Genomic DNA, 70,261 nt, shown 5'->3' on the forward strand with positions numbered 1-70,261 from the left:
AGACAGCTGCCTCAGTTACCCAGACAGGGAAGAAAGCTTCCTCCAATATAGCAGGGACCACAAAAGCACAGTCAGGGATAAACATCTCAAGGCTCTAGGTCAGAAATGCTAATTTTTCAAGCAGAGTTGATTATTTTCACTAAGGACCCCATCTTAGCACTGGCCTCTTCTTATTTCAAACATTTCTGGAAGCTTATATTATTCTGCTAGAGCTGCCATAACAAAATATCACAGACTGGGTGGCTTAGACATCAAACATTTATTTTCTCATAGTTTTAGAAGCTAGAAAAATCCAAGATCAAGGTTCCAGCCAATTTGGTTTCTGGTGAGAGCTCTGTTCCTGGCCTGCAGATGGTTGCCTTCTCACTATGGCCTCACATGGCCTTTCGTTGCACATGTGAAGAGAGAGAAAGCAAGCTGTCTCCTATGTGTCTTCTTGTAAGGACACTAATCCTGTCAGATCAAGACCCATTCTTATGACCTCATTTAACCTTAATTACTTCCTTAGAGACCCCATCTCCAAATACAGCCACATGGGCATGAGGGCTTCAACATATGAATTTGGGGGGAGACACATGCATTCAGTCCACAACAAAGCACAACATTCCCCTCCTCTAATTCAAAAAGAGCTGAGGGTCTTCTCATGCTTTCTGGCTTGGTGTACGAACCAGCCATGGATGACTGCCAGAAACTTGCACCCACATCTGTATTTCCTTAACTGGTAGCTAGGTAGCTTTAGTTAAGGAAGCCAGTCTTCCAGGCAGGAGGAAGAAGAGCCAATGAAAATGAGAGAGAAATAACTGTCAGAAAGCTAGACTTACTACTGACCCAATGAAGGGAATGAGGAAGAGTCAAAACCAGCTTAAGGTCCCATAGGATGTGGCCCCATCCATCAAGGCATTCTTATTTCGTTACGCCTGCCCCAATTTTCCTTATCTGTAATACAATCTCATAGGGTTATTGTGAGGACCAAATGAGAAAGTATGTAAAGTGCTAAAACGGGGCCTGGCCTGCAATAAGTTCTCAGGAAATTTTAGCTACACATAGTTACACTTCCCAATTTCCTACTCTAACCAGCCTGCACATCTTCATCTCAGATTCCAAGTCCTTGTTCATGTTGGTACTTCTGTCTGGAATGGCCTTTCTAGTCTCCTCCACTTACACAGGCTACAACATCCTATTCAGGCCCTACTTTCTCCACAAGGCCTTCTATGTACATATATGATATTTAGCACCCATTCAACTCATCTTGATTAAGTAACAATGTTGCTTTGGCAGCTAACAATCTTATACCTTTAAGAAGCTATTTCTTAATTTTGGTGTGTTTTTCAGTGCCTAATAGGGTGCTACATTGTAGATGTTCAGTAACTCCTGCTGAAGAAAGGAAGGGGAGAAAAATCTGGATTCTGGGCAATAAAAAGGTCACCTGAACCTTGAAGCAGTGCTTCTCAGCTCCGGTTTCCCAGTATGTGGAGAGGTCTTGCCAGGATGATCACAAAATGGTCTGCAATTCTCAAAACAAGATTACTTTTAATTATACTTTAGTTCTAAAGCAAACCTAAATCTGTCACACAGCACCTTCTGAAGAACGGAGTGTTATGAAATCAAACAATTATAGGGCCAACACAATCCCCAAAGGTCTGGGAACCATTGATAATGCTGCATCTGGTAGAGTAGTAAGGACAGAAGCAGACAGACAGCAGACAGCAGCAAAGGCAGTGAGAAATGGGTGCAGAGCATATAAAACTCAATGGTATCTATTCCACATTGGGCACATACATTGATATTGTCAACAATCCTGTCAGGGAGGGATCATTATCTCCAGATCTGCCTGACTTCCAAGCCATGCCCTTTGTTTCCCTAATCCTCCTTGCCAATTCTATTAATGAGAAGGGGTGCTGCATTTGGAGATGTTGTGTGGCCAAGTAAATATGCCTTCCTGGCCATCTTCATAGAGATGGTACTCCTTGCTGCTTGAGGGAAGGGAATGGATTTTATTTTAGGAAGCTGGGAGGGCCTCAAGGGGGCAAGAATAAGGAGGGATGGAAGTTGGGGGAGAGATGTGAGCCTCAGGCCTGGGGAGTAATCTACAGGCTGTAGTTTAAGGGAAGCCAATTAGTTCTCCTTGTCCCCAGATATCTGCTGACCAACATATTAAGGTGCTAGGAATCAGCACCATTATGGTCTTATGGTTTAAGGCCTTATTTTCAGCAGGCCTTTAAGATACATGCATTACATGAAAAGAAGAGTGAAAACGGGCCTATCAACGTAGAAATACTAATTAGTTTATCAGATTAGTCATCACCTGGAGTGACATGACAGTAGGGCATCAGGATCTGATAGAATGAGACAAGAGCAGGTTTAGAAAGTAGGACGGAAAGGTCCACAGCCTGGACTGTGTTTCTGAAATCACTCTGAAAGGGGGAGGGTGGTGGTAATGGGTACCTGGTGTGGATTGAGGGAAATGGGAGGTGGAAAGGTACTCAAGGTAAACTTAGCTTGCTTCCAAATGTCGGCTTTATCAAGCACTACCTGGAACCCTAAGTATGCTTTCACCTCCAGACACTGAACTCAAAGTGTCACAGGGTGAGGGAGGTGAGTGGGCAACTTGGATGCACATGGAAATCTGGAATACTACAGGCTACAACCATACCTCCAGCTTCCAGGAGCCACAGAGCTAAACCAGGCGCAAGGGATACAAAAGTGCCACTTTCCAAATGAGAGGCAGGTGGGCTCCTCGCCAGTCCCTGACATCTGTGGCTCAGCCCTGGCAGCTTAACAAGTACCATCCATCATCTCTTGCATCCTGGGAGAAGGCTCCTTTGCACAAATCCAGTCCACCCTCTGCGCAGCATTTTTCCTTTGGCCGGGAAGGGAACCGATCCTGAAGGCCACTAGAGGGCAGTATATAGCAGGGACCCTGTGCAGGAAGAGCATAGCCGCTACAGGGAAGGGTGGGCTCCTGGTGGTACCGCCAACCCCTACCATCCCCCAGGCCCTGACACTCTCCTTCCAGTGCAGTCCAATTTCCTCAGAGCTTCCATTCCTAACTCAGGGGCACTTGCCTGCCTGGATTCCAGGTGTCTGCTGCGTTGGACCCAGAGGTTCCAGAAACACCCAGGCCAGGAAAGCAGAGCTAGAAATAATGGGAGAGGGGAGAGGGGAAAGGTGGAGAAAGCCAGTAGAAACAACAACCAGGACAGGTGATCAGGAAGGGGGCTCAGGTTTTAGTTCCTATGTGCCCTTGCTTGGAGGGCCTATGCCCCCTCTACCCCCATACATCTGCCCTCAGTCCATCAGGAAGGATAGGTTCTAGCCCTCTGTCCAGGTTCTTTCTCTTGATCAAGAGTGTGTGGGGACTATCAGTTATGAGTTAGCTAAGGATTCCCATGAGTCATCAGTTGGTCCAGTTACATCCCCCTAAAAAACATCAGCCCCATGTAGACCCCTTACACCAGAGTAGGATGGGGATTACGGTGATTCTTGAGGGAGGGACCAGGACTGCAGGCTAACAATTGGGGGCCAGAATTCTTTAAGTATCAGTACCCACAGTGGCCAGAGCCACCTTTGGAGCCCCTATGAACAGAAAAAGGACGTTTTTGGGTTTTCTTGTTCCTTGGGTAACCATGGTCCCTCCAACAGTCGGTATGCAAACATGTGGGCAGAATGCTAGTCCTCTCTGGGTGGGAAAAAGAACTAGCCACCTAGAAAAGGGCAGACTCTTCTGGTCTCTGTTGCTGGTCGATTGGGATGCCTGCTCTGAGAGAAGGAAGCAGGGTGGGACGACCTGCTGGGGAAGGAGAGGGGAATGGGAAGTAAAGTACGGTTCCCTTTCTCCGTACCCCCCTCCCCCAATCTGGAGGTAAATCACCATCTGAATAGAGATATTTCCCAATAAGCTCCCGGAAGCCTTCTCTTTATTAGCCCACTTGTAGGAAAATGTCAGATGTCAGATTGGCTCCCATGTCAGATAACTGTTAACGCCGTGCCCCAGCCCCTCATCTTGCCAGGCGGGGCAAGCAGATTATTATATTACAATTTATAAATAGAAAATAAAATAAAATAATCGGGTGGGGCTGAGGCACTGGGGAAGAAGAGGAGAAACAGTCCTCGTCGACGAGTACCCATCATCAACCCCACCTACCTAGGACCCAACCTCTCAGTTAGAGGTTGCCCCTAAACCATCGCGTCCATTTTTCTCCCTATCCCTCCCTCCCTCCCAATCAGCATCGTCTGCTGCCCACATCCCCAGATGTCAGCCCGCACACTCCCGTTTAGGCGGATGCCACGAGGTTTCTATGCCTGGAGCGCTCAGTCCAGCAGCTCCTCCGCCAAGCGATAGAGGAACCGAGAGTACCAATGCATGCCAGTTGGCTGGACGGCCCCGCCCGGAAGCAGCGCCCCCAGCGCGTGCAGAAGGCGCAGAGGAGCAAAGGCGCGGTGCGCCCACTGGTGACTCTCCAGAACCGCGTAGCACGAGGCCAGGACATCGTTGACCAGCAGCGTCCCGTGCGCTGTGAGCGGTGCGAACACGCCCACGGCTTCCTCCCGCGCCACTCGGGCCACGCGCGCAGGCCGAAGGGCGTCCCCGCCTGGCGCCAGCACCGAGTCCCCCGCGCGCAGCCTGCGCGCGAACACCGGTGCAAAGTCGCCTGGCTCGGGCGCAGGCCCTCGAGCGGCGAACACCAGGTGCCATGGAGTGAGCAACAGCTTGCGCGGGGGCCGCTCGGTCTCCACAGCCACGAAGGAGGCCCGGCGCTGCAAGTCCCGGTCCAGGAAGAGCAGCACGGGCGTGGGCACCACCCGGCCTGCCGCGTCTGCCGCCAGCACCCAGTCACCGCGGTGCAGTTCCCGCAGCCCCTTCCGCTCGCCGCTCCGCAGGCGCACGGTGGCATTTCCCGGAAAGCAGCCGCCTGCCCTGACCGCCAGTGAGTTATCTGGAGGGGACAAGCAGAGAGAGGATTGAATGGAGACCAGTTCCAGAATGTTAGTACAGATTGTCAAAGACGTGGGTCAAGCCCAGCGCAGACCTCCCCAGTCCCGGCACAACATGCAAGTTCCCACGGATCTGGTCCTAACCTGGGCAGAAATGGAAGGGGTTTACAATACTAACGCCCACTTGGTGTCCCCTAGAGTCACAACAGGGCTGCGCACCCTCAGTTTCCCGGAGGGACCTCACCACCCACCCCGTACTGTACCGGCTTTGACAGACACGTGGACGTGGTTGCGGGACTCGTAATAGACCCAGTCGAAGCCGGCTTCCACGGCCAGGCGCGCCAGCAACCCATACTTATTGCGGTCGCGGTCGGACGTGGTGATATCCAGGGCACGTCCTTCGTAGTGAAGTGAGTCCTGAGCGTGGTGGCCGTCCTCGTCCCAGCCCTCGGTCACCCGCAGGCGCACTCCGGGCCACATGTTCATCACCGCAATGGCCAGCGCGTTGACCCGCTCTTTACAACGCTGGCGGGGAATAAAGGAGTCAGACTCCTCAGTACCACTACCACCAGCATGGGGGCTAAAGCGACCTGGACGGGAGGGTTAATTCCTCTTTGTTTTCCCGACACCCCTCCAGTCCCTCCCAGATTTTGAGTGTCCTGAGGAAGTGAGAATCTGAATGGGTGTAGTCGCTAATCTATGCTCTATGCGTCGTTGGCGAACTGTGGGGTCACCCCTGAGATTGAGAGGGAGCGCCCAAACCTAGTTCTTTCCCCCACTTTTAATTTCCGCCCCTCATCCCTAGTTGTTCTGGGACCTCAGTTCAACCTGGGAGAGGGCAAGAGTGGAGAGAGCGGGTGTAAGCTTGGTCAGGGAGGGGTTGAGCAGCCCGGCTCCGCGAGAGGAGCCCCTGTTTTGGCCTGGCCCCCGCCCCAAGCCCCGGCTGCCCTCCCTCCGCCTGATTCATCTTTTGTTTCGTTGCCTTCCCTGGCACCGGGCATCGCTTCCTTCCTTCCTTCCTCCTCCTCCTTTCAGCCCCTAGCATTAACCCTTTCGTGGTGCGAATGCCCCCCACAGAGGTGCCCAAGCGGAGCCGTGCGGGATCTAGGCTGCTGGAAAAAGGGTTGGGGTGGCGGGGGCTGCGCGAAGTACAATGGCCATTCTCCCGGATGACTTAACCGAGCGAGAATCCCGGGCCGAGGCCGGGGACGCGCCGGGAGAAGCGGACTCAGCAGCTCCATCCACAAAGGCGCTTTTCAGCCGCCCCGGCTCAGAGAGAGGAAAGGGCAGAAAGCCGCGCCCCCCATCCCTGCTCCGGCCCGCCGGGTCCCCTCCCCCAGCGCGGCCAGCCCTCCCAGTTCCAGCTCAGGCTCCGCCAGCCCTGAGAGCCCCCCATCTCTCCGTCTCTGCTCCGGAGGCAGCGCAGAAAGGCGTGGGAGTAACACCTGAGAATAACGCGAGCAGCCCTTGCGCGGATCTGGGGGGCCCCCTGCAGGGTGGGAGTGGAGAGGAGGAAAAGCAGCAGCGGCTGGAAGCCTGCGCCGGGGGAGTGAGACCACGGTTATCTCGGCCGCTCCAGTCTGGGAGCCGGAGACCTTGGCGCGCACCACAGCACGGACCTCGCGGGAGGAGGCACAGAGAGGACAGCTTCCTTTTCTTCTCCCCGCTCTGACCTCTCCTCGGACTTGGTTTTCTCCTAACTGCCAAAGGGACGTTTCCCCCCTGCCCTTCTTCCCGAGTCTTCTACACCTCCTCAGGGTTGGAGAGGAGGGGAGGGGGAAGACAGGAAAAGTGGTAACTCCTTCCAACTTTTTGTCGTTTTGTCCCCTAAGGAGGCCCTGAGGCCTTGACCTGCGGGGGCAGCAGCCCAGTGCAGAGCCAACTCAATGGAGGCCTTTTGCAGCCAGGGTGTGGGAGATAAGCAGGACCGAGGGGGGTTCCCAGGCCTGTCAGAGCCTCTCCTGGGCCTATCCCTTGTTCTGCCCCCTCTGCTGCAGGTGGAAACGAGAGGAAAGGGCCAGGATATTCCATCCCTGGCCAGGAGGGAAGGAGTATCCCCTTCCCAATCTCTGGGTAGGAGGAATGCTTCAGGGCAAGAGCAAGGAGGAATTCTTTCTCCCCTGGACAGGTTTTCCTAACAAAGTAACCTGGAAAACTATGGCAGTTAATCAGAGGAAATCCGTACCCCTCCCTCTCCCCCCACCTCCCCATTCCATACACAATTAGGTGGTGTAATGGAAAGTGTATAGGACTTAGAATCAGGAGTCCTGAATTCTAGTCCCAGGCATGCCACTAATTAGTTTCAAGATTTTGATTAAATCACTTTTCCTCCTGGGGCCCAGCTCTCATGTAAAAATGGGAGGCGGGTGGTGGTGGTGGTGGTGGTGGTGTGTGTGTGTGTAAGAATGTGACCTCCAAGTTTCCTTCCAGCTCTGACATTTGAGATCACAGGGCAGAGGTGGTCCTTCACACCTCACTCTAGGTTGATTAGGTTCTGGTCTGCAGCAGATGCTTAATACATGGTAGTTGAATTCATTTTAACCCTTTAATTCCAAGGAAAGTCCCTGAGCTACACTGAGTTTGAGGGACACAGGAACCCTTTGATTCTCAGGTGGGCCCATCTGTTCTTCCCATCAAAGATCACTTTTCACTCCAGGACAGTCGTTTAGACTCTAGAATAGCTTTACCTTGGTTCTGGGATGCCTCCCCCACGCCAAAGACAATTCTTGCCCAGCCCCTGCTCAGGTAGATGGCCTGATGACCTGACCCTTGGTCACCCCTTTCCCAGCCCCTTCAGCCTCTTTGGCCCACAGAGCTTTAACACAATCAGGTCAGGAGCCAGGCTAAGGGTAGAGCTTTCTGTCTGCTGCCTAGCCAGCTCCTGGCCCCCAGCTCACCCCAGCCCTTCCTGCCTGGCTCGGTAGCTGACCCCCGGTCCACGCCTCAGCCATTTCCCGTCTCGCCTGCCGCCATCCTCCTTTCCCCGCCCTCCCTGTCTCTCCCAGCTTCACTCTCACTAGTCCCTTCTCCCCCTCCCCATGCAGCCTCTCCCTGGATCCCTCCTGATCACTCAGTACAGCCAGCAGAGGGGTGTGTGTGTGTGTGTGTGTGTGTGTGTGTGTGTGTGTGTGTGTGTTTGGGGGGGGGGTGAGGGGTGAGGAGTGTAGGTAGGTCCTTGAGATCAAGGTCTCTATAGATGAAGTCCAGCTCACACCATCCCCCGTCCCCTCCGCCAGCTGCCAGAGGACAGCAGAGAAATTGGCGGTGCCCTCGAGCAGGTGGGGAGAGGCCCTCCTTACCTCGGTCATCAAGCGGTCTGCACCACTGTTCTCCTCATCCTTGAAGATGATGTCGGGGTTGTAGTTAGGCACCAGGTCCCGGAAGCGCTCAGAGCCTCTTGTCACCCTCCCCTCGGCCGGCCCACTGGCGCCCAGGGTCCGCTCGGGCACGCTGGGCACAAATTGCTTGTAGAGCAGCGGCACGAGCTGCTTGCGCACGTAGCGGCGCCGGCCAACCGGCCCCCGGCCCGGCCCGCAGCTCTGGGCCGGCAGCGCCAGAAGTGCCAAGCAGCACAGGGGCACCAGACTGGCCGGCAGCGCCATGGATGCAGCGGACTCCGGCCAAAAGGGAACGTTCTTGTCCTCACCAGCTCGCTCGTCAGTTGGGCATCTCCCCCTGCACCAGAGAGCGCAGCAGGCAGAGCTGCCCCCAGAGTGCCCTAGAGCTCTTGTGGCTCAGCACACCTGGCCGCCGCTAGCTCTGCCTACATACCCCCAGGCGGTCTGGAACCTGCTACTGACCGGCCATCATAGCAGGGAAGGGGGGTCGTGGGTAAGTGCCAATCCTGCCGGGCTCTGCCGTCAGGCTCCGGCTCTGCCAGAACGCCGGGGCTCCGCCTTAAGTGGCCCCTGGCCCCGCCCCCCGCCCTTCTCCCAGGACCGTCCCGCCCCCTACCACCGGGGCGGGGGCTCTAGTCGGCCACCGCTGGTCCACTTCGTTTCCACCCTGGAAACCAGGCAAGCACCTGCCTAGGAAATTCTAACAGCTGTACAGTCCTTGGCTGCCTGGATAAGCATCCCTCTACCTCTAAGCCTGTGTGTGGCACCAAACCACCCTCCTCTGATACTTGAATTGGATCTTTGCTCTCCCCAAGCCTACCCTGGCAGGTCATGTCCCCCGCTATCATCTAGTAGCTATGGGATCCAATTTCTGCCCAAGGTTAGCCAAGCCCTTTGGGCACACAACCAGAGCCTCCCTTCTGTGGTCCTTCCCCAACCTCCCCCACTTCCACCTCTACTCCTTAGCAGTAACCAAGACTGGAAGGGCTGGATACCAGGGGACCATTTTCCCTGGTAGCTTTGCAGTCTTCTGCTGGGAGCTTCCCTAGAATCAGGAACAGAGCTTCATAGCTATAGTCTGGTTTAGGACTTCAAACTTTTGTCCCCTTATCCTTGCCAAACACCCAACTTGTGGACTGGAAACTGCTGGAGGGCAGTGGGTACTTAAAGTCATAGTCTCTAACAGGCTAATGATCTCTTCCCTTTACCCTCCATCTAGTCACCTCTTTATCTTTCTCCTTCTCTGCCCCACCTGGAGCGATTCGGGTCTCATCTCAGAGGCTTTGAGCCTGCAACACTTCACCCATTAATCTACTATCGTTTGGAAATCTTTCTCTAAGAAGCCTTCCCTGATGTTCTGACACTGGACCTCTATGTTTCCTTGAGAACCACTAATTAACTGCCATCCATTGTGGTATGGTATTAAAATTATGTCACCCTTACTACACAAAGCAGTTCTTAAGCACAAACAAACACAATCTTAGCTGAGCACCTGGCCTATAGTAGGGTGCTCAGCAAGTATTTGTGGCAACTACACTTTTTTTTTTTTGTATTCCATACTCACTCCTCACTCAGCTCCATGGCTAGCATTCACAGTAACTTTGTGTACATTAGAAAAAAGCAGCCCTTCCTCAAGCCACCCGATTGCCATTTGCAAGAAAAGTCATAGTAACTATACATACAGTGACTGTGAGGTGAATGGTGCCCCTAGCAGTTGTGCAATGTACAATCTACATAACCGTGAGCGGAAACTTTGCCTCTGCCCCCAACATAGCAGGGGGGGCTTGCAGAGTATTCAAGGCACTGAAAGCCTCGCGAAAGATGGAGTTAGGTTCTTCTCTGAGAATCATAAACCCTTGTCAGGCAGCCACTTCTTTTACTCTACATCCAATAGGCAGGTCAAGGAGGAAAGGGCTGGTATAGGGGGGAAGGGGATATTATATAGGGGGATGTTATCCCATTCCTACACTAATGCCCACCTACCCCCAATAACCGAGGCACAGAAATAAGGCCTGGGCATAGGGAAAAGTCAGGTGACCAGCCAGCTTTAAGGAAGGCTAAGGGAGGAGGAGCTTCCCACTGCCTAACTGTATGGTCTAACACCAGACCCAAGTCCCAAAGGTCACTGAGGATGCGGATGGAGGGGAAGGGAAAGGATGGCGGGAAGGACCCCTCTGTTTCTCTCTGTAGACTCAGCACTGGCGGGAGCAAAGCTGTTCAAATAGACACAAAGGCAGGCCCTTTAAAAAACCAAAGCAAACCCTGGGATCAACTTTATTGCTGATGGTTGTGGCCTTCTTCCTCACTATGCCCCCATCTCTCCAGTGGTCCATAGCTCCTCCAGGATAGCACAGGGCTTAGGCTCTGCTGGGCCAGAGGCAAGGGAGACAATCTGCCTGCCAAGTCTGCCCCCAACTCAGTCACTCCCCTGCCCCCACCCCACCCTATTGCACATCAAATCATGTAAACGTGGCTATGGGCAAGGCCCGGAACAGCAGTGAGGCAGACTGACGTGTAAACGAATTTGGGACCAGGAGCCAGACCCAGTCACCCAGCCCCACCTCACGCTGGGGCCCACAGTTAAATCTGGAAAAGCAGGGGGGCCTGGTCCCAAACTCTGGCTCAGATGATGCAACAGTGCAGACAGCTCAGCTCCCCTCTACCATCCACCCTCTCAGATTCCAGGTCCTGAGGTCCATCCACCCCTGGGCACCCCTCCAGGCCTGGGCAGCAGATGGCAGTGTCCAGTTTTCTCCCTCCCACCCCCAGCTGGAGGTCACTGGTGCTGGGTCTTCCTAGATGCCCGGGGGAAACCGGAGACCGGCAACGGCAGTCTGTCCAGCCCTGCGGAAGAGGCAGGGTGGGCAGTCAAAAGCGGGGTATAGGTTCAGTCCTCAGGGATAAGACAACCAAGCCACAGAATGGGTGGATGAGGTATGCTGCAAACAAAGCAGAGAGCATGCCATCTCCCCTGCTTGGAATGACCACTGTTCCAGAGGGCTCCACCCCACAACCCCCCTACCAGCCTCACCCCCACTCCCTCTCACCAAAGGCCCGGATCAGCTCTGCCCGCACAGCTGCAGTGAAGGTTTTCACCAAACAGAGAGTGGTGAGGCACGCGAAGGCTGCGTTGTAGAGGAACACGATGTAGAAATTGCCCAGCCAGTTGAAGCGTCCAAAGTCACCCAGAAGGTCCAAACGAGTGAGCCCTGAAGTACAAAGGCCAGGATGGGAGGTAGGCTCCCCAACCCTTCCCTGGCTCAGAGCCCAGCTTTCTGCTGCCTCCTGGTGGCCACATGTCAACACTGCAACTGATAGGTTGGCTTCATTAGTTATTCCTATCTCCCAAGCTCTGTCTCAGGGACAGTTCAGGGCTATTGAAGAAAGTGTCAGCAGCTAGGCTTGCTTTAACTTCCCTTCCAGAGTTTGGCATCTTCTCCTCCCATGGGGGGTCCCCTCTGGCTCCAGGAGTCCTGAGGAACATCCTGGGCCTGCTACTTGTTCCTGGGCCAGAAGCCCACAAGCTGGTCACCAAATGTTTTTTTTAGTAGACAGAGCACTGTGGAGGCTAAGAGCTCTGACTCTGGTCATGGATGCTTTGGTTCATATCCGAACTCCACCCCATCTAACTGTGTGATCTGGGGCAAATTCCTTAAACATCTGTGCCTCAGTTTCTTCAACTATAAAGTAGAGAAAATAATGGGACTGTGAGAATTAAAAGAGACAACACACATAAAGCACTATATGTGCCAGGCACTATTCCAACACTTACCAAGCCCCTAACAATAATAATATAATCATCATAAATTAAAATTCTGGAGCCCTGCCCCCCCCCCCCACTTAAAAAATATTCCTACCAGCCTCCAACCTAAAGGAACTACCTGGTGGACCCACAGGCCAAGTTTCCTAAATCGCCATGGCATAAGTACAAATGGTAGAGTAGAGAGAATACGAACTTAAGGATCAAATAGAACTGATTTAAATACTAAATCACGTACAGTAAGTATATGGATGATGATGGCAGGGAGGTGCGGAACCTATGCAACTCCCCTACTACCTTGGGTGAACCAGTTACACTTTTGAACATTTTTACCAGGTAATGCTAGATCATAGCTAAAGATGGGAGAAGAATTGAGCATGTTATTTGATGCCCAGCGCGTAGAAAAAACACCGGACTGGGGTTCAGGAGACAGAGGTTCTAGCCTGATTGACCTTGCTTCAGACGAGCTGTATAACTCTGGGTAAATCAGTTAGGTTTTCTGTTTCTCATTCTTTTTTTCTTTTCTTTTCTTTTTAATCTTAGTTTGGCCATGCAGCGCGGCAAGCCAGGATTTTATTTTTCCCCGACCAGGGATGGAACCCGCACACCCTGGACTGGAAGTACGAAGTCTTAACCGCTGGACCGCTCCCTGTTTTTCTTCTTTTAAATGAGAATGTTGGGCCCTCCCTGGCGGTCCAGCGGTTAAGACTCCGTGCTTCCACTGCAGGGGGCGAGGGTTGATCCCTCATGCCACAGAAAAAGAAAGAACTGTTTATCAGATGATCCACCGCAAAAGAAGATTTGGGGGAAAGTGGTGCTTCTCCACCAAAAAAAAACCACATGGAAGTAAGTAGGGGAGGCTGTGGGATGGATGTAGCAAATGGAAAAAGTACAACCTTTGAAGCAACACTACTCTGAAGCTCAGCATAGCATTTTATAGAGCCTCTTTCTCCATCTGTATAATGGAGATAATCCCTCCTCGTAGGTTTGTCACGGGAATTAGAGAGAGCATGAATATAAAGTGTCTGCTTAGTACCAGTAGGTACTCAAAAAAAGCCAATTCTCTTACCTCCTTTTGCTACTTACCCAGGGTTCGAGAGAAGACAGGAAGTGCTGAGCTTAGGACCAGGAGACAGACACAGTTCCCAATTATCTGGGTGGGATTAAGGAAAGCGCAGGTCAGGGTAGCAGAGCTGCCAGCACCTAGTGCCCAGGCACGCCCCCCAGGCCAGCTACCTGCGTCATGGCTGTGTCATGCCATCTGGGCCGCAGTCCCCAGAAGAGTGGAGAGCTGTAGAATCCCATGACCGAGGAAACCATCAGGTAACTGTCACTGGGTTAGGGAAGAATTGGTCTGCTCCCAAGGAGTAATGCCTCATCTCAAAGGGAACAGACCTCTCTCCCCCAGCGCTCCTTTCAAATCAAGTCTTTTCCTTCTTTCTGAACCCCGGGTTGGCCAAGTCTTGCCCCCTTCCCTACCACTCCCACTGTAGCTCTGCCCAGCAACCCAGAGGAGACAGGTTTGGTGAAGAGAGGCAACGGTGGGTTTCCAGAAAGATACAAGATGAGTACGACCTGAATGACGGCACCAAAGGAGCCCAGCTTGGAGAAGGAGACCTGGCCCAGGGAGGCACCCTGAGAGATGGAGCAGTGTCACTGTGCAGCACGCCCCACCAACATCAATGCCACCTGCACCCAGCCTACCCTCTGGCCTCAGCTTCTTCCCCCTCACCTGGCTTTCTTAGGCCCTCCCCAAAAGATACGGTGGGAGGGTAGCCCAGTACCTGCGTGCCCCGGGGCATGGCAGTCTCATCGATGAGCAGCTCCAGGATGTGGATGGCCACAATGAGCACAGACAGACCCTGTGTGAGGCAAGGTCATGGACTCCCATCCCTGTCCCAGCCCACGGTTGTATCCAGAGTCGAATGTTAAGAGCAGACACTCTGGTCCAACATTTTCAGTTTCCAGTTAGCTGTGTGGGACCTCCTGAAGGCTGATGCTAGCAAGAGAGCACCTTTGAGGGCATTATAAGATGCACCCTCTCCAGATGGAAGGATTGCAAAAAGGCCAAATAGAAAAATATACCTCTTCCTCCAGACAAATAAGACTTATTCCCAAGTCCAGGATGTAGCAAATGGGGGGATGGACTGGATTTCGACACTTATTTTCACCCCAGAGCAAACCTGCATAACTGCTTAGGCCCTGCGTGGCCTTGGGCAAACTCCTTAACTTCTCAGTTTCGTCATCTACAAAATGGGGACTGATGTGCTCAGCACAAGGCGGGACACAAAGTAGATACTCGTTGAGAGGCAACCACCATTATTGATGATAACCAGGTCCTTGCATCTCCTCCCTGCTCCCTGAGAAGGTCTAAGGTACTCCAGGGCCTACCACCTCCCACCCCTACCAAGGCTGGTATCCGTACCGTCAGTACCAGCAAGCACAGCATGGCCAGCGGGTAGCCCAGGTTCCGCTGCCAGGCTGAAGCCTTCCGCCGCTTCTCTGTGCAGGGATGGGAAGCAGTTAGCAAGGGCCTAGAATGAGGCGCTATTCTCCTTGGGGAAAGCAGGCATCCCAGTGCCTACCAACCCACATACCCAGCAGGACCCTCTGTGTCTGCAGAGCTAGGACCTGTCTGTGCAGCAGTTCCATGTCCAAGGGCAGCCAGCAGGAAGTGGGATCTGAGGGCAGAGAAGATGGTGCTGTCCCCAAGCCCTGCACAGGCCCTGCCCAAGCCACGCTCACCATCCCAACTGGGAAGAGCTGCGTCTCACTGCAAATCCTGCGGGTCAAAGCTGCCTCCTCAAAGGCTGAGCAGTGCAGCTGCTCCTCCAGGTCCTCCAGTAGCTGTGGGCGGGGGAAAGGGAGGGATGGACTGTCAGAGGCTCCCTGATCCCAAAGGCCCCAGGAGAACCCTGCTCATCTCAGGCCTCCTTTGTCCTACTCCTTCCCCTCCCCTCATTTACCACCCTGTGGCCAGCAACTTTATGTAGTCCCTCCCAACTGCTGTGTGTTCTGCTTTGTATGTCTGGTGACCACCTCCAGGTGAGGAGGGTCAAGGATACAGGAGCCAGCAAAGGCTGTGGCCCTCTGCAAGGTGTGCACTGCACAACTGTAGGGTTGCTTCATTGTTTTGTCTCCAGCTTTGCAGGAAGCCCGCTCTGCAGGATCAAAGGACAAGGAGCACTACATACCCGGGGCTTGACCAGCAGCTTCCCAGTGACCGAGAACATGCGGGCGAGACCTAGCGGAGTACACACTGTGGGAACAGGAGCCAGTCACCTGCCACACCCTTCTCTCTGCCGCTTCCCCTACCCACCCTTCCACTCCATCTTCCACCCTGGTTGCTCTGGCCTGAGGACCTTACCCATTCCCTCCCAGGTCCTGAACACTCACCCAGGAGCAGCAGGACCCCGAGGAAGGAGATGCAGGAGTAGAGGTAGGGGAGGTAGTACTCCCAGAAGTCTAAGGGTAAAAAAAGTACATCAGCCCATCTCTCTCCTCCTGCTTACTGGAGGATGACAGGCCTCAGAGTCTAGGCAAAGGCACAAGACAAAAGCCTATAGGGGTTAGGAAAGTCGTGTAAATGAGGAAAGCTGGCCAGCAGAAGGGGGAGTGGCAGAGACTATAGCAAACTGGAGATCCTAAGCCCTATCTAAAGGGCACAACCACTATTTGGCCCAAGTCACTGGGGTCTAGTGTGGCCAGATACTCAACCTTGTCAAGCAAAGCTAGAAACCTGGATATTAATGTGAAATCTCCCCGTTTCAATGGACTCACTTTTTTTTTTTTTTTTTTCGCGGTACGCGGGCCTCTCACTGTTGTGGCCTCTCCCGCTGCGGAGCACAGGCTCCAGACGCGCAGGCTCAGAAGCCATGGCTCACAAGTCCAGCCGCTCTGCGGCATGTGGGATCTTCCCGGACCGGGGCACGAACCCGTGTCCCCTGCATTGGCAGGTGGACTCTCAACCACCGCGCCACCAGGGAAGCCCTCACGTTTTTTTTAAATCATTGCATAGGCCCAGTGGAACACTTCTACAGGTTGGATTTGGCCTGATATCCATCAGGTTGAAACTTCAGTCTAAGGGAGAAGGTCCCAAACTTCTCCACTTTAGAGGGATACAGTCGGTCCAGGCAAGGGAACATCAGCCAGCTGAAGAGTCACCCAGCCTGGAGGGTGGAGAGGAAGCTGGCCTTCTCACCATAGAGGGACTCCATGCTGGCCTTATTGTTGTCCACGATGGCTGACGCCACCCACACCATTCCCAGCACCAGCAGAGAGAGGAGCGTCAGCACCACCAGCGTCTCGTAGACCCGGGCCAGGACACCCTACAGGAGGAGGCAGTCGGGGTGGGGGGCAGTGTGGGGAAGGAAGGAGACGGCAGAGATGGCAGCTTGGCTGGGGAACCAGAGAGGACCGGATTCAGGAGGCAGCGGAGGGCGTTTCCCTCTTATTCTGCTAAGTCACTCTGTCCTCCTACCCCACAGTCCGGGATCGTTCCCTCTACTGGATATTCTTCATTTGCAATCCCCCTCCCCAGATCCCTTCTCCATCCTTGTCTTGCCCTGGGAAGCTGACCCCGAGGTCTGTGTCACATAAGCTCTTTGCCCTCTGGTTTCCTGTTCACCTTGCCCAACGGGAAGGGCTGGCAGGAGAGCGGAAGATAGGAAGAGAAAGAGTCCAGGGTATTTTTGTGTGTTTCCCCCCACCTTGGGCACCTTTGACACTAGCTCCTCTCCTGGGTGGCCACACCTCCCCAGCTTCCACTATCAGTGGGTTCCAGAAATTATTTCTTCCTTTGGCTCCCACAGGCTTAGGGGTGGTAATGACTTCCTATTGTCACTAGTGCCTCAAGCTCCTTAGTGCTGATTAAACCTCTGCAAATAGTCTCTTCATTAAAATCTCTTCAGTTGAACCATCTCAGTGGAATTCTGTCTCCTGTCTGCACAGATTGATTGATACATTCCCCCAATCACCTTTTTGGAGCCAGCGAAGCCCTCAGACTCAGTGAAGAAATATGCAAAGGGCATGAGGAAGATGAGGGACAAGTTGGAGAAGAGGAAAATGAGGTTCCAGAGGCCTAGAGCAAAAAAGGAGAAGCATAGATGGTCATTAAGGGGGGACCCCAACCCAATGGGGACTGACCATGTGGCAGGGAAGGCGGGAGGGATGGGGTGCTCTATGACCGATCAGCCCCAGGTTGTCTGTGTCTGCCCTACCCTATGTGCTCCCCTTCCCCACCCTCAGCCGCAACCAGCATCGATGTACCATGGATGAGGGAGCCGTTGAGCCACTGGATGTAGTAGTTCCGAGGCAGTGAGAGCAGCACCTCGTTGCTGATGATGGAGAAAGGCAGGAGCAGGACAGCACCCAGGGCGACTGCCAGGGTGAAGGTACACAGCTCGAGCCTGGGCAGAGAAGGGGTAGTGCCTCTGATTAGCTCAGACACTCATTTCCCCGGGCCCAAGAAGCCCCATTCGTCCCTACAGGCACTTGAGAGTTCTCCGAGAACCAGCTGTAGCAGTGACAGACCTAGGGAAAGAGCTGTCTAGCTGGAGTTCTACCCACTGCCTCCCCACCCGAGCCCTTACCTCCAGGAAAACCTTGGCACGTGGGATGGGAGCACCTCAGGCATTTATGGGAAACTGGTCACCTGCCATGTCACTTGCCCAGACTGTCCCCAGGAATGTGGTCCTCCCGCACTTGCCTACAGGGTATGCCAGGCATGATGCCAAGCTAAGGGGTCTGACTTCTCTGCTCAGCTCAGGGAAGTGGATTTCTGAGCTTGCCTTCTTCAGCCTGGACGGAGCAGGGTCACTCCACATGGCTATGCCCTATGGGAAGGTACTAAGGCAAAAGGGGGACAAGAGGAGTTGAAACCCAGCTTCACAGCCAAGGCCTGTGCCCTGGGCTGCATCAGCTGAAAAGAAGGGACAATTATCTAGTTGGTCCATGGGAGGTGACAGCGGGGGTTGCCTTTTAGTCTGTTGCCTGTTGAATCAGAGGGGTCATCTCTATATTTTTCTCTTTAGGTGCTAGTGAATAATAACAGCCTAGAGTAAGGGCCATCCTCCCAGAACTAAGCATGCCCTGCCTTTGGGGGTTCCACCTTCCCCATCCCCTGCCGTTTCCATCATTCTGTATCCCCACCCGACTCCTTCTCCAGTGGCTGCTGGGAGGTGAAGCCAAGCTGGAGACCCTTCTGATGACTCACGCCAGCAGAAGAGGCTTCGGAGTTCCTGGCCAAGAGGCTGCTTGAAGCTCCCAGCCTAACCAGGGAGACAGGAACAGCAGCTTTTCCAAGCATCCCCAGGATAGCGTAAAGCCAGAAGAAGCCAGAAATGGCGTGGAAGCAGAAACTCTCTCTTCTGACACCTTACTCTCCCCCAGCTCCAGGGGCCTCACTAGATCCCAGCTTCTAAAGGCTACTAGTGCCAGGTGCTGAGGCAATGACACTTACGCAATCTTGTTGACTGTAGCATCTTCATCATCCGCTACAAAAGACAGAGGCATGGGGAAGAGGCAGGCCATCAGTGTGCAGCTCTGGGAGCCATCTGTGTTGCAGTGTGCTCTCCTGCTCCCTCCTGTCTCCTGAAAGAAGGGCCTGGGCCCACTGAGGCAGAGCTGGACAGGAGGCCCTGGGAGAGCTCACACTATGAGCCCCACAACCTATTCTCTGGCCAGGGTGGCAGCTTAAAAATCAGTGGTCCCAGGTGGAGAGAGTATGGACCAGAAATTCCCCCACTTCCCTCCTTCCCCAGCTCTCCTCCATCATAGGTTCCTCTCTGTAAGCTGCAAATACAATGAATGACTGGTCTGTGAGCTTGGTTACATCAGTGGCTAGGTATAGCAAAGGGAAATGGCGGGGGCGCAGGAGAGGAGGGAGAATCATGGAGAAAGTCCCCAGTGAAATCACACTGAGGACTAGCTGCCTTCTTGGCTGAGGGCGCATAAAGCCATCTGGAGGGGAAGAAAGGTTCAGGCCAGGACAGGAAGATCTGGACAGGCTGAAGCTAGGAACTGGGGTAAGTGTGTCCTTCCCCTTAACCACACAATGCCTACAGAAAGCTTTAATCTGAACTCTCTATCAAGAGAAAGGTCACCATCACCAGGTTCTGGGGCCCCAGTGGTCAGGGAGGTCTCTGGTCCTGGATATAGGAGCACTAGGAGAGGAGATGACAGAGCTTCTGCCCATGATAACATTCACCCTGCAGTTGCCTGCTTTAGGTTCACAGAGAGCTTTCACATTAGCCATCATATTTGGTCCACATAATGACAGTGAACTGGGCAGAGACTGTTAGGCTCATTTTGTAGAGGATGAAACTGAGGGTCATAAGAGTTACATTACTTGCCCTGTGGCTCTGTTAGTTGAGGGACTTCCATCTAGACTTTCCACTCTACCACCTTGTCTCTGCCTGTGGAGGGAGGGAGGCAGAAGAGGCAGAGGCTCCAGAACAGCCACCTCTCCTTTCCCAGCAGGCACCATAGGCCTCTTCCCCTGAGGCTGGTGCCATGGCAACGGGAATACTGGCAGAGGGCAGGCAGAAGGGAGGGAAGTCACAGGTACCTGTGGTGAACTCAGCAGGCTTCTTGAAGCGGGTCAGGGCGATGTGGCAGAGGATGTAGAGTGTCGCAAACAGAAGTGTTGAGATCTGTGGCAGAGTGTGAGCGAGATGAGACGCTCTAAGCCCCACATATTTCACAGCCCCAATGGCCTCTCTCTTAATTCCACAGGGACACTTTCCCAAAACTAGGCTCCGTACTTCCAGGGGTTCCATCTTTCTCCCCAGTACTTCCTTCTAGTCAAGGCCTCAGGGGCCTACAAGAAGCATCAGACGGAGGCTGCCCCATGTACTCGGGAAAACAGTACCATGCCCAGCTCTACAAGGGTTTTTTCCTAGGAAAAAAATAGTTACAACTGAACCCTGGTTGGTAAATTGTCAGAGAAGACTCCTAGGGATGCACATATCCACACACCTGAAACAGGCCACAGAACCAGAGGGAATTTACTCCTAGCACATTATTGGAAAAGGAAGCAGGTTTGAGGGGAAGAAGGGGATGTCTGCATTGTTCTGGTGCTCCACCCCCCTCTTCCTCCACTCCCACCTTGATCCAAGCTCTAGGAGAAAATAAGTAGGAATCATGTTCCTAGACCAACTCAGAGCTTCTACTCTGTTTATTCAGGGGCCCTGAAAGATCAGGTCTGCTCTGGGCCAAACTAGAGGCTCTTTGATGCCCTGTCCTTAATAGTAGGCTTTAATTGGGGCCCCACATCTATAAAGTTTCTAGAGCTGACATCAGCCCCTTTAAAAGCTATCAATCCCTGGTCCCTACCTAAGGTGATTTGCAACTGCAGGGTAGGCCTCAAAGGGTCTGTCCCATGCCCCTGGGTGACTACTCCTCCAATGGACAGTTACGGCAGGACTTGGCCAGGTTATTCTACACATGCATGCATCCCTACTCTACCACAAGTAAGCTTCTATTGCCCAGGGAAGGAGCCACTGGACAGCTTGGCTCCACAACCAGGGCCAGAGAATCTTGAGATGTTATTGTGTTTGAAGTAGGCAGGACCAGGGACTTCCCTGGTGGTGCAGTGGTTAAGAATCCGCCTGCCAATGCAGGAGACACGAGTTTGAGCCCTGCTCCAGGAAGATCCCACATGCCACGGAGTACCTAAGCCCATGTACCACAACTACGGAGCCTGCGCTCTAGAGTCTACGAGCCACAACTACTGAGCCCACGTGCCACAGCTACTGAAGCCCGCGCATCTAGAGCCCGTGCTCCGAAACAAGAGAAGCCACCGCAATGAGAAGCCTGCGCACCACAACAAAGAGTAGCCCCCACTCGCCGCAACTAGAGAAAGCCTGCACGCAGCAACGAAGACCCAACGGAGCCAAAAATAAATAAATTTAAAAAAAAAAAGAAGGTAGAATCAGTCTCATAGGTGCTCCAGTCTCCAAGAGGAGCTGACCCTACAGGGAATCCGCATACAGCTCTCTATGCAAAGAGAGAAGCCATAGACCCCAGGAGAACCAAGGGTCTAGGACAAAACTGTAGCTTTTAATATCAGGGAAGTAGGGTAGAATGAGCCACTCAGATTGTAACTGCAAGATTTTTACTGCCTAGTGCTCTGCCCTGGTCTTGCTTAATAAGCAGGAAGGTGGGACGGCTCAAAAGGTCAGACTGGAGTTCCACGCAGTTCCATGCAGTTCCAGCAGAGGCTAGGTCATTTTCTAGAGCAGGGAATTGGAGCCAGGTGGGGGAGGTACTAGAAGCCTTCAGGCTGCCCTTGGCCAGCACTGATGTCCTCAGCTAATGGGACTAAAGGATGGGGGAGACATCCAGGAGGCTACTTCTCTGTCCAAGGTCTCATCCCTCCCTGTTCTCTAGGAATGTGGGTCTCTGGCTCTACACCGTCACAAGGCCTGGATGTGCCTCCACGATATGCCCAACCCTGCCATGTGGAACTATCCACTAAGAAACACACAAGGAAAGCTTCCTGAAAGCAGATCTGGAGTTCTACACATGGACAGATATACTTCCTACTTTTCAGTCCTCACAGATAAGGGCAGACCCAGTTATGCCATGGCTCACTTTAGCCCTCCTGAAATCTGAGGCTGCCCAGGGCAGACTAGGGCCAAGTCTGAGAAAAAATGAAAGATGGCCCCATCAGTGGGTTCTCCACTCACTAACTTTTATTCTTCTAAACCCTTCCCTTTCCCTTTAGTATTTGGGGGAGAGGGCTACCTTGGGGAGCTCCAAGGGAGGAGACAGAGGAGAAAGGAGAGAGATGAGAATTCAGAGCAGGCCTGAGAAAGATGCGATCCCCTAAACTCCACTGGGTGCCCCTGGCCGGGAAGTGAGGAGTCCCTTGCTGTGTGGCAGTTTCAGCTGTTACTCTAGGTGGCAGTGAGGCAGTAAGGAAAGCAGCCAGGTGCCCTCTGTAGCACCGGGGGAAACCACTCACAGGAAATCCCTGAATGGCTGGGAAGCTAGGAAACTCGGCTTGCAGGATTTCTAACAAACACCAATAAGGGGGAGGAAAAAAAGGGGAAACTTTAGTTGTTCTCCATCTCTACACAGTAAAATCCACCTGAGCAAGAGTACTTTCTTCTAAAGTGGGAAACCCACCAAAGTTCACTGTTCGTCTCCCCTTTATCAAACATTATTTGGGTTTGAGGGGTAAGTGCAAATAAGCCTCGCTCCAGCCAAACCCATCCCTCTCCGACCATCTGACTAAAACCGGCAGTCTCACCAGACTCCCAGACACTCCGAAGACCTGCACTCCGAACACGGGAGGGGGTGGGGGACAGGAGGGGGGGAGGGGCGTGTAGAGTGGGAGGAACGGAAACCGATCGGCTTTGTTTATCGCGCAGCTACCCAGCTGACCCGATCTAGGGATTCGCCAGCCCGAGCACTGGTCGGACCAGGGCCCTTCGTCGTTAGCCCCTGGGCCAAGCAGGGTCTGCCGGCACTCTGAGCCCAGGTGGTCTCACTCCGACCCGGACTCTCCCTCTCCCACGACTCCCGTTCCCCACTTGGTCCTACCCTTCCTGCCCGGGTCCCGCACTCACAATGGACTCGCGGACCCTCTCGTGGAATAGCTGCTCTCGCACGGATAGCACTTCGTAGTCAGCTGCTTCCATACTCTGCTCAGCATGACTGGGGCGGGGGTGTCTCCGAGCCGGGGGAGGACCAGCGGGAATGAAGCGGCCGCCGCCAAGCACCCGGACCCCGCGAAGGAACCTTTTCTTGCAGCCTGTGACGGAGACTCGGGGTAATCTGGGGCTCAGATTCTGTCGTCTGGACGCCCTTCCCTTAAAGGGGCAGGCACCCGCGGGCCTCGTTTTAAAGGGCCCCGGCCCCCCGCTGCTCCCTCCCCTTTAAGGTCAGGCTTCCGTAGAGTTTCAACGCAGACACCAGCCGATAGGCACGCTAAGAGGAAGCCCAAGTCCCAGTTCTATTTTACTAGAGGCAGAGTGACAACACAACGGATGGGCGGTATCATTCCAGCGAGCGGAACTCATTGGCTCCTACGGAACTGCCGCTCTTCGCTAGAGGAACGCTGATAGGCTCGCCCCGTGGAAAGAGGCGGGATATTTGGGGCTTACCGGTGCTCGTTCTAAAACTAAGCAACGGTCTTTTCGTCTTTTTCACCTCCCCTAGTTGATAAGCAACGAGTGTGACCTTGGTTAAATAAGCCATTTGGATCAGGCCATCCAGGTGGGATGTGAGAGCACCATAGGGTTCTGAAAGGTACCGCTGCTCAGTAACAAAAGGTCCGTAGTAGCATTTTCTTTTTTTAAATTTATTTTTTTATGCAGCAGGTTCTTATTAGTTATTTATTTTATACATATTAGTGTATATATGTCAATCCCAATCTCCCAATTCATACCACCACCACCACCACCATCCCCTCCCGCTTTCCCCCCTTGGTGTCCATACGTTTGTTCTCTACATCTGTCTTAATTTCTGCCCTGAAAACCGGTTCATCTGTACCATTTTTCTAGGTTCCACATATATGCGTTAATATAAGATATTTGTTTTTCTCTTTCTGACTTACTTCACTCTGTATGACAGTCTCTAGATCCATCCACGTCTCTACAAATGACCCAATTTCATTCCTCTCTATGGCTGAGTAATATTCCATTGCGTAGTAGCATTTTCTGAAAGTGTTTGTGGGGTGAGGAACCCACTGCCGCCAAGGAGTTTTCACTCAGTCACTTTTGTGGGAGCCCTAGTGTGTGCTAGAACAAATACCAAAGAAAAGTGGATAAGAAACTACAGAAATATCCATATGAAACTTTGTAAGGAAATGCCCACAGGGGATCATGGGCTGAGTCAAACATTAGCTGACCACCTACTATGTGCCACTCACTTTATAGATTTTATCTCATTTTACCCAGGGAAAGGTATTATGATTAGCATTTTAGAGATTAGAAAATGGTGAGAGGTTGTCACAAGGGATGCAAGTTACCTTCCTATGACCTTGATACATGTACTGTTTGGGAAGTCCCACCTTCATGGAGTTAAACCCTTCCTCTAAAATTGAAGGAGTAGTACAGGGAAACTTAAAAGAAGGGCTGAGTTTTGCAAAGCCCCCCACTGAAGAATAAGAGCGCAATTCTAAAGGACTAGACTGTGTCCCATTACTATCTGAGCAAGAGTCAGGGGCCAAAATGAACAAATGAATTCTTTACTCCTGAAACAGGGCATGTACTTTTATCTCTATTCTGTTTCCCCAGTGATTTGAAGTAGAACCTTGGGAAATAAAAAGCATATACTTGTATATACATACATATATGTATTTGTGTGTATGTTATATATAATATACTACACGTGTGTATGTATGTATGTGTGTGTGTGTGTATATATATATATATATATATATATATATATGTCTTTGGTAGTAGCAAGATAATGAGAGGATGTGAATAGTTGATTTCCCTTTTAGCAACCAAGCTTGGAGTGAAGAGAATCCAATGGAGAGAGTGGGCAGAGATAGAGAAGATAGCTGGCTGGGTCCTTGGCTCTGTTGCAGGGAAGGAAAGGAGAGCACAGGGAGGTGGCTTGGGCCTATTGCGTGACCCTGGTGCTTAACTCTTATCTTTATCTCAAGCCAAAGTACTTTAACGATCTTGTTAAACCACAAATCAGATCTGTCCCTGCTCAAAATCCCTCAAAAGCAATCCATTTGCACTTAGAAATTCACCTGCCTTAAAGTAAGAATACCAAGCCCTGGGAATTCCCTGGTGGTCCAAGTGGTTAGAACTCAGCACTCTCACTGCTGAGGGCGCAGATACAATCCCTGGTCTGGAAACTAAGATTCCACATGCCTCGAGGTGCTGCCAAAAAAAAAAAAAAAAAAGGCGCTCAGGGGTTACAAAATGGTGGCCTCTGGGCTGCATTAGACATGCTATGTTTTGTTTGGCTCACAGAATCTTTAATAAATTTGAACAAACATGCCCCTGTCAGCCCAGCTGTGCATTTGAGTTTGTGACCTGTGAGCTAGCACCTCTCTACTGCTTCAACTTGGCATCATCTTCACCCCAACCTTTGGTCAGTTCCTGGTGGACCCTGTGAAGCTCTTTCCTTCCCCAGGGCTCTGCACTTGCTGTTTCCTCTGCCTGGAAGAGCTCTCCCCTTCCCCTGCTTCTTCCCAATTCACTTTTGGTTGGCTCAGGTCTCCTTCAGGTTTGAGCTTAAATGTTACCCCACTGCCTTATCTAAAGCAACCTATTTTTGTAATTTCATTTATCACAAGTTGCCATAATTTAATTTGTTTGCATTTGTTTGTTTCCCCCATATAGGCTCCTAAAGGGAAATAATCATATTTGTTTTGAATGTGGTTATTTCCTTAGCTCTTAGCCCCATGCCTAATTCATGTAGGTGCTCAAATATTGGTAAATGTAGTGAGAAAGATGGCAGGCATTGCTAATTATCAGAAGAGCTGGGTTCTGGTCCTAGCACTGTCATCCTGGGCTATGCTTGATCTCATTTGCAAAACTAGAAGACCCTTAAGATTACTTCCAAATCTATGAATCTAATGCTCACAGTCCTTTACAGTTTACAAGGTGCTGTGACATCACCCAAGTCACAGACTATTACATCTGATTCTTTCAACAGTTGGCTAACATAAAGTCTGCTTAGAGACTTATCATCATCCAGAATGTACAACTGAAGTGATTTTTTTTTTTTTTTTTTTTTTTTTTTTTGCGGTATGCGGGCCTCTCACCGCCGCGGCCTCTCCCGTTGCGGAGCACAGGCTCCGGACGCACAGGCTCAGCGGCCATGGCTCACGGGCCCAGCCGCCCCGCGGCACGCGGGATCGTCCCGGACCAGGGCACGAACCCGCGTCCCCTGCATCGGCAGGCGGACTCTCAACCACTGCGCCACCAGGGAAGCCCTGAAGTGAATTTTAAGAGGCAAAATATCAAGAAACAAATAAACTGGAAACATCATAGTACAAGACAAACTTGAGCTCAGAACTGAGAGAAAGAATCTAGAAGACTTCCCTTGAGAAAGTAGTTTTGAGCCCAGCAGCAATCTGATTTATTTGCCCACAGGTCCTTGAGTCCTTGTTTACAAATCCATTGGAAGCACAATAACTTTTTTCCATTGCCTATGTTTAGAATTGGTGAAAGCTTTTGTTTACTAAATTACCACTCAGAATACTATGCAAAAAGACACTACACATTCTCTTTTTAAACTTACCAAATCTCGTAAAGTTGCAGCATACAAAATTAATGCACAGAAATCTCTTGCATTCCTATACACTAACAACGAAAGATCAGAAAGAGAAATTAAGGAAACAATCCCATTCACCATTGCAACAAAAAGAATAAAATACCTAGGAATAAACCTACCTAAGGAGGTAAAAGGCCTGTACTCAGAAAACTATAAGACCCCGATGAAAGAAATCAAAGATGACACAAACAGATGGAGAGATATACCATGTTCTTGGATTGGAAGAATAAATATTGTGAAAATGACTATACTACCCAAAGCAATCTACAAATTCAATGCAATCCCTATCAAATGGCATTTTTTACAGAACTAGAACAAAAAAAAATCTTAAAATTTGTATGGAGACACAAAAGATCCCAAATAGCAAAAGCAATCTTGAGGGAAAAAAATGGACCTGGAGGAATCAGACTCCCTGACTTCAGACTATACTACAAAGCTACAGTAATCAAGATAATATGGTACTGGCACAAAAACAGAACTATAGATCAATGGAACAGGATAGAAAGCCCAGAGATAAACCCACACACCTATGGTCCACTAATCTATGACAAAGGAGGCAAGGATATATAATGGAGAAAAGACAGTCTTTTCAATAAGTGGTGCTGGGAAAACTGGACAGCTACATTTAAAAGAATGAAATTAGAACACTCCCTAACACCATACATAAAAATGAACTCAAAATGGGTTAAAGACCTAAATGTAAGACTGGACACTATAAAACTCTTAGAGGAAAACATAGGAAGAACACTCTTTGACATAAATCACAGCAAGATCTTTTTTGACCCACCTCCTAGAGTAATGGAAATAAAAACAAAAATAAACAAATGGGACCTAATGAAACTTAAAAGCTTTTGCACAGTAAAGGAAACTATAAACAAGATGAAAAGACAACCCGCAGAATGGGAGAAAATATTTGCAAACGAATCAACAGACAAAGGATTAATCTCCAAAATATATAAACAGCTCATGCAGCTCAATATTAAAAAAACCAAACAACCCAATCAAAAAATGGGCAGAAGAGCTAAATAGACATTTCTCCAAAGAAGACATACAGATGGCCAAGAGGCACCTGAAAAGCTGCTCAACATCACTAATTATTAGAGAAATGCAAATCAAAACTACAATGAGGTATCACCTCACACAGGTTACAATGGGCATCATCAGAAAATCTACAAACAACAAATGCTGGAGAGGGTGTGGAGAAAAGGGAACCCTCTTGCACTGTTGTTGGGAATGTAAATTGATACAGCCACTATGGAGAACATTATGGAGGTTCCTTAAAAAACTAAAAATAGAATTACCATATGATCCAGCAATCCCACTACTGGGCATATACCCAGAGAAAACCATAATTCAAAAAGACACATGCACCCCAATGTTCACTGCAGCACTATTTACAATAGCCAGGTCATGGAAGCAACCTAAATGCCCATCAACAGACTAATGGATAAAGAAGATGTAGTACATATATATATACAATGAAATATTACTCAGCCATAAAAAGGAACAAAATTGGGTCATTTGTAGAGATGTGGATGCGCCTAGAGACTGTCATACAGAGTGCAGTAAGTCAGAAATAGAAAAACAAACATTGCATATTAATGCCTATATGTGGAATCTAGAAAAACGGTACAGATGAACCGGTTTGCAAGGCAGAAATAGAGACACAGATGTAGAGAACAAATGTATGGACAGTAAGGGGGGATGGTGGTGGTGGTGGGATGAATTGGGAGATTGGGATTGACATGTATACACTAATATGTATAAAATAGATAACTAATAAGAACCTGCTGTATAAAAAAATAAATTAAATTTTAAAAAAAGACAATCTGGTTAACAAAATAGATTGAAATCAATCTGAATAAGTAAATAATAATAATAATAAACTTACCAAATCTTCCTTTATCCAAATCCTATCTACTTCCAAGCCTCAACCCAAATATCTTTTCTTCCATCTTTTCTTGAAGGGATTTCTCTCTTTTCTAAACTCCCGAAGCAACATCCAGTTGTATAGTTCCGTGACCAGTTAGACATATAAGCACTGTCTCGGACCATTCATTTACCTTGAGGTGTTACTTAAATCTTTTGTGTTGTTTAACTTTACCTCCATTTATGTGTTTTCTCCTTTCCTCTCCTCTCCCCTTAGAGAGTTGGAAACATGTATTTGGCTTTTAATTCACCCCTTTTATTCCAACACCAGTTCTTAACACAGTGCAGTTCTCCCAGTGAACACTTGAAACAATGTTTGTGGATTTGATCTGTCCAGGAGATAAATTACCTATTCTTAGTAGGGAAGGGGCCATCTTGACTGTGGAGAGTAAATTTCAATGTCCTCAAGCAACACAGGGAAGGGAACTAGTCCAGACTGAGCCTCCTCTAAATGCTAAGCATTAACAGATACTTTACAAAGATTAGTTTATTTGGTGTCACAAGGATCCTACAAAATAGACTTTATTTTTTTTTAATAGATGAGGAAACAGTTCAAAGAGATTAAGTATCTTGTACAAGGACCTACAATAGTAAGTGATGTAACTGGGATTTGAACTTGGTCTCTCTGACTCCAAAGCCTCCTTTTTCCCCAATATTCTGCAGTTGCCTCTTAGTAGATATACCCCCCCTAGTTCTGTATTCCCTTCATTACTCTACTGCTTAGATACTTAGTGTAATAGAAGGCTAAAACTTGAACTTCAGTATCCTCAAGAACCCTGGTGGTACCTTCCATTTGTATCTAGAGGGCTCACTGTTTTGCTTCTTCCTGTGGGGCTACCTTTGAGCTTCCAAATGATGAAGACTTATTGCTGAACAGCATTTTGAGAGGAGCAGACAGAAGGCCCAGGGCCACCCATCCCAGAGGTGACTGGGATGGGAGAGGGACAGAAAGGGGCATTAGGAAAAATTGCTCTTTTGTTTAAATGAAAACTTCAAAAACTTTTCATTCAGATTATAGGTTATTTTCATTTTCTCTTTGCTTACCTATATGTCCTAATTTTCCCACAGAAAACACAATAAATACGGAAAAATTCCTGCTCACTCTAAGAACACCATGGACTGAATATGTCCCCCCAAAATTTATATGTTAAAACTCTAACTCTCAATGTGGTGTATTAGGAGGTGAGGCCTTTGGGAGGTAATCAGGTTTAGATGAGGTCAAGAGGTACAGCCCTCATGATGGGATTATCTTTTTTCTTTTTTGCGGGGGGGGGGGGGGCACTGCTGCAGGATCTCCCACTAGGGCTTGAACCCATGTCCCCTGCATTGGGAATGTGGAATCTTAACCACTGGACCATGAGGGAAGTCCTGGGATTATCATCTTTATAAGAAGAGGAAGGGAGTAAAGCTTTTTTCTCTTTTCCACATGAGGACGCAGCAAGAAGACCGCCAGCCATCTGCAAGCCAGGAAGAGGGCTCTCACTTGACACTGAATCTGCTAGCACCTTGATCTTGGATTTACCAGTCTCCAAATCTTTGAGAAATAAATGTTTGTTGTTTACACTATCTGATCTATGGTATTTTGTTATAGCAGTCCAAACTAAGATAGGCTATAAACCTTCTTATCTCTGATGGAAATTGGACTAATTCCTAGAAATAGACCAGCAACTTTGGAATTGCCCTCTTGTCTAGGTTGCCAGGGAAGCCAGAAAACCAGAGGTTCCCATTAGGCAAGTCCTCTCTGGGTCTGAGAACTTTTGTTGTTTTTGTTGTTGGCAGGGGTGAAGGAAAGGGTTTAAGAAACATGTTTTGAGAGATTCTGTTCCTTTGTTCCTACCTATCTCTGACTTCTCCAAAAATACTTGAGAGAATAGTCATAATTAAAGATTGGCTTGAGACACCAGGAAAATTTGTGAAATCTTAGACTCTGGGAATCTTAGAAGGATACTAGAAGTCTTCAGTTCTGCCTGTTTGTCCTTCATGACATGGATGGCACTGTGGTCCATTGTTGGGCCTAGCTAATTGTTACAAAGTGAGCTGCAATGTTCTTCCTCATCCTTTACTGTGCTCTCTGGGTTTTAAGGAATGAGTCTGCTGCCATTTCTGGACAGCAACTCTTCATGGGTTTCTCTTGTAATCTAAACATCCTCATTTCTCTGAGTTGCTTTACTCAGTACCCCTTGCCATTCTACTTACCCCTTGGAGGAAACTCACTTGTATGTCCGTATCCTTCTTGAGGTACCCAGAACTGGGTAACAATTTGCATAGTAGGGTGACCCGTGAAGAGGATGGTGGGAACGCTCACTTGCCTAGCTTTACACAGTGTTGTATAGAAGGAATGTCTAAGGTGACATCAGCCTGTTCTGGCAGCTGGGTCACACCTTCACTCATGGCACACATGCATTTGATCTATGTGAGCCAGTAGAAGTTCCTGCATGCTAGTATCATGAGGCATTAGAGCTGAGACCTTAAAGCTGGGCCAGAGAGAGGCTGAAGGGCTTTTTTTTTTTTTAGTATTTATTTGGCTGCACTGGGTCTAGGTTGCGTCATGTGAGATCTTTGTTGAAGCATGTGGGATCTTTTAGTTGCGGCATGCAAACTCTTAGTTGTGGCATGTGGGATCTACTTCCCTGACCAGGGATCAAACCCAGGCCCCCTGCATTGGGAGCATGCTGTCTTCGCCACTGGACCACCAGGGAAGTCCCTGAAGGATATTATTTATGAAGAATCTTTAGAACAGAACAGCAGCTTTCCCTTCTACCTCCATTTGATATCACTGTCCACCCTATAGTGTCTTCCTGAGGCATCTTAGATCTTTGGGCCTGGGGAAAAAAGGAAGGTAGTATAGGGACAATCACCTCTAGCTTTCAGAGTTAAAAGTATGAATCTGCTTTTGCTCAAAATTAATTCTTGGACTATGAAAATATATAATGGAGAATCTGACCTAGTCTTACCTAGCCTTCAAGGCCTTGAATAGGAGACACCTGGGTTTTCATCATCAAAGGAAGAGAGTATGAGTTAACTGGGCAAAAGTGGTGGGATCAGTTATGGTTGTAAAAGGTATTATAGGCAGAGAGAAGAGAAGAGTGTTCGAAGGTCCAGGAATGAGGTGATGGGCTTGATTCCATCACTGCTGGACACAGTAACATACAGCAGGCTCTCAGTTGGGAGATGGGTTGGTCAGTTGAGGCATGCATGGGTGGGGTAGGGTATTTATTTTGGCAGAGAGGAAGAAACTGGCCCCTGAAACACAGTGATATCAGTATCTACATGATGATGTCCACATCATCAGGTGGTTATTAATTTTGTATCAGTATTGAGTTCAGTTTGATCTGGCAACATGCTCCTCCATTATTACATGTTGACCCCAAAGCCATATTTTAAAATTCATTCCACCCTGGGAAGCACCCTAGAGGCAGGAGCTGAAGTCAAGAGCTCCAACAGTGTGGGGATTCCTGTGGCTGACTGATTCTCAGTGGCCTAGCAGGAGGCTCAGCTGCCTCCAGGAATGGACAGAACAAAAAGTGACCTTGAATGCCAGGAATGCCAGGTCAGTCACTTCCTGTTTGTGGTGTATCTTTTAGGCTCAGCTCCAAAGTGACAGAGAGAGCAGAGTTCACAAATCTGAGCTTGACTTTTCTGGGCAGAGAACTCCTTGTCAGTGGTGCCATCTGCAGGGCATTAAGGAATTTGCCAGGAATTTGATGGGACTGGGAGGGGAAAATGGCATCTCTCTCCTACCTCCCTCAAACTCTTAATCTGAGCATGTCCCTAAATCATAGTCCTGGTCCTCCGTAGGGCTAAAAGACCCCTATTTCTTGTGACTTTTTGACAGGCAATACTTAAGGAACCTGGTCCTACAAGGCAGGACCAGGACTGTTGTATCACTTCCCTTCTTCTCTCCCAATTGAATCTGTCCTCTGTAAAAAATGAAGAAGTGGGCTTCTTCCATTTTAAGGTCACCTCAGTGAGATTGAGAATGCTGGGTTGTGAAGGCACTTTAGCATTATATTATGGTGTTAAAATTTTGTAAAATGTAGACTTCCCTGGTGGTGCAGTGGTTAAGAATCTGCCTGCCAATGCAGGGGACATGGGTTCGAGCCCTGGTCTGGGAAGATCCCACATGCCGTAGAGCAACTAAGCCTGTGCACCACACCTACTGAGCCTGTGCTCTAGAGCCTGCGAGCCACAGTTATTGAGCCTGCATGCCCCAACTACTGAAGCCCACGTGCCTAGAGCCTGTGCTCCGCAACAAGAGAAGCCACCACAATGAGAAGCCCACGCACCACAAAGAAGAGCAGCCCCTGCTCGAAACAACTAGAGAAAGCCCACACGTAGCAATGAAGACCCAATGCAACCAAAAATAAATAATTATAAATTAATTTTTAAAAAAATTTTAAATGTGGGTGGGTGTAAATTGAAGGTGTTGATGTTGCTAAGGTTAATAATCATTATTATCAGTATCATCACCCTCACCATCTCTAAGTAAACCCTTCTCGGGCTTTATTTCTATTTCTTTTCTAAATAAATGGTTCATTGTTCCTTGGCAGTGGCTCTGGTGTCCTGCTGAGCAGAGCTGTCAGGTCCTGAGGTACCCTGCCCCTCACTTCCCAAGCTTGGACACACAACTCTAAGCTTATAAGTCTTTCCAGACTTGATTGCCCTATTTGCCACCCCTCAACTCCCCACACAACTGGAGAAAGACAGGATGGAACTCTATAGTGCAAAAGGGGAAATAGGCCCAGAAGGTTCAGAGAGCCTGACTGACTAGTGACAGAACAAGGAATCAAGTGTCTCAGTCAATCTGTTTCCAAGGCCTCTCTACCCTGAGGCTCAATTTCTCAGAGGGTGCTAAAAGAGACTTGGGCCTGGAAAGAAAGTGAATGTGTTTTACAAAATCCTAGAGTTTGCTGTTTATATTAAAGAGAGCAATAAAGAATCTGGCTTAAGAGTGAAATAAATAATCATTATTTATTTTTACTTCCATTAAAGTACTCTGTGAGCCCTAAACCTTACCAGGCACTGTGATTGCTGCTGGGGCAGAGATGTAGATAATAAGACTCCCTTTCTCCCCACCAAAGGAATGCTTGATGGCATTTCCCGGTTGCCTCAGCATTTCAATATAGACATTTCCCACCTCCAGGTACTACTACTACCTGCTAGTTATCATCTTGACCTATAAGATTGGGAACAGAGGGAACAGAGGGAAATACTGAATTTGAGCAGCAAGTCAGATCAACAACCAAATAACTAGAGTATAAAGAGGATTGGATAGTTTAGGAGTGTAGATAGGAGGTGTCTGTTCTAAAAAACAACCAAAGACACTGAAATTGGAGTTTGAATTGTAGAAAATGGAAAATCCCTTCCCTCTAAACTACAGGTTTCCTCTCTTTTAAAAAATGAAATATTTCAAGCATACAGGAAAAAAGGATAATATAATTGGTATTTTATTTGATAGAAACATTAATCCTTAGGGTTTTATATATAACTCCCACTGATCCTTGCCTCCTATCATTGTGTAGTTTCCTCCCACATTAAATAGGACTGACATGCGTAACGAATAGGATATTGTAGAAATGAGAGTGTGACTTTCGAGGTTAGGTCATAAGACTTTGTGGTATTCAACTTATCTTCTCTTGGCTCACTCTGGGGGAAGACTGCTCCCATGTCGTGAGGACACTAAAGCAGCCCTATGGAGAGGTCCATGTGGTGAAGAACTAAGACCACCTGCCAACAACCAGCACCAACTTGCCAGGCATGTGAGTGAACCACCTTGGAAATGAAACCTCCAGCTCCAATCAAGCATTCCGATAACTGCACCCTCAGTCAACATCTTTACTGAAACCTTATGAGAAATCCTGAGTCACGACCATCCAGCTAAGGTGCTCCTGAATTCCCGACCCTCAGAAATTGCATGAGGTTTTATATATAAAAAGATTTTTCTTTTTCCTACACATACATTAAGCCACAAAGTTTTTGGCAATAGATAACGGCATTGCAAACACCTATGTACCTACTATCCAAGCAGTCATAACGTTTTACTTACTACAGATCTTTTCTTAAAAATACAAACACCCCTCCCCCCAAACAAAAACAAAAAATAAAAACATTAGATATAGTTGAAACCCTGGCTTCTTCTCTAACCTGCCCCACGCCTCAGAACTCCTTAAAAAAAAAAAAAAAGCACCATGGCACACTGGATACCTAGTGTGCTTTTCCTGAAAAGCTCTTCTCTGTATTTCCGTTTTCCAGGCTCCAGCCTATTATCTTTCCCTCTTGTATTGCAGAAAAGAACAGAGAGCAACTTTTCAAAGGTTCTTTAGTCATCTCTTAAGATGGTCTTTCTCTGAGTTCAATAGTAACTCAAATACCTATCTGCCTTTGGTCACTAATTCCGTTAGCGTTCCCCTCAGTGCTTTAAAGCCCTGGGACCTGTGATATCTGGCTATATGGGTGTTGCTGTGCCACCCAACTGAGCTTTCTCTCTGAAATATCTATAGACCGATTTTTTCAGTTGAGAACAGCTATTTTTAAGTCTATAGGATTTATGGACTAGGGAAAAAACTGATGCAGAGGATTTAACCTATCTCTATAGTCATCTTTAGATGTAGCCAAACTATATACTGGAAAGAATGTAAACTATGCCAAACACTATAACTTTTATCCTAACCTTTGCAAATGTTGCCATTCATTTCATCCCTTGTAAAAAAACCACTCAGTCTCTTTCTCACACATATACATAGCTTACTCTCCATTTTTTTTTTTTTCTACACTAGGAGTTTTTGATCACCAGCATTCTGATCCTGCAACTTTTCTTCTCCCATCCTCCCTACAGGTGGGAAACAGCTTTTACATCTTCCTGCTCAAATATTCTCCAGCATCATGTTTACCTGTTCAAGGGTCACTAAGATTTTTTTGTTCCACTGATAGGTTAGCAGGCCTCTTTAAACAGCAGTATTTGTAGCATATTAAAAAACTACTTCCCATACCTAACTTGTAATTACCTAATAACTTCAAGATCTAAATTAGCAAAACCACTCTCATCTGAATTTACATTTTCCCAAGCCCTGACCTGGATTTCAGCACTGGTTGATCTAAGAGTGGATGTATGTGTAACTGATTCATTTTGCTATACACCTGAAATACAACATTGTAAATAAACTATACTCCAATAAAAATTTAAAAATTAGGTTGTACATCTGAAAAATATCTTGAGGTGAAGTTAACAGACCAGTTTGAGAATCCAGCTCTTCTGTTTGTCCAGACCAGTGTGCTCCTTCCCCCCAGAGATTTCTAGAGTGAAATCCTTGATATTACCAACCTGTTACAGACTTTCAGGTGTAGGAGTGGTAGCATATCTTGTATTGCAGAAACCAATTTAGAAGCATAGTACTCTTTCTTTCTTAAAGCGTTTACTTTTCAGACATGACAGAAAAATCTTACAGGTACACATGGAAAAGCAATACATGATTCACAGTTGAAAGTGAAGACAATCTAGTCAGAAAGCTTTTATTCCTGTCAGCTAATGCTGAAGCTGAAGTTCTGTGTATGATATGCTGCAGGGCTGAAAGGAATGATAATTAGTACTCTTCTCCTTCTTCCTCTCCCTCTCCTTCAACAGAATCCACACCAACCTCCTCATAATCCTTCTCAAGGGCAGCCATGTCCTCACGGGCCTCAGAAAACTCTCCTTCCTCCATGCCCTCACCCACGTACCAGTGAACAAAGGCACGCTTGGCATACATCAGGTCAAACTTGTGGTCCAGGCGAGCCCAGGCCTCAGCGATGGCTGTGGTGTTGCTCAGCATGCACACAGCTCGCTGTACTTTGGCCAGGTCTCCACCAGGTACCACAGTGGGAGGCTGGTAATTAATGCCAACTTTGAAGCCAGTGGGGCACCAGTCCACAAACTGGATGCTGCGCTTGGTCTTGATGGTGGCAATCGCAGCATTGACATCTTTGGGAACCACATCGCCACGGTACAACAGGCAGCAGGCCATGTATTTACCATGGCGAGGGTCGCATTTCACCATCTGGTTGGCTGGCTCAAAGCAAGCATTGGTGATCTCTGCTACAGAAAGCTGTTCATGGTAGGCTTTCTCAGCAGAGATGACAGGGGCATATGTGGCCAGAGGGAAGTGGATGCGGGGATAGGGCACCAGGTTGGTCTGGAATTCTGTCAGATCAACATTCAGGGCTCCATCAAATCGCAGGGAAGCAGTGATGGAGGACACAATCTGGCTAATAAGGCGGTTAAGATTCGTGTAGGTTGGGCGCTCAATATCAAGGTTTCTACGACAGATGTCATAGATGGCCTCATTGTCTACCATGAAGGCACAATCAGAGTGCTCCAGGGTGGTGTGGGTGGTGAGGATGGAGTTGTAGGGCTCAACTACAGCTGTGGAAACCTGAGGGGCTGGGTAAATGGAGAACTCCAGCTTGGACTTCTTGCCATAATCGACAGAGAGACGTTCCATCAGCAGGGAGGTGAACCCGGAACCAGTTCCCCCGCCAAAGCTGTGGAAAACCAAGAAGCCCTGGAGACCTGTGCACTGGTCAGCCTGTTACAAAAGAGGAATAGAAAAAACATAGTTATTGCTCTTTGTGATACCATCATAGTAATCATAGTAAATACTTTCACTTTCCATATTAGCTCAAAGATTTAGGTTGTATTCTGACAAGAAACACTTTTAAAAAAATGTAGACCTTCCTTAAATCACTCAGCATTTCTTTATTAAAAATATCTCCATTAATACTTATAAAATGACAAGAATAGTTCATATATATATATATATATAAATATATTTTACATATATATTTTTTGCGGTACACGGGTCTCTCCCGTTGCAGAGCACTGGCTCCAGACGCGCAGGCTCAGCGGCCATGGCTCACGGGCCCAGCTGTTCCACGGCATGTGGGATCTTCGCGGGCTGGGGCATGAACTCATGTCCCCTGCATCGGCAGGTGGACTCTCAACCACTGTGCCACCAGGGAAGCCCAACAGTTCATATTTTAATTGAACTTTAAAAGAAACTTTAAAGGAATAATTAACCTCACTCATTATATTTCAATTCTGTGTTTGAAAAACAGAGCATATTTCAAACATCTCCCTTAGATTCATTGATTTACTTTATTCTTGAGAATAAACATACCAGTTTCCGAATTCGGTCCAAGACGAGGTCAATGATCTCCTTGCCAATGGTGTAGTGACCTCGGGCATAGTTATTGGCAGCATCTTCCTTGCCTGTGATGAGCTGCTCAGGGTGGAAGAGCTGGCGGTAGGTGCCAGTGCGAACTTCATCTGGAAAAGGAAAACGAAGCAGCCACCCATCACTAACAACCTGCACAAGTCTGCTCGACCCCAGGGCATCATTGGAGCCCCCAGGATACACCTCCTGTTCTGGACCCCCGGGATCTCATTGGGATTTACTGAGGTCAACTCACCAATGACCGTGGGTTCCAGGTCTACAAACACTGCCCTGGGCACATGTTTGCCAGCGCCTGTCTCACTGAAGAAGGTGTTGAAGGAGTCATCTCCTCCCCCGATAGTCTTGTCACTTGGCATCTGGCCATCAGGCTGGATGCCGTGTTCCAGGCAGTAGAGCTCCCAGCAGGCATTGCCGATCTGGACACCAGCCTGGCCAACGTGGATGGAGATGCACTCACGCTGTGAGAGGGAGGAAAAGGAAACATTAAAAACCAATTAGTGGTGACTGTGAAGCAAAACAAAATGTTTATGGAAACTTAATCTTACAAATTTCCTTTCAAAACGAACTACAGTGTAATGCATTTTTTCTTAATCTAGGAAAGAAGAGCTATACTTCTGATCTCCATTAGTTTTAATTAATTTCCTTTTCCCCTCTAAATTGGGAAGGACTCTTTACAGACCAAGAACAGACCTTAAGTCATTGCTTCCTCCTTTGGAGGATCAAGATACGGAGGAGGTCATCCATCTAGCGCTCAGACCCCAGAATCCCATTTTAGAGTAGGTGCCCAGATTTCTGGGCAGCTCCCAACACAGGAAGCACGTGGCCAGAACAGTGCAGAGGAAATGTCTGGCTGCAGGGACGAGGGGTGGGGCTCTGCGGCAAAGGATGAATGAGCAATCCCGGGTGTGCGCGCCCGCGCCCCTCCCCGCCCCCCCGCCGCCGCGGTTCGTGGAGCCGCGCAGCTGCAGAGGCTCTCAACAGCCACGTCTGCAGAGGCGCAGCCATGCCCAACCGTCCTCCGCTTCCCGTAGGTACAGAGTTCAGTCCAGCACCTCCCCATGTGTCACGACGCAGCAGGGGATTATCGGCGGCCCAGATCTGGCCAAGATCCGATTTCCGTTCCCTCAAAACCCCTCACCGCTACCACCTGCTCCCACGCGCATTCCTAACACAGCAGAGGGCAGGGAGGAACAGATGGCCTCTACAGGCTGTTGGGAGGTAGCTGCCCTAATACACTGGCGTAGCGCACTACACCGATAAGGAGACCTTCCCACATTCATCTTACTGTATTTATTTTTATTTTTGTTTTTATTTTTTAAAAGAAAGAACTCAGGGTAACAGGGGACACGCCCTCCAGCCATAGACCTGCAGCGCGCGTGCGCACTCCAATGGCGGGCTCCCGTCCACTCCCTGGCGGGAAGGTAACGGTCGCGCGTGCGCTTTTGTGTCCAGCTCCTTCCCGCCTCCGCTTTTCGTGCTGAGGAGGAAGTGAGGGCGGGGAGAGCCGCGCGCGCGCTCGCCAAAGGCTGGGGGGAAGAGGGGGATGGGAACGCGCGGGAAAAGAATGCAGTCTTGAGGGCACCACGCCCAGGAGTTAAAGGCTAAATGAGAGCCCCAACCACGATAAAGGAGAGCCAGTGTCCCACCATCCCCTTCCAGAGTCCCAGAAAAAAAGGCGGTGGGCTCCCTCCGTTCCCTCTTCCCGAGCCCCACCCGTTCTCCACAAACGGGATCTATCTACTCTCATCCTCGGCCCTCGCCTCGCTCTTCACCCTCCAAATGAACAGCGGTGGCGCCAGCCCTCTCTAGCTAGAGGACCTCCGCGCTCCCCCGGGCTCGCTTTCCCCCGTTATCCCGAGCGAGGCCGGCGGTCCACTCACCATGGTAGCTACGGGTCAGCAAGCGCAGGAGACAGGAGTAGACACCGGGTCCCGGTTACCGTTCTCGACAAGCTAAGAGTCGAGGTAAGTAACGCACTGAGGCGGGGGTGGTGCGGGAGCCACTTAAGTAATGGTCCTGGGAGGGGCTGGCGGGCACAGGCGGTGCCATGGCCTCAGGCCCCTCCCCCGGCCCGGCGTACCCACTCGGCGCCCGGCTCGGCCGCCGCAGAGGCGGGCTCCTGGCCCCGAGCCCTTCCCCGCGCCAGGCGTGCGGGGCGGGGTCCGCCGCGCCTGCGGGCCACGAGCTCCGGTGCTGCAGTCTCTGGCGCATGACCGCCAGGGCCAGGGCGGGGGCGGGGATGGGGGATGGGGGATGGGGGATGGGGCGCAGGTTCGGAAGAAACCAACATGGGAATGGGGGCTCGATTGCTTTAATTTGGACGAATCCTAAGATTGAAGAAGTCCACACAGTTTTAAAGATGAAGCACCATGGTCCAGATAGCTCAGCTGATTATTTTCACGTTGTCACCATTTGTCAATGAGTTTTGTTTTTCTCTTCCCAGTTCCTTTAAAGGCAGTACAGAAAGCATTTACCTGATAATGTGGAGGACCAAGGTTTAGATAAAAATAGTTCTATATGGTTTACTTGTTATTTAAACTAAAGCTACCAAACAGTATTTCAGTCATTCAAAGAGTTAAGCACCTAAGCACTGAACATCTAAGCTGTTAAAAGGGTAGGGTAGGCCCCATTTTTAGAACTAAACCAACCAACTTTATGAAACAGCTCTAGGGTCTTTTAGAAAGAGAAATTTAAAGACACATTTCAAATTTGGTAGCTAAATTGAAGGAGTAAGGACAGAAACTTGGGGAGGGAGGAAACTGTTTGACCCTGAAAGATATTTAGGAAGTCGGGATTCCTTGTGCTATTTAGAGTTTTGTAAAACTTTTAAAAATTGAAGCATAATTGACAATGTTACATTACTTTCAAGTGTACAACATAGTGATTTTACATTTATATACATTGTTACCCTCTAAAATAAAGCAACCAGTTCTTTTACCAGCAAGGTGGGTTTATTCAGGAATAGCAGAGAATCACAATTTGGGGCAAGCAAGCAATGGGGAATCATAGGCAAATCCAGAGAACAAAGGAGAGTGACTTGCTTTTATTAGATTTTAGGAGGAAATTGGGGGGGGGGGTACCGTTTGAAGAAAAGTTCTCTGGAGAAGAATGAGAGTTCAAGATTGTGGCAGTTTCTCTCTGGCTGCAAGTGGTGGTTAGAGTGTTGTTGCTGGAGCTGGGAGGGATCTTCCTTCCTTCTTTTAAAAGCAGGAGGTGAAATTCCTATGTGAAAATGTCCTTCCTTGTACCAGAAGAAAAGTAACATTCTTATCTTCCTTCTTCCTGCTGATTATGCAGACTGCAACTGGTGCTACCTGTATGAGAGTCCCCCCTTTAGGGCTTCCTGACTCCGTTTAAAATAAAGTTTCCTTTATTTATGTTCACATTTATCCCTTTTGATCAAGACCTTTCCTTAAAAGGGGCTTCCCTGGTGGCGCAGTGGTTAAGAATCCGCCTGCTGATGCAGGGGACATGTGGTTCAAGCCCTGGTCCAGGAAGTTCCCACATGCCGCGGAGCGACTAAGCCTGTGTGCCACAACTACTGAGCCTGCGCTCTGGAGACTGCGATCCACAACCACTGAAGCCCGCGCACCTAGAGCCCGTGCTCCGCAACAAGAGAAGCCACTGCAATGAAAAACCCGTGCACCACAATGACGAGTAGCCCCCGCTCGCCACAACTAGAGAAAGCCCAAGCACAGCAAGGAAGACCCAACACGGCCAAAAATAAATAAAATACAAATTAAAAATAAATAAATTTTTAAAAAAACAACTCTATATCTTACCAAGGTCTTAAGCATTGGAGATAATCTTGAAGTGTTGAGCTAGTGTCACTCTCTTGGGTAAGTCATTTTTGCAAAGATTTAACAGGCAACAGGCACAAAGCTTAAAAATGATTATGTGAAGCAGAATTTAAATTAATATAAGTTCAATTTGTATGATGGGTCGAAGCCAGGAGCCCACACCTGAAGGTAATCAGCTAAATAGGTCAAAAGACCAGGCAAGGGCCATCAGGTGGAAGTTGTAACCAATGGGCTTGTTCCCTGATTTTGTGTAACTGAGTTTCTGTTTTTCCAGAGGCACTTATCTATAGGCAACAGGTGGTATTTGCTGTCATACAAATGCCTCCTTGCTCAGCAAGTTGATAGTCAAAGGCCATGCAGTTATCCAAAATTACTTTAGTCAACGAGTCAAGTGGTCATTGTTGCGTTGCTATTGCTTTGGCTGCGGAATCAGCTAGCACTCCTGATGTTCGGGAGAGATCTTTGATCATGCATTTCATTGGCACTTATTCTGACCCAAAGGAGAAAGGTTCTCCCTCTGGAGGCATACTTGGAGTCATGTATGCCTCCTTGAAGTTCTTGTTTAAGGTGGCCATGGATGCTTAATGGGGTGGAACAATGGGAAGCTTCAAAAATCTTACTTTGTAGCTGTCATCAAGGAACACCAGGTGAAATTAGCAGTAGCACTTAGGAAAAGTGAAAAAAATTTCATTACAGTATGGACTAAAGGTTCACTATTGTTGTGAACAGATCAAGGTTTCTGGTGGCAAACCCAACAATTAGATAACTTTTCCCCTTTTGTAATAGACTGAGAAATACAGATAAGAGCATTTCTTCCCAAGAAAAAGAGGGAAAGGATAAGGTAGGAAGTAACAGTGGGAAATGGTATACAGGCCTGGTCTGGTCATCTTGGGAAAGCTGTCTCCTTCAGCTGCCATCTGGTTCAGTTCCTGGTCATTCTGATTCAGAGGTCTCCAGTGCTTGTACAGGACTGGATGTCAGTTGGAGCCTTCTTTAGCTGTGAAATGTGTACCCAAAGCTTGGGTCTCAAGTTTGGCCGTTCACCTGTGTAGTGAGGAGGACCTATTATAGTCCCTTCCAAGGAGATTTAAGGGCAATTGTTGTTTTTATCGATTTGAAATCAGAAGGGTGAGAGAAATTGGAAATGTTAGTTTGGAGATTTGTAGTCAGATATATGATGAAACTAGAAGAGTTTAGGATCCAGTCCAGCTCAGGTGTATAACCTTAAAGATAATTAGCAGGATAAGAATCTAGTATCTGCAAAGGTGCAAACATAATTTCTCTCTTCATAATTATCTTCCTTTTTGTCAAAGATAATCATAGTAAAACTAATTTGGTTGTATTAAATTTGGCCTGATTATTTACATAAACACAGCGAGAATAGTGATTGATCATATAAGCTCTTTTTAAGCTTATCTTGTGAAGCTTGAAAGCAAGGTTCTAGGCCAATTTTTACAAGTAGTTCCTTAAAACTGTCTGATTATTTCTGAGTCTATGTATATCTCTCTTGAGTATGATAAGCTAGTCAAAGCCTTGGTAAAATAGCCAATATTTCCAATTGTTTTCTGTTACAAGGAGAGTAGATTCTTATTGAACTTATGCAAATACATATATTTGTGATTAATAATAAGAATAATATGAGTCTCTGAATTCTGGAGGGATCGGGAAGGGAAAAAAAGATATATATTTGATCTTTGCTTACAAAGATATCTTTTACCGAATTGCTATAAGTCATAGATGCTTAAGAGAAAAAGTTTCCTTAAATCTGGAAAAATAAAACATTAGAGAAACAGCATAAGAAGTCAAAATTTATAATCATCCTCATAGGTTCATTTAGTCTCCTGTGATTAATTCTTGTTGATCTTGATCTTGGGTTAGCAACTTTATGAATCAATCAGTTTGCCATTAAAGTCTTAGAAATTTTTATCCAGTTCAGTGTTATGATCTAAAGTTATCAGAAACCTGCATTCCAGGGACTTCCCTGGCGGTCCAGTGGTTAAGACTCTGCACTTCCACTGCAGGGGGCACGGGTTTGATCCCTGGATGGGGGAACTATGCACAGCCAAAAACAAAACAAAAAACCCTGCATGCTAGAGTACTTGTCAAGGTCTTTGCCATGAATCTCCTTGAAGATGAATCTCCTTCAGGCTGTGGGAACATTTTTGCAAAGCATCAGAGTAAAACAATAACTATCTATAAATGACAAAAGACTTAAAAATAGCAAAAGTTAAAGATCTAAGGTTCATTATAATGCAGTTGATAAGAGAATTTGGTTATTTCTGTGACATACAACATTTAAAGATAATAGCTGAAATTACAAATGATAACGTTATACCAGCACATATCAGATTCTCAGGAACGTCATATAATTTCTGAAACGTATACCTATACAGATGTAATGTAAAGAAGGCTTAGTATTATTTCTTATTTAAAAGTGCTTCCCATGTAATTTAACATATCAAATAAGCCTAATTACTTTAATATCTTCCTTTTTATAAGGTAAAAGAACAGACCCTTTGAGATGCTCCAGGGGCCCTCTGGAAAAATCCCAGAGGTAGTCTAAGGTCAAAAAGTCTTCATTTAGAATTTGATTTGGGGGATGATTGTCAAAAAGAGCAAAAGGTTTGGACACTTAACTAAATAGGATCATGGATCATTGTGAAATAATATTTAATTATTCATTTAACCCAAGTGACAAAAAGATTTCAAAAGCAATTATAGAAGCTTACCTAGGTGCAAGAAGCCTTAGCTCTTTTACAAATTGATTTTGGCAAGGGATCTTTTATAGCAATCTGTATTTTTTTTCTCACAATTTCAATTTTATTAGTTCAAATATTGTTTTCTCAATTTCAAAAACTTACAAAGCTTATCTAGAGAAGAAATGATGCAAGCCAGTTGTTACAGAGTAATTTCAGATTTACTCTTAGAGGATAGCATAATCGCCTATGCATTACATTAAATGAATATAAACTCCTTCTACATAATATAGTTAAACCATATGCTTTTTGGAAATTACAGCGTAGAAGCTCATTCTGACATGGCTCTGCTATACTGGGAATGATAGAACAGGGAAGGGCAACAGGATCCCTGCATTATTGCTGAAGAGAGTTGCTCTAAGATAAGTAGGCAGAATAAAGATTTGAAAGACGGGACAACAACTTCTAAACTGATGACAGAGTTATAAATATCTGGTAAGCTACCAGCAGATTTCCCAGCCTAGCAACTAGTTATTAGAAAGGAGCGAGGGTGTTCTTTTTTTTTTTTTTTTTTTTTTTTTTGCGGTATGCGGGCCTCTCACTGCTGTGGCCTCTCCCGTTGCGGAGCACAGGCTCCGGATGCGCAGGCTCAGCGGCCATGGCTCACGGGCTTAGTTGCTCCGCGGCATGTGGGATCTTCCCGGACCAGGGCACGAACCCGTGTCTCCCGCATCGGCAGGCGGATTCTCAACCACTGCGCCACCAGGGAAGCCCGAGGGTGTTCTTTTAAACAAAGATTGCTGCCTGGCTGTCAAGGCAACAAAGTGTGAGCCTATCAGAGAGTGATTACCTCCTGGCCTTGAGGAGTTATCATCGATTATGTACAGGGCAGAAAGGGAGGTGGTTCTTGTTTTGGCCTTTTCAGCTGGCTGCATAGACCCTTTTTGTTGCTCAATTTACTGTGGCATAAGAACAGTGGCTTTTAGATGTGTTGGATCATTTCACAGTAAGAAATGCAGTGTATTTATGGCCTAGCACATACTTACATATATAAAACCATATAAGTAACTGAAATAAAAGTTTAAGGGACTTCCCTGGTGGCACAGTGGTTAAGAATCCGCCTGCCAATGCAGGGGACAGGGGTTCGAGCCCTCGTCCAGGAAGAACCCACATGCCGTGGAGCAACTAAGCCCGTGCACCACAACTACTGAGCCTGAGTTCTAGAGCCTGTGCTCAGCAACAAGAGAAGCCACCGCAACGAGAAGCCCGCGCACCGCAACGAAGGGTAGCCCCCGCTCTCCACAACTAGAGAAAGCCCATGTGCAGCAACAAAGACCAAATGCAGCCATAAATAAATAAATAAAATGAGGTTTCTTTTATTTCACAACATTATGAGATAATCACATTGATAAGTCTAGTTACCATCTGTTACCATTTAAAGTTATTACAGTATCATTGACTAAATTGCCTGTTTTGCATATTACATCCCCATGACTTATTTTATAACTGGAAGTTTGTGCCTCTTAATCCCCTTTACCTATTTTGTCCATGCCCTGAACCCCTCTCCTCTCTGGCAACCATCATTGTAAACTGTCTGTATAATAACTGTTTTCTGTTCCTAAGTCAAAGTAGATTAACAAGTTATAGCTTAGTGCTAGGAGGCCCAGAATAGAGTGAATAGACTAGTTTTGTTTTGTTTTTTCTCTTTCTTTCAGGAAAATCTATTCCCAAACCATAAAATTCATTGTTATCCCTTGGAAATACATAAGGTGGTTAGCTAGGGTTAAAGTGTGGCTTTAAAATGGACCTAGCAGAAACCTACTCCTGTTACTACACTACTGAAAATATCCCCCCAGTGATGGTGTATTAGTAACAAAAAAGGTACAACATAGACTGTAAAAATTCATAGTTCATAGTCAGCTATTATTTGGATTTGGTAAAGCTTTCACCCTTCATATCAGACAAATAACAAGCTTACACTGTTAATATGTGTGTAGTATACATATACATATATTTTATATATATATATATATATATATATATATATATATATACACACACACACCTGGAATGCAAACTAGGAGGTTCTTATTTATTTCTAATAAATATTTTTGTAGTATGTTAAAAGGTTTTCTTTCAAGTCAAGATCCAAATTTGTTTTATTCTTTTTTTTTTAATTTTTAAGTTTTTGGCTGTGTCAGGTCTCTTAGTTGGGGCACGTGGGATCTTTCGCTGTGGCGCGCGGGCTTCTCTAGTTTTGGCGTGCGGGCTCCAGAGTGCGTGGGCTTTCTAGTTGTGGCACATGGGACTTAGTTGCCCCGTGGCATGTGGGATCTTAGTTTCCCCAACCAGGAATCGAACCTGCATCCATTGCATTGGAAGGCGGATTCTTAACCACTGGACCACCAGGGAAGTCCCAAGATCCAAATTTGTACACGTTTCCCAAACTGGGTCATAGGAGACAGGAATATATTTGAATATTGTCTCCCTTATTCTTAAACGAAGATGGAAAATAATTAGCTTGCCTTGACTGGAAAAATGAATGTTAGGGAACCATACTGCTGAACTCTATTTTGCTGTCTGCTCTGGATGAAAGCCATTTGAAAGTAGGCGCCTCCCTCCTCCTAGCTCTGCGGAACCTTAGAGCTTTCACTGCAGAGAATTTCTCCTGTAGGCCTATGTGTTTCCTCAGGTACCTTTCTAAAAGGTACCTTTAGCTTTGCTAGCCTTGTTATCTGTGCATTCCCCTGTTGTAAATGAGGAAGTATTTGAGGTTTTTTTAGGTCCCTGATGATACCTTACATTTCAGAGAGTAATAGACCTATAAGGGACCTTTAAATATAATTTAGTCTTGTATCTTTATGCAAGAAAAATATTGAATAATGCTAAGGTAGTTTATTTTGCTACCTCTTATAGTACCTGAGAGGAAAGTCTGACTTTTTTTTTTTACCCATATTAAACTTACATGGGTCTATTTATTTATATTATATACAGATGTATACACTTTGTCTATATTTAACAACTAAATAGTAGTTATCTATTGCTGGAATAGAAACACAGTATTATCCACTGTCTTAACATTTTATTTATTATTATTTTTTAATTTATTTATTTTTTAAATTTATTTTTGGCTGCGTTGGGTCTCCGTTGCTGTGCACAGGCTTTCTCTAGTTGCTGTGAGCAGGGGCTGTTCTTCGTTGTGGCATGTGGGCTTGTCATTGAGGGTGGCTTCTGTTGTTGTGGAGCACGGGCTCTAGGCGCCCGGGCTTCAGTAGTTGTGGCGTGTGGGCTCAGTAGCTGTGGCTCGCGGGCTCCAGAGTGCAGGCTCAGTAGTTGTGGTGCATGGGCTTAGTTGCTCCGTGGCATGTGGGATCTTTCCGGGCCATGACTCAAACCCATGTCCCCTGCATTAGCAGGCAGATTCTTAACCACTGTGCCACCAGGGAAGCCCTTAACATTTAAACTGATTGTATAGGTCTTCCATTTGTTAGACTGTGTCAAGGCCTGTAGCTATTTGCTTTGAGTCTTTGATGTAGTGGGAAAACCCTGTGTTGGCATTTGAGCCTCCCATCTTTGCTACTTAATATCCTGGCCATTTGCTACTGTTCTAACAGTCAGTAACATTTTTGATAGTTCCATTTTGTGGTTTAGACACAAAACTTCATAAAATATTTTGTTCATTTAACCAGCTCTATAAGGAAAGACAAAAATAATAAATAGAAACAACTCACCAACCATCAACTATTTTCAAACATTTGGCCTTTTATTCTTATTTATTAGATTGTTATAAATTTATATATGCCCTTTTGCGTTCTGTTATTTTCACAGATAGATGTATAGGGGAAAGAAAATGTGCTTTGATTTCAGATAGTACTAATTTCAATTCTGACTTTATCAGTTATTAGTGGTATGACTTTAGACCCTTTATTATCTTTCTCAAGCTTCATTTATGAATGGAAATCAGTATTAGCTTGGAATCATCTTTTTTGTTTGTTTGGAGTTTTGTTGTTGTTGTTGTTGTTTTGGCCCCGTGACATGCGGGATCTTAGTTCCGGACTGGGGATCGAACTCGTGCCCCCTGCACTGGAAGCATGGAGCCCTAACCACTGGACAGCCAGGGAATTCCCTGTTTGGAGTTTTGTTTGTTGTTGTTTTTTTTATTTATGTTTTTATTTGGAAATGTTTAAATCAGTGCAATGAAACTGAATTTTAGAGACACTGGATGTCATTAGTTTGGATATCATCAGTTTATTATAAAAGGGAGACATGGAAATGAAAAGATTTCAGAACTTCCATGGAATGGGTGGCTTCACGCTATGCCATTTCAATAGTGATTTATTTCAGTCTACATACTTTCCAAGAATGTCACCATCTCTAAATAAGAAATAATCCTTTCTGTCTAGATCTACTTTAGCACCTCCATATTCTGGGAGAAGGACTTTATCTCCAACTTTCATGCTAACTGGTTTCCTTTAGAGCCCCATCCAGTAGCTACTACTGTTGCTTGCAATAATTTTCCTTGAGATTTTTCTGGAAGCATAATCCCTCCTTTGGTTACAGTTTTGGCTGTGCTCCTTTCAACTAATACTTGGTCAAAGAGGGGAAGAAACTTTCCAAATGCCTGTCTTGCCTTGACTGGCCCCTGCTGCAGTTCATATTCTGCGCCTCCACCGCGAGGAGGGACCCGAAGTCGGAATCATCTTTTTATTATGCTGTCACATTCGGTTCCATTAGTAAATTCTATCAGCTTTATCTTCAAAATATGCCCATTACTTTTTATCACATCACCTTATTTCATAGCACTTATAGAATATGAAATTAACTTGTTTGTATATTTATTTACTTGTTTAAAATTTCTCCCTAATTAGAATGCAAGCTCCATGCCTGTTTTTGTGGAAATCAATTTTGATTGCCCTCCCCAAAAACACTTTTTTCCATTATTCTTTGCCAAGATAACCCTCTTCTTTTTTTTTTTTTTAAAGTGTATGCACGTGCTCAATTCCAGGGATTGAGGGAACCCTGTTTCCCTTCGCCAGATACTTGCTTTCTCAGTCTCCTTCATAACTGGACCCAGTTCTGGCCAAACGGTGTTTCTGGGAATGGTTTTTCTCTCCCTAATCAAAAAGATTGCATCCTGAGGAAAGCTCTCTTGTTTCATTCCTATACCTTGCTTTCTGCTTTTGGAGATGTTTTGTGAACGTATGATGCCTGGAACCAACTTAAGACCCTGAGGGTCTTAATGCAAAGAGAATCAGAGATGCCAACTCAGTGCTCTCACATTGTGAAGCTGCTTAGCCAACCTTAAAACCACCTTTCTCCAGATGTATTACTACATAGTAGGTGCTTAATATGTAATTTGTTGTTGAAATGTTGAACTTGGTGATTGATTGGATATAGGGTGTGAAGAAAACTGAGAAATGAAGGTTAATTTTCAGGTTTTTGGTTTAAATAACTGGTTGAATGGTGGTATTTTTGAATGAGTTCAGAATCCTGAAGGAAGAAGTGGGTGGGAACTGAAGAAGGGACACAGGGGAAGCTAACAGTTTAGCTTTAGACACGTTTTGAGGTTTAAGTGTTTGTGGTACATATACCTGGAGATATCCATTAGTCAGTCATATATGCAGATGTGAATAGAGGAGAGATATAGATTTGAAAAGTTTTCAACATAAAGATGATAATTAAGTCATGAGAATAGTTAAGACCACTCAGGGGGAATATGTAGAGCTAGGAGAGTCATGGTCTTAATAGAGAACGTGGCTTTAGTAGGGAATCTGAAGAATGACCATATTTGAAGTAGAGAAAAGGATTCTATAAAAGGAGTCTGAGAAGCAATGATCCGAGATGGACAACTGGGGGACTCTCACAATCCAAGGAAAGAGCGAGTTTCAAGATGGAGAAGTGGTACAATGTCAAATGCTGTAGGGAGGTTAAGTAGGATAAAGACTGGAAAGTGTCCACTGTGTGTATGTAGAAAACAATATGGCTTCTATTTTTATTTACTTATTAGATAATATTTATCGAGAGCCTACTATGGAAGGTACTCCTTTTAAGTGTTGGGTAGATATAACAATGAATAAAATATGTCCTTTCCTCATGGAGTTTATAGTCTAGGAAGGAAAAAGAAAATGAACATATCCAAAGCAATATGAAATATAATGTCAGGTATTAATAGGTGGTATGAAGAAAAATAAGTCTGGAAAAGAGACTGAAGTTATAGAGGAGTGCTATTTTAGGTAGAGTGATCTGAGAAGGCCTCTCTGAAGAGGTAGGGGTTTTTGTCGTTGTTGTTGTTTTTTAAATTTTATTTATTTATTTGGTTGTGCCAAGTCTTAGTTGCAGCAGGTGGGCTTCTTAGTTGCAGCTCACCAGCTCCTTAGCTGCAGCATGTGGGCTTCTTAGTTGTGGCATGCGAACTCTTAGTTGTGGCATGCATATGGGATCTAGTTCCCTGACCAGGGGTCAAACCCAGGCCCCTTGCATTGGGAGCTTGGAGTCTTACCCACTGTGCCATCAGGGAAATCCCTGACGAGGTAGTTATTCGAACAAAGACCTGAATAAGTGACAGAATGGGCATTTCAAGCAAAGGGAACATAAGTACAAAAGCTGTGAAGTTGAGGGTGTATGTCTTTTTTAAGCAACATCAGTAAGTTCAATGAGACCAGAGCAGAGTAAGAGGGAGAGTTATGACATGAGCTCAGAGAAGTAGCCATGTAAATAGTCTAGATCATGTTAGGGTCTTTCATGTTAGCCATAGAAAGACTGTGTTTTATTCTAAAAATCATGGGAATCCATTACATAGTTTTGAGCAAAGATGTGACATATTCTATCTTATCTTAAAAGGCTTGTTCTGGCTGCTGTGAGAATAAATCATAAGAGGTTAAGAGTGGAGTAAGGAATATGAGCTGGAAGGGAGTGCAGTAATGCAGATAAAATGTGATAGTTGCTTGGACCAGGGTGAGCCAGTCAGTGGGGCAGGTGGTACAAAGTGGTGGGTTTCTGGATGTGTTGATATTTTGAAGGTGATGCTGACAGGATTTATTATTAATGCATTGAATGGAGGGTGAGAAAGAAAGAGAGACATCAATCCTGAGCCCAAGGGTTTGGGCCTGAGCCACACTGGGGAATACTGAAGGAGGAACAGGTATAGGGAAATGGAGGGAAACAAAAGTTCAGTTTTGGATGTTAAGTTTGAGATGCAGTATAGAGATGATGATTAGGCAGAAAGCTAAAGTGCAGAGAAGTCACGTTGGAGGTAAATTTAGGAGTCATCAGAATAGAAACTGGATGAGGTCACCTAGGAAGAAAGTAGATTAAAAGAAGCCAATGGGACTTCCCTGGTGGTCCAGTGGTAAAGAATCTGCCTTCCAGTGCAGGGGATGCAGGTTCGAGCCCTGGTCGGAGAACTAAGATTTCACATGCTGAGGAGCAACTAAACCTGTGTGCCACAACTACTGAGCCTGTGCTCTAGAGCCCACGAGCCACAACTACTGAGCCTGCGTGCCTCAACTAGAGAGCTCTCATACTGCAAACTACAGAGCCCACGCGCTCTGGAGCCTGCACGCCACAACTAGAGAGAGAAAACCCGCACGCCACAAAGAGAGAGAGAAAACCCGCACCCCACAACTAGAGAGAAGCCCATGAGCCTCAAGGAAGAGCCCACGTGCCCCAACAACAACAACAGATCCCTCATGCCACAATGAAGACCCGATGCAGACAAAAAAAAAAAAAGAAAGAAAAAAGAAAAAAGAGAGGTCCAAGGACTAAATCCTGGAGCAGTTCAGCTTTTAAAAATTAGGAAGAGGATCCAGTAATTGAAAGTGAGAAGGACCAGATAGTGGTGCAGAAAGAAAATCATGAAGAGTGTGATGTTCTGGAAACCAAATGAAGAAAGTGTTTCAAGCAGGAAAGTGATAATGGTGTCAAATTTGTCTGGTAGTCTGGGTAAGATGAAGTCTGAGAACTGGCTAGTAGATTTGGCATTGTGGAGGTCACTGGTGACTTGGGCAAGAGTGGCTTCAGTGGAACAGTAGGGATGAATGAAGGCCTGATTGGGGTGGGTTCAAGAGAGAATGCAAGGTGAGGAAGTGGAGAAAATTGAATAATAACCTCTTTTGAGGAATTTTGCTTTAAGAGAGTAAAGGGTTATAGCTGGGATAGCTGGAGAGGGATGTTCAATAAAGGGAGTTTTTTTTTTTTTAATATGGGAGATATTTTAGCATGTTTGTTTGCTAACGAGAATGAACAAAAGAGAGGGAAAATTGATGATGTGCAGGAAAGAGGGGACAGTTTAAGGAGCAAAGTTTTAGAGTAGTGAAATGGGAAGGGATCCAGTGCAACACTGAAGGGGTTAGCCCTGGAGAGAAAGGACCATGATAATGCATCCACTGACACGGGAGGAAATCAGAGGATATGAGTTTGGATTCAGGTTGCAGTTATATTTGGTGGTTGGAATATGTGGAATTCCTCTTCTGATTGCTTCTTTTCTCTCCCCTACCTAGTGAAATAAGAAAACAGGTAACTTCTCCTCATTCTCCCCCTATTCCTTAATAAGAACAGAACCTTGATTTTGTTGAGAGCAGGGTGCTGAGCTTCTGTTCCAGCTGCTCCATGGGCATCCATGTGACTAAGTTCTGGTAAGTTATTAGTGGAAGTTGTTTGGTGGGTTTTCTGAGAAACAGGATTAAGTGAGCTGGTGTATGTCTTTGGCCCTTTCTCTTTATCTTGCTTAGAATGTGGACATGATGACTGGAGTTCTAGCAACCATCTAAGATAATAAAGTGATCTTAAGCCATTGCTAAGGATGGAGGAAGATGGAAATCTAGATCCCTGATGACACTGTGGAGCTACCACATAAACTGTGGATTGCCTACCTCTGGACTTCTCATTATGGGAGAAAATAAAACAATTTGTTTATGCCTCACTGACTTTTTCCTTTTTTTCCCTGTGTGTGTGTGTGTCTGTCTGTTATTTGCAGCTGTTTGTAATTCATAACTGACGTGGTGGGACCTTGTGGAATTTTTCTTCTGAATTTATTTTTCTTTTCTTTTTTAAAAAATGAAATGAGAAGGGGAGAGGTCATTGGGTAATGTGAGGATTGGGGAGGGAGTGTTGGAGGTTTGAGGAGAGAAAATATATAAATTAGTCATCTCTGAGAGTAAATTAACTAGGGAAATAGAGTAGAATTTCCAGGTATTGTTGAAGGTATAGTAGGCTTTTTAGACATTTGTAGTTGTAAATATATATAAAATGAGATCAGTCATCCTGGTTATATTTTTCTCTAGTCCGGTTCAGCTGCTCAGGTGAGGTATGAAATAGGTAGAGAGTTGGATTTATTCAGGATCAGTGTTTTGCTAAAACTACTGGTCACCATTGTGAAACAGAAGACAAGGTAGACTAGAGTCACTGGGAAGAAAACTGAATATCTGAATGGATTTTTAAAAACATGTAATAAAAACAATAGACTAGAATATAAAACTTAAACACATTTTTTAATAGATAAAAATTTCCATGATTCAAAAATTGAAGTGATAAAAAGATATATTGAGAAGTTTTGCTCCTACCCTGCAATGGTTAATTTTATGTGTCAACTTGACTGGGCCACAGGATACTAAGATAACTGGTTAAACATTATTTCTGGGTGTGTCTGTGAGGACTTTTCTGGAAGAGATTAGCATTTGAATTGGTGGACTGAGTAAAGCAGATGGCCCTCCCTAATATGAGTGGGTATCGTCCAATCTGTTGAGGGCCTGAATAGAACAAAAAGGCAGAGGATGGTTGAATTCACTCTCTGCCTGACTAGTGGCTGAAGTGGGATCTCCTCCTGTCCTTTGTGCTCCTGGTTCTCAGGCTTCGGGTCCAAACAGGAATCTACCTCATTAGCTCTCCAACCTTTGAACTACGTCACTGGCTTTCCTGGGTCTCCAGCCTGCAGACGGACAGCAGAGTGAGACTTCTCAGCCTCTATAGCCATAAAATCTCTCTCTCTTTTTCTCTCCCCACCCTCATTCCCACCCCACCACCAGTTCTGTTTCTCTGAAGAATCCTCACTAATACACACCCATGTGCTCAATCATCCCATTCCTCCCCTCTGCCCCCTATTGATAAGCATTTGTATTATTTGTTGTGAATTCTTACTGCTTCTTTATGAAAATACAAATATCAATTGATCAGTTTGTTTATTCTTATTTCACTCTGTTCTTACATACAAAAGGGTAGTAGCAAACTATAGTGCATGCTGTTCTGTACCTTGCTTTTTTCACTTGTCAGTATATGCTGGATATCTTTCCATATCAACACCTGGAGAGTATCCTCATTATTTTTATTTTTCACCTACAGAGTATTCTGCTATTATAGATGTATCATGATTTAGTAATATTTTGAAAGCAAGGCCTTTATTTGGAAGAACTAGGTTTTGTTAAAGCTTTGTAGGTTTGAAGGCGCTAGTATAGCAGGACTTCATATATATATATATATATATTTTTTTTTTTTTTTTTTTTTTTTTTTTTTTTTCTTTCGGCCACACCATGCAGCATGCACTATCCTAGTTCCCCGACCAGGGATCTAACTCATGCGTCTCAACCACTGGACCACCAGGGAAGTCCCAGGACTTCATATTTGAAATTTATTCCAGGATCCACAGAAATGTGAAGAATGCATGATGATGAAAAAAATCATTATCTCTCCAAAAAGAAGTAAGAATTCAACCAACAGACAGGAAGTGGTGAATCTGAGGCAGAGTGATTAATGTTTAGCTGCTTGTGGGTTCCCGGGACAAGGTCCAGCTTTCTTATATCTTACTCCACTGGGCCTTGGCCCTGGCAGTTGAGGTGAAGGTGGATTAGCCAAGTGAGGAGACGTTCTAAGCAGATAAAATCTGTGTTTTGCTTTCTAGGATATAGTCTGGAGGACTGCAAAACTCTTCAGGAAGTGCAACATCTAACATATTGCCTGAGCAGGAAAGTAGCCATGGCTGAGGGAGGTGCCTAGGCAGACTAAAAGCAATCTTACAAATTCCTTCACCACACCCCACCAAAGCACATGAGAGCTCCCAAGTACCCAATGGGATGTGGAAGTTCTGAGAAGGCTGGCAAACTGAAAGAGACTTGGAGCTGGAATAAAAAGGACTTAGTCTAGAGGCCAAGGCAGGAACCCTAGATATCAGCACAAAAAGTCTAAAGACAGGTGGGGTAAACTACAACTCAGCAGAGGCCAACAAGGACAGAAAGTACAGGGATCAGATTCCCTTCCTCCAATTCAAGAATAATACCCAAGCCCCTCTAGGAACTTAAGTCACCTTGGAGAGGATAAGAGGAGGAGAGGGTAGAAGAGTTTAAATCTTGATTTTGACTATACACTCAAATGAGACTATTCTAAACAAGAAGTAACTGATTTATCTTAAAAGTAGTATTTAAGTTTTTTTCAGTTGCTGAGGGTTTGTGAAATGATGAATTTCAGTTATAGAGAAGGGAAACCCAAATGAACTAAAAAAAAAAGGAATTAATACTACTAATAGGCCTTTGGAAGAGATGTGGAGCATTTGGAAAATTTTATATGGAAAATCAAGCAAAAAATGGGGCAGTGGACTTTCCTGGTGGCGCAATGGTTAAGAATCTGCCTGCCAAAACAGGGGACACAGGTTCAAGCCCTGATCCCGGAAGATCCCACATGCTGTGGAGCAACTATACCCCTGTACCACAACTACTGAGCCTTTGCTCTAGAGCCCATGAGCCACAACTACTGAAGCCTGTGCGCCACAACTACTGAAAGCCGCACACCGAGATCCCTGCTCCGCAACAAGAGAAGCCACCGCAATAAGAAGCCCCTGCATCGCAACGAAGAGTAGCCCCCACTCACCCCGCAACTAGAGAAAGCCCGTGCGCAGCAACGAAGACCCAGCACAGCCAAAAATAAATAAATGAATAAATAAATAAATTTATTTTTTTAAAAAAGGAAGCATGATTACAGTGCACTATTTGCTTCAGCAATGAGTAATACTTAAATAATCATAATAATATAAGCACTGGCTTATTTAAATTGAAACTTTTTGGTGAGATAGCCAGGAGGCGAAATGTGAGGAGTATAAAATAACTAAGTTCTCAACTAATATGGTGAAAAGTAATTAGGTAATGTCTAAAATTGATAAATCAAGACATAGCTGCATAGACACATTATTTAGAAATAAGTAGGTTAATTCCAAGGGAAATGGTTAGGTGAATTGCGGGTAATTGCCTCTGGTGAACAGGTCTAGAGTAGAGGAGGAATGATACAGGAAAACCATTGTTTTAAAATAACAGTACTATATTTGTGGTTTTTGTAATTTTTTAATTGAAATATAACACATATGTAACAACCTACATACAGAAAAGGGTACAACTCATATAAGTACAGCATGATAAATTAACCTAAAGTGAACAAACCTGTGTAAATTAGCGACCAGATCAAGAATGTTTCATTTTTAAACCATGTACATATATTCTTTGACAGATATTTAAAATTAATACTAAAGAGTTAAGATATCAGGAGAGATAAAAATGCTTTTGATAATACTGCTTTTGAAAATACTACTAAAATCTGGAGCAGTGCTGTTCAATATGGTAACCTCTAACTACATGTGGCTATTGAACACCTGAAATGTGACTAGTCTGACTGAGGAACTGAATATTTAATTTTTGTAAACTTTAATTTATTTAATTTTTTTCAGTGTTGTTTTCAATTTTCATTTTATATTGGAAAGTAGTTGATCTACAGTGTTGTGTTAATTTCAGGTGTACAACAAAGTGATTCAGTTATATATATGTATTCTTTTTCAGATTCTCTTCCCATATAGGTTATTACAGAGTATTGAGTAGAGTTCCCTGTGCTATACAGTGGATCCTTGTTGATTATCTATTTTATATATAGTAGTGTATATACGTTAATCCCAGCCTCTTAATTTATCCCTCCCTCCCATCTTTCCCCTTTGGTAACCATAAGTTTGTTTTCTAAGTCTGTGAGTCTGTTTCTGTTTTATAAGTAAGTTCATTTGTGTCATTTTTTAAGATTCCCCATGTAAGTGATATCATATGATATTTGTCTTTCTCTGTCTGACTTACTTCACTTAGTATGATAATCTCTAGGTCCATCCATGTTGCTGCAAATGGCATTATTTTATTCTTTTTTATGGCTGAGTAATATTCCATTGTATATATGTACCACATCTTCTTTATCCATCCATCTGTTGATGGACATTTAAGTTGCTTCCATGTCTTGGCTATTGTAAATAGTGCTGCAATGAACATTGGTGTGCATGTATCTTTCCGAATTATGGTTTTCCCTGGATATATGCCCAGGGATGGGATTGCTAGATCATATGACAGCTCTATTTTTAGTTTTTTAAGTAACCTCCATACTATTCTCCATAGTGGCTGTACCAATTTACATTCCCACCAACAGTGTAGGAAGTTTTCCTTTTCTCCACACCCTTTCCAGCATTTATTATTGTTTGTAGACTTTTTGATGATGGCCGTTCTGACAGGTGTGAGGTGATACCTCATTGTAGTTTTGATTTGAATTTCTCTAATAATTAGCAATGTTGAGCATCTTTTCATGTGCTTTTCGGCTATCTATATGTCTTCTTTGGAAAAATGTCTATTTAGATCTTCTGCCCATTTTGTTGTTGTTTTTTTTAAAAAAATTTATTTATTTATTTAGGCTGTGCTGGGTCTTAGTTGCGGCATGCGGGATCTTTGTTGCAGTGTGTTTAGTTGCGGCATGTGGACTCTTAGTTGTGGCACGTGGGCTTTTTCTTAGTTGTGGCATGCGGAGTTCTTAGTCACAGCATGCAGACTTCTTAGTTGCGGCATGCAGACTTCTTAGCTGCAGCATGTGGACTCATAGTTGCTGCATGCATGTGGGATCTAGTTCCCTGACCAGGGATTGAACCCGGGCCTCCTGCATTGGCAGCGTGGATTCTTACCCACCCATCCACCAGGGAAGTCCCTTTTTTTTTTTGATATTGAGCTGCACGAGCTGTTGTATATTTTGGAAATTAATCCCTTGTTGGTCACATTATTTGCAAATATTTTCTTCCATTCTGTGGGTTGTCTTTTTGTTTTGTTTATGGTTTCCTTTGCTGTGCAAAAGCTTTTACGTTTAATTAGGTCCTATTTGTTTATTTTTGTTTTTTATTTTCATTACTCTAGGAGGTAGATCGAAAAAGATATTGCTGTGATTAATGTCAAAGAGTGTTCTGCCTATGTTTTCCTCTATGAGTTTTATAGTATCTGCTCTTACATTTAGGTCTTTAATCCATTTTGAGTTTACTTTTGTGTGTGGTGTTAGAGAATGTTCTAATTTCATTCTTTTACATGTAGCTGTCCAGTTTTCCCAGAACCACTTATTGAAGAGACTGTCTTTCTCCATTGTATATTCTAATTAATTTAAATTTAAATAGCCATGTGTAGTGGCTACCATACTGCACAGTGAACATCTAGAGACTTGAGTATTTAAAGTTTCTATACAGAGAAGAAAGGAAAGCTCAACTTCCTCAGGTTAAATGAGAACTGGTGACAAGGCATTTTGAAAGTAATGAAAATAAAGTACCAATAACAAAGAGGATTAAGGAGAATATTTAAGTAGAGATTAATCATGATCTGAATTTATGTATATGAACTATAGTCTATAAGAAAGGAGTACAGATTCAGAAAATAATTTAAAAATTGAGAAAGCAAATTACTACAGTAGTTACAAAGGAAATACTTTTTTTTTTTTTTGGCCGCGCAGTATGGCCTGTGGGATCTTAGTTCCTAACCAGGGATTGAACCCATGCTTCCTGCAGTGGAAGCTCGGAGCCCTAACCACTGGACTGCCAGGGAATTACCACAAAGGAAATACTTAATAGGCTGATGTTTACCCTGTGAAAAGAAAACGAAATCTCAATATTGACTGGTAAGATTTGTGGTGATTGAAAAAAAACTTCCTTCTGCTTTTCTATATTTAGCAAAATTTCTTTAATCCAAATGCATTACTTTTTAAAAATTTTTTATAAATTTATTTATTTATTTTTGGCTGTGTTGGGTCTGTTGCTGCGCACAGGCTTTCTCTAGTTGTGGCAAGAGGGGACTACTCTTCATTGTCGTGTGCAGGCTTCTCATTGTGGTGGCTTCTTGTTGCGGAGCATGGGCCTAGGTGTGCGGGCTTCAGTAGTTGTAGCACGCGGGCTCAGTAGTTGTGGCTCGCGGGCTTAGTTGCTCCGCGGCATGTGGGGTCTTCCCGGACCAGGGCTCAAACCCTCATCCCCTGCATTAGCAGGTGGATTCTTAACCACTGCGCCACCAGGGAAGCCCAGTACAATTGATTTTTATTTATTGATTTTGTACCTAGCAACAACCTTGCTAAATTCTTAAATTCTAATAGCTTACGTGAGCATTTTGGGGGGAATTTTTACATTACATAAGCATTCTGTAAGGTTTTTTCTGACACTAAATACATGGTGTTTTCCACATTAATTCTCTCTTTTTTTCTTCCTTTCACTCTTTTTTTAGATTCTTTTCCCATACAGTCTATTACAGAGTATTCAGTAGAGTTCCCTGTGTGATACAGTGGGTCCTTATTAGTTACCTATTTTATATATAGTAGTGTATATATCCACATCAGTTCTCTAATTCTTTGACACCAACTGGAAGTTCAACAAGTCATTTCAATTCTGACACCAGCTATATGGAGTTCTTGCAGACTCCACTGGTTAAGGACTCAATCACACAGACTGCCATTACTTCAGGTGTGGGTCACAAGTCCCAGTTTGCCATCTGTACTTCTGACCCACAGGCTATGAATTAAGGGGTTTCCATGACCCTTTCTCTCAGGTTCAATAAGTTGATAGAAGGATTCATGGAATTCAGGAAAACACTTTACTTATATTTGCCAGTTTATTATAAAGGATAACTCGGGAAGAGCCAGAGGAAGAGATACCTAGGGCAGGGTGTGGGGGAAGGCATGCCCTTTCCTGGTACAGCACTCTCTCAGTACTTTGATGTATTTACCAGCCCAGAAGTTCTCCAAACTCTTTCATTTAGTTTTTATGGAGATTTTATTACATAGGCATGATTGATTAAATCATTGTCCATTGGTGACTGAACTCAATAGCCAGTCTTTCTCCTCTCCCTGGAGGTGAGGTGTGACTGAAAGTTTCAGCCCTCTAATCTTGGTTTGGTCTTTCAATGGACCAACCCCCATCCTAAAGCTATCTATTACCACCCCCCACCCCATTATCTTATTAGCATACAAAAGACATTCTTCTTACTCAGGATATTCCAAGGACTTTAGGAGCTCTGTACCAGGAAATGAGAGACAAAAACCAAATACTTATTTTTTATTATACCACAACCATTTACTTGGCATTTACATTTATTCTTTTGCATCCTTATTCCTCTTATTTGCTTTTCTTGATTTACTCACTGGGACCGTCATTAGAATGATCAAAGAAGTGGTGATAATGAGCATTCTTCCCATGTTCCTGCACTCAGAGGGAATGGTTTTTTTTTTTTTTTTTTTAGAAAGTATGCCTTTAAAAAAAATTTTTATTTATTTTTGGGTGTGTTGGGTCTTTGTTTCTGTGCGAGGGCTTTCTGCAGTTGCAGCAAACGGGGACTACTCTTCATCGCGGTGCGCGGGCCTCTCACTATCGCGGCCGCTCTTGTCGCGGAGCACAGGCTCCAGACGCGCAGGCTCAGTAGTTGTGGCTCACAGGCCTAGTAGCTCCGTGGCATGTGGGATCTTCCCAAACCAGGGCTCGAACCCGTGTCCCCTGCACTGGCAGGCAGATTCTCAACCACTGTGCCACCAGGGAAGCCCAGAGGGAATGGTTTTAATGTTTCATCTTTAAGAATGATGTTTGCTGTAGTTTTTCTTATAGATGTCTTTTATCAGATTAACGTTTCCTTAATTTGGTGAAAGTTTTATCATGAATGAATGTTGAAGTTTAGCAAATGCTTTTTCTGCCTCTATTGAGATCCTCTCTTTTTTCTCTTTTACTCTGTTATCGTGGCAAGTTATACCGATTTGTTTCCTAAAGTTAAAATGACCTAGAATTGCTGTGATAAGTCAGACTAGGTCACAATGTATCATATTTCAGAATATATTACTAGATTCAGTTTGCTAATATTTGCAATGTTTATGTGCGAAATTGGTTGTAATTTTCCTTATATATTTTTATCTTTCAAATTTTGGTGTAAGAGTTTGATAGATTCATAAAGGAATGTGCCATCTCTATCTATTCTTTGGAAGAGTTGGTATAATATTGGAATAATTTTCCCTTAAAATTTGGTGCAGGTCTTCCCTGGTAGCACAGTGGTTGAGAGTTCGCCTGCCGATGTAGGGAATACGGGTTCGTGCCTCGGTCCAGGAAGATCCCACATGCCGTGGAGCGGCTAGGCCCGTGAGCCATGGCCGCTGAGCCTGCGCGTCCGGAGCCTGGGCTCCGCAACGGGAGAGGCCACAACAGTGAGAGGCCTGCGTACCGCAAAAAAAAAAAAAAAAAATTTGGTGCAGCTTGCTAGTAGAGCAGCCTGAGCCTGGATGGTGCTGGTGGTATTGTTATGGGAAGATTGTTCTTAAACTTCTAATCAATTTCTTTAGTGGTTATGTGATTATTCAGATTTTTAATTTCTTCTTGAAGTTTTTTTCTCAGTTCATCTTTAAATACAAATCTATTGGATTAAATCTTCATAATATCCTAGTTCATCTTTTTAATGTGTATGACTTCTGTGGTGACAGCTCCTTTTCTTTTTTTAAAATAATTTTCATCTTTGGCTGCATTGGGTCTTCGTTGCTGTGCGCAGGCTTTCTCTCGTTGCGGCGAGTGGGTGCTACTCTTCGTTGTGGTGTGCGGCCTTCTCATTGCGGTGGCTTCTCTTATTGCGGAGTATGGGCTCTAGGCACGTGGTCTTCAGTAGTTGCAGCACGTGGTCTCAGTGGTTGCTGCACACGGGGCCTAGAGGACGCGAGCTTCAGCAGTGCCGCTGGCGGGCTCTAGGCTCAGTAGTTGTGGCACACAGGCTTAGTTGACCCGCAGCAGGTGGGATCTTCCCGGACCAGGGCTCAAATCTGTGTCGCCTGCATTGGCAGGCGGATTCTTAACTACTGCGCCACCAGGGAAGTCCCTACAGAAGGTGTCTTAATGCTGTTCTCTACTGTAGCTGTAGAATAAAATATTCTACTTAATAAACCCAAGTAGGGAAAAATCCCTGCATCTTATCACAGATGTAAAAAGCCATACCAGTGGAACGATCATACTGGATCCCTGATGAGTATAGAGAATATGTTGTGCAGCACAATAGTGTTCCTTCAGGGAACATTAATTATAACTAATACTTCTGTCTAACAATGGATAATATTGCATTTAACATCATCAAATAACTATAAAACATTGTTGAATTAAAGATGATCCAAATAAATGGAAAAATGTTTAAGTATCAGAAGACTTACTGTTGTTAAGATGGCAACATTCCCCAAATTGATATACAGATAGAATACAATCCCTATCAAAACCCCCAGCTGGCTTCTTTGCAGAAATTAACAAACTGATCCTAAAATTTATATGAAAATTCAAGGGACCAAGAATAGCCAAAAAAACTTGAAAAAAAACAAAGTTAGTGGACTCATATTCCCTGATTTCAAAACTTTCTACAAAGCTACAATAATCAAGACTGTGTAGGACTTCCCTGGTAGCACAGTGGTTAAGAATCTGACTAAGAACGCAGGGGACACAGGTTCAAGCCCTGATCAGGGAAGATCCCACATGCCTTGGAGCAGCTAAGCCCATGTGCCACAACTACTGAGCCTTTGCTTTAGAGCCTATGAGCCGCAACTACTGAAGCCCGAGTGCCTAGAGCCCGTGCTCTGCAACAAGGGAAGCCACCTCAATGAGAAGCCCGCGCACCACAATTAAGAGTAGTCCCACTTGCCACAACTAGAGAAAGCCCGCATGCAGCAACGAAGACCCAGCGCAGCCAAAAATAAGTAAATTAATAATAAAAGACTGTGTGGTGCTGGCATAAGTATAGATATATGGAATAAAATTAAGAGTCCATAAATAAACTTGCACACTTATAGTCAATTAATTTTTTTTTTATCGGTACGCGGGCCTCTCACTGTTGTGGCCTCTCCCGCTGCGGAGCACAGGCTCCGGACGCGCAGGCTCAGCGGCCATGGCTCACGGACCTAGCCGCTCCGCGGCATGTGGGATCTTCCCGGACCGGGGCAGGAACCTGTGTCCCCTGCATTGGCAGGTGGACTCTCAACCACTACGCCACCAGGGAAGCCCTAGTCAATTAATTTCTGACAAGGTTTCAAGATAATTCAATGAGGAAAAAATAATCTTTTCAACATATATTGCTGGGAAAACTAGATATCTATATGTAAGGGAATAAAGTTACATCCCTTCCTCACACATACACAAACATGTATACACTCATTAACTCAAATGGATCATAGACCTAGTGTAATACATGAAACAATAAACCTCTTAGAAGAAAATATAGAAGTAAATCTTAATGACCCTGGGTCAAAGCCTTCTTTGATATGACACCCCAAACATGGGCAATTAAAAACTTCTGTGTTTCAAAGGACTCTATCAGGAAATAGTATGGGATCTACCCCAGTGGGCCAGTGATGAAGACTCTGTGCTCCCACTGCAGGGGGCACAGGTTCGATCCCTGGTTGGGGAACTAAGATCCCACATGCTGCGTGGCCACAAAAAAATAATTATGTATATAATATTATCCATTTTATTCATTCTCACATAATGGGAGAAAATATTTGCAAATTATAAGATATTCATATCTAGAACATGTAAAGAATTCTTAACAACTCAATAATAAAAGAAATAATCCAATTTAAAAATGGGTAAAGAATCTGAATATACATTTATCCAAAGAAGATATACAAATGGCCAATGAGTACATGAAAAGGTGCTCAACATCATTAACCATCAGGGAAGTGTAAATCAAAATCCCAGTGAGACACCGCTTCACACCCACTAGGATGGCTATAATCAAAAAGAAAGATAAGAGGCTTCCCTGATGGCGCAGTGGTTGAGAATCCGCCTGCCGATGCAGGGGACGCGGGTTCGTGCGCCGGTCCGGAAAGATCCCACATGCCGCGGAGTGTCTGGGTCCGTGAGCCATGGCCGCCGAGCCTGTGCGTCCGGAGCCTGTGCTCCGCCCTGGTCCGGGAGGATCCCACATGCCGCGGAGCGGCTGGGCCCATGAGCCATGGCCGCTGAGCCTGCACGTCCGGAGCCTGTGCTCCGCAACTGGAGAGGCCACAGCAGTGAGAGGCCGGCATTTCAAAAAAAAAAAAAAAAAAACATAATAAGTCTTAGTGAGGCTATAGAAAAAAACTCTCCTACACTACTGGTAGGAATGTAAATGGTGCAACCACTTGGGAAAATAGTTGGGCAGTTCCACAAAATATTCAGCATAGAGTTACCTATAAACCAGAAATTCCACTTCTAGGATTATATCAAAGAGAAATGAAAACATATGGCCACACAGAAACTAATACACAAATGTTCAGAGCAGCTGTAGGAAGGAAAAAAATATTTTCCTTTTATTCTTCTAAGTTCTTGACTGGAGTTCTGTAACAAAAGATAGGTTAGTAAGAGAAAAACAAATAGAAGTTTATTAACACGTATATCTCATATATACATGGGAGAAACTCAGGAATAGTAATTTAAAGGTTTGTTTAAAACTTGGGCTTATATAGCATCTTAGCAAAGGAACAAATTTTTAGAAAAGTGACAAAGACAAAGAAAAGATCTTGAGTCTCTAGGGGTGGCAAATTATGAGAAGGTAAATATGTGGGGAACTAATGGAAGATAAGGGCTCAGCAGTAAAGTTTGCTGTAGAGAACTTCTGGTGCTGTCTCTGGGCTGATAAAGGTCTGGAGTTAGCAGTGATTAACTTCTGTGCAAGTTTATGTCCTGCCTGCTTTTAGGCAAATGGGGGAAAGCAGAGAGCTTTTTTTGTATCTGCTTCTTCTCAGTTGCCTTCAGTTCAAAATAATCTTTATGATAAAGTGGCATGTTTTGGGGTGGCAAATTCTGCTATCTTTCACAGAATTATCGTAATAGCCAAAAATTGGAAACACCCCAAACGCCCATCAACTGATGAAAGGATAAAGAAAATGTTGTATCTCTCTACAATGGAATATTATTTGACAATAAAAAGAAATGAAGTACACACTACAACACAGATGAGCCTTGAAAACATCACGCTAAGTAAAAGAAGCCACATATTATATGATTCTGTTTACAGGAAATGTCCAGAATAAGCAAATCCATAGGTACAGGAAATAGAATAGGGTTTGCCATAGGCTAGGGGGAGGTTTGAATGGGGAGTGACTGCTAATAGGTACAGAGTTTCGGGGTTTTTTTGTAGAATATGAAATTGTTCTGGAATTAGATGGTGGTAATGTTTGCACAACCTGGTGAATATACTAAAAACAAATTGTACACTAATTAGTGAATTTATGGTATGTGACGTATATATTGATTAACAAGACAGAGAAATTGCTATATTTTAAAATTTCTTGCCCTACTGGTGTTTCCTAACCCTATAACAGTCTGGAATACTTTAAAAGAAATATTTCAAAAATATGTCTACTTGGGACTTCCCTGGTGGTCCGGTGGGTAAGACTGCATGCTCCCAATGCAGGGGGCTCAGGTTCCATCCCTGGTCAGGGAACTAGATCTCACATGCATGCCGCAACTTAGAGCCTGCGTACCACAACTAAAGATCCTGAGTGCAGCAACGAAGATCCCATGTGCAGCAATTAAGGCCCAGCACAGCCAAAATAAATAAATAAACAAATATTTTTTTTTTAAGTCTACTTGACAGTTTTTTTAAAAAAAGGAATAAAGAAGCCAGTTACACCTACATATTGTGTACTCTATTCACTTATTTACTTATTTATTTATTTATTATTTTCCCCCAGGACTTTATTCTGTGCCCATGGTGGGGAAAGGGAGGTGAGGGAAGGGAGAATGGGGCAAGGAAGACGCCCACCCGTGCTGCACTGGTGGGGTGGTAGCAAAGATTGTTGCCTTGGAGAGGAACATGGCAGGGGAGAGGACCTGTGGGTTGTCCTCTGCAGCCCCAGATGCCCAGAGTGGTGGAGAGAGGAGGAGGGTTCATGTCCATAAGGAACCGTTGGCTGTTGGGGAAACTTTCCTTCCCGGTTAGGCACAGCACTGGGGGCTGTGTTTGGAGCTTAGGTCTTCTTTATGAGTTTACTAATGTTTACAGAACTGCGCAGCAGGAAAATGGAAGACTGGGGGCAGGTGAAAATCGAAAGCTGGCCGGAAGGGCATGGGGAGCCCCTGATAGGAAGGTGTGCCTGTGGGCTTTTAGGACTCAATTATATGAAATGTCCAGAACAGGAAGCTGTAAAGAGACAGGAAGTGGATTAGTGGTTCTTTAGGGGGGGGGGGTTGCCTAGGTTACAGGGTTTCTTTGCATGGGGGGTGGGATGATGAAAATGCTCTAATACTGATTGTGGTGATGGTTGCACAACACTGAATATACTGAAAAATCATTGAATTGTACACGTTAAATTGTATGACATGCATTATATTTAAATAAAATTGTTATATTAGGGAAAAAACCTACAAGGGATAAAGTGTGAGGGACAGGCATTAACCTTGGGGTAGGGAGAATGGATGCTAGTCTATCACTGTGTACTCTGATTTTAATGTCTCAGGATACTTGAAATAGCTACCCAAAATGTCATCAGCTTAGCCTAAGACAGTGCTTAAAATTCTTCTCCTGGTGGTTTTTTTTTAAAGTCAAATCTTTAGTTCCTAAAAATTCCCTGTTTAAATGCCAGTACTTTAGTAAAAGATGACATTTTAATTAATCAGTTACTATTTTTAAAAATACTAGTAGGCTGTTGATAGAAATTAAAGCATTGGGTAAGAGAAACAGAATGGGGTATTAGAGTATGGGTAAGGGTTGAGAGTGGCCAGTACCAGAAAGTGAGGTGCTGAATAAGGATGTGAGACTCTTCAGAAGAAAACTTCATTTACATCAGAGTATTCCTAAAGTTGGTGCTATTATTTATGACTACATTGCTTAAACCCTGTACTCTTTTGATAAAATTAAGATTTTTTCGCTCTTTACCAAAAAAACTGAAAGAATTAGAATTGCTCAGGCTCAAGGTTGCAGGTGAGACATTTGCTTAACATCTTTTAAAACAATATTTATCTATTTCCTTTATTTATTTGTGTTTTTGGCTGCATTGGGTCTTAGTTGTGGCGTGCAGGCTTCTCTCTAGTTGTGGCACGTGGGTTGCAGAGTACATGGGCTCTGTAGTTGTGGCATGAGGGCTTAACTGCCCCGTGGTAGTTCCCTGACCAGGGTTTGAACCAGTGTCCCCTGCACTGGAAGGCAGATTCTTAACCAGTGGACCACGGGGGAAGTCCCATGATTAGCACCTCTAATGTGTTCTTTTAAGTACATTATTTCCTAATTCATTGACACAAAGTGATTTATAAGATAATGATTTGGAGAGGTTCTTAACTGGGAGTGGCATCTAGAGCATGCTAGCCAACAGCTATAAATAGACTTGTAAAACTAAGAGTGCATCATTGAGAATACCCTGGATTTTTTTTTGACACCCAGCCTATAAATCCAGTATAAAGTTTTTTAAGTTCAAATCAGAAAAATTCTTTTTAAACATTTCCTCTTTCCTTTGTTCTGTGTACTCATTCTAGAAAATTCAGACAACTTAGAAAGTTATGATGAAAGTAAAATTTACGTGAAATCTTGTCATTAGTAAAAATACTGTAATATTTGATAAAGATCCTTTAGGTATCTCTCTATGTATGTACATATATGTACATAATTTTATATAAATGGATTTATACATACTATATATTGTGGAAAAAGAAGACTTGGAATTGTATTTGGTTATGAATCTGTTAGAGGCATTTCTTTTCTTTATAATTTGCAAGCTTGCCAAGAGAAAACTAGATCCAAGATCTGTGATTTTTCTAACTAGGGAATCTATACAGCATATATGGTTATTGGTTAATTAATACAAAGCTAGTAAGATCATCTTAATAGCTTATTTGATTAACGCTGGTACAATTTATAAACTAACAAAAATCTGTTATAGACATATTTGTGACTCTCTTTAATTCTCTAAATCATATTGTAAAATTTTGCTGTTAGCCCAAGTCTTGGAGTGAAGGGGCTACATTCCAGAATGGTAAAGATAGACTCTGTAGCATAACGGTTTGACATACACACACACACACACACACACAAAATCCTTGTCTCTTTACATGATCTGTCAAGAAAATTGTTCAAAGAAAGTCTGAACACAGACAACAGAACATAGTCATATTTAATCTTACCTAAGTCCTTCACCTTAGCCTGAATAGCCAGATAAAAAGGATCTGTATTTAGCTTTCTGAGTAGTAAATAGTCTTATCCTTCAACTTTCTTACAGAGAAAGGCAATTTATAGCATAGTGTCTAAATAAACATAGTGCCTACATAATTGATATTTACCCAAGCCTTAGAAGGATGAGGAAGTCTGCTCTAGAAGAGCAGACCCCCTGAAAGCACTTTGTCTCATGATGCCACTATTCCCTGTGTTGTATAAAATGGTCCACAGGATCTTTTATTCATTCTGTATTTTAAAAAATTTGGTATGGTGCCATCTATGACATATGCTCTTTGTCAAGTGCATGCTTAGATGACATGTGCAAATGCACACATGGAACCTTTTGATTGGAATTGCATTGAATCTATCGATTGATTTGAGAACTCACATTTTATTAGGTGACTCTTCCAACTCACAGACTAAGTATATAATTCCATGTATTTAAGTGTGTTTTAGTGTTTTTCAATAAAGTTTTATTAAATATGTCTTGCATATTTTGGGTAATTTTATCCCTAGGCACTTTATATGCTTTTTGATACTGTTATGAACAATATCCTTTGTAAAGTTAAAATTTCTAATCATTTTTGGTATATAAAAATGTAGTTGATTTTTGTATTTTTTTTGTTTTGTTTTTACAATATCTTTTATTGGTAATGATGGACTTGAGGTAATCAACAGTTCCACTACAGTCTATAAAGGGTTTTTGTAAAAATGCATTCATTTTCTGATAATAAATAAATCCAGACTCTGTACAGTTTAGAAAAACTGTGATGGTGTCAAATAGCAAAATAGAAAGATAATAAATCTTGGGTTCAAAATGAAATGATTAAATCAAAGAAGAGTGTTAAATATATTTTTGGAGTCCCCTCATTGGGGAGTCATGTAACGGACACCATTCCCTCTCAAGGCTCTCGAGTGGGCACCAATAATGTCGACTTTAAAGCTTTCTCCTCTAATATCCCCTCTGGTTCAATTTTTGATTATGAAACAAATCCTTTCGGCATGAGATGAAAAAATAAAAGTGCAGATTCGTTCAGGTGGAATTAGTTCAGTTAGGTCTTTTGGTGTCCTAACAATTCAAACTGAAATTAAGGGCTTCCTACAGCATTCCTATAAGCTTCTGAAAACACAGCCAAAGGGCATTCAGAAAGATGAAACATTTTTCCTATTTCTGTAAATATTCAAAGGATTGAAAAATCAACACCTAGAAAAAAACAAGGCATAAATTCATCAGCACCAAGTAGAAAAGATCTTCAAATGGAGCAGGTCTGTTATGTGTCCTGATATCCTTGTGTTGATGAATAGGTTCACAATCTCCCCTCTAGGAAAAGTCCACTGCCTACGGTTAACACCTTAAGGCAAAAGGTAAAGCTCAGCAAATGACTTCATTTTACATTTTGATTCATCCATAGTTTTTTAAAAAAAGGAATTTCAAGGTTTTGGCACTCCTTTAAACACATTTTCTTTGGAGGACGTATGGTTTCCAGTTAGAGTGTCTTCCTTCCCTACTTCATTATTTGTTAAAGTGGGAAGTATCAACTTTATTACTAGTAGTTTCAGCTACCATTTCAAAAGTTGTACGTAGTCACAATACAACAGTTTCCATTTAAATGAGACTCTAATAATAGTTAAAATTGTTCAAAAACGGCCATTACAAAATCCTGGTAGTCTTTCTTGCCTATCAGATATGATTAAATTGTTGGTGGCTAGAACTCAAGTCACATACAGTCAACCACATTATTGGATCCACGACCTACATCTCGAATTTGCCTAGTTAGGCACACACAGCTACACCTATTTCAGCTCTGCAGTGAGACACAGATCCAACAAGCTCCCACCTATTCAGCACTGGATCAAATGCATCTACTGTATTTAAGTATGCATTGCCATTATGACCACCAACTGCAAAGATTTTGCCCATC

At 45.1% G+C, this 70,261-nt stretch overlaps 3 protein-coding genes and 2 pseudogenes across 9 annotated transcripts; all 5 read right to left on the reverse strand.

The window, feature by feature from the left end:
- Positions 1 to 1,510: 1,510 nt before the first annotated feature.
- On the reverse strand, positions 1,511 to 9,221 carry DHH (desert hedgehog signaling molecule). Its single transcript, XM_059080638.2, has 3 exons — positions 8,235 to 9,221; positions 5,199 to 5,460; positions 1,511 to 4,937 (listed from the first exon to the last, which is right to left on the reverse strand). Exons 1-3 carry the CDS (start codon positions 8,535 to 8,537, stop codon positions 4,312 to 4,314), a joined length of 1,191 nt encoding a protein of 396 aa, XP_058936621.1. The 5' UTR covers positions 8,538 to 9,221; the 3' UTR covers positions 1,511 to 4,311.
- Positions 9,222 to 10,514: 1,293 nt separating this feature from the next.
- LMBR1L (limb development membrane protein 1 like) lies at positions 10,515 to 23,014 on the reverse strand. Of its 7 annotated transcripts, XM_067009212.1 has the most exons (18): positions 22,608 to 22,992; positions 19,601 to 19,685; positions 18,494 to 18,527; positions 17,302 to 17,441; positions 17,010 to 17,113; positions 16,235 to 16,361; positions 15,430 to 15,498; positions 15,228 to 15,292; positions 14,808 to 14,880; positions 14,631 to 14,714; positions 14,459 to 14,535; positions 13,818 to 13,895; positions 13,595 to 13,668; positions 13,270 to 13,360; positions 13,120 to 13,186; positions 11,321 to 11,482; positions 10,977 to 11,107; positions 10,515 to 10,637 (listed from the first exon to the last, which is right to left on the reverse strand). In XM_067009212.1, exons 1-18 carry the CDS (start codon positions 22,677 to 22,679, stop codon positions 10,548 to 10,550), a joined length of 1,623 nt encoding a protein of 540 aa, XP_066865313.1. In that variant the 5' UTR covers positions 22,680 to 22,992; the 3' UTR covers positions 10,515 to 10,547. The 7 variants fall into 7 exon arrangements, with proteins under 7 accessions (XP_066865313.1, XP_066865314.1, XP_066865312.1 ...); XM_067009213.1 differs by having other exon boundaries at positions 14,631 to 14,880; positions 16,235 to 16,431; positions 22,608 to 23,014; XM_067009211.1 differs by having other exon boundaries at positions 14,631 to 14,880; positions 15,228 to 15,277; positions 22,608 to 22,994.
- Positions 23,015 to 35,604: 12,590 nt separating this feature from the next.
- TUBA1B (tubulin alpha 1b) lies at positions 35,605 to 39,563 on the reverse strand. The gene is made up of 4 exons (XM_059080649.2): positions 39,299 to 39,563; positions 37,654 to 37,876; positions 37,362 to 37,510; positions 35,605 to 36,770 (listed from the first exon to the last, which is right to left on the reverse strand). Exons 1-4 carry the CDS (start codon positions 39,299 to 39,301, stop codon positions 35,790 to 35,792), a joined length of 1,356 nt encoding a protein of 451 aa, XP_058936632.2. The 5' UTR covers positions 39,302 to 39,563; the 3' UTR covers positions 35,605 to 35,789.
- Positions 39,564 to 48,254: 8,691 nt separating this feature from the next.
- Positions 48,255 to 48,976, reverse strand: LOC131767227 (10 kDa heat shock protein, mitochondrial pseudogene; annotated as a pseudogene).
- Positions 48,977 to 70,057: 21,081 nt separating this feature from the next.
- LOC131766384 (kelch-like protein 8 pseudogene) overlaps positions 70,058 to 70,261 on the reverse strand; it is a 1,478-nt pseudogene continuing 1,274 nt past the window's right edge.

The sequence above is a fragment of the Kogia breviceps genome, chromosome 12, assembly GCF_026419965.1.
Source record: "Kogia breviceps isolate mKogBre1 chromosome 12, mKogBre1 haplotype 1, whole genome shotgun sequence".
NCBI lineage: Eukaryota > Metazoa > Chordata > Mammalia > Artiodactyla > Physeteridae > Kogia > Kogia breviceps.

What these genes read in the sequence shown, in the direction of transcription:
- DHH (XM_059080638.2), bottom strand. Translation starts at nt 8,537, where the DNA reads ATGGCGCTGCCGGCCAGTCTGGTGCCCCTGTGCTGCTTGGCACTTCTG. An exon ending in CAGACCGCTTGATGACCGAG is followed by an intron (nt 5,461 to 8,234) that starts GTAAGGAGGGCC and finishes ATTCCCCGCCAG; the next exon opens with CGTTGTAAAGAGCGGGTCAA. An exon ending in CCACGTGTCTGTCAAAGCCG is followed by an intron (nt 4,938 to 5,198) that starts GTACAGTACGGG and finishes TGTCCCCTCCAG; the next exon opens with ATAACTCACTGGCGGTCAGG.
- LMBR1L (XM_067009209.1), bottom strand. Translation starts at nt 22,679, where the DNA reads ATGGAAGCAGCTGACTACGAAGTGCTATCCGTGCGAGAGCAGCTATTC. An exon ending in GCCTGCTGAGTTCACCACAG is followed by an intron (nt 18,528 to 19,600) that starts GTACCTGTGACT and finishes TGTCTTTTGTAG; the next exon opens with CGGATGATGAAGATGCTACA. An exon ending in GCCTGGAGGGGTGCCCAGGG is followed by an intron (nt 10,638 to 10,976) that starts GTGGATGGACCT and finishes CTGGCCCAGCAG; the next exon opens with AGCCTAAGCCCTGTGCTATC.
- TUBA1B (XM_059080649.2), bottom strand. An exon ending in CCTGGAACCCACGGTCATTG is followed by an intron (nt 37,511 to 37,653) that starts GTGAGTTGACCT and finishes TTCCTTTTCCAG; the next exon opens with ATGAAGTTCGCACTGGCACC. An exon ending in TGGACCGAATTCGGAAACTG is followed by an intron (nt 36,771 to 37,361) that starts GTATGTTTATTC and finishes CTTTTGTAACAG; the next exon opens with GCTGACCAGTGCACAGGTCT.